The sequence below is a fragment of the Cannabis sativa genome, chromosome 9 (genome assembly GCF_029168945.1).
Source record: "Cannabis sativa cultivar Pink pepper isolate KNU-18-1 chromosome 9, ASM2916894v1, whole genome shotgun sequence".
NCBI lineage: Eukaryota > Viridiplantae > Streptophyta > Magnoliopsida > Rosales > Cannabaceae > Cannabis > Cannabis sativa.
In genome coordinates this window covers 7,810,057-7,875,139 of record NC_083609.1, presented here as the reverse complement: position 1 = coordinate 7,875,139, position 65,083 = coordinate 7,810,057, and the positions used below count along the sequence as shown (strand labels likewise).

Here is a 65,083-nt window from a genome sequence, read left to right as displayed (position 1 = left end):
CATTTTATATTATTTGTTCTTTTATGCTTTTAGATAACTATTTGCATAGAAGTATTATTGGTCTGACAAAGTTCTGCCCACACCGTTCATACTGTACCCCCCATTTTATTTTAATTCTATGAGAAAAATAAAATGAAAAGCTTATTTCATTCTAAATTCTGTAAATATTTCACTTAATAATTTCATAAATATGATGCTTTGTATGATTTTATTTTTTAAAAAAAAAACTGTCAATATTTATGAAATAATATGCTGTGTGAAATCAAATCAAATCTTGAATTGAATTCTCTTCTTCTTTGGTGTGGTTTCTTTTGGTTGAATTAAACTTTCTACAGGCTGTCACCAATATTTCTAACAACTCAGGTCAAGAAAATATATAATATTAATATCTTATGATTTATAATAATTAAAATAAAAAATGCTACAGAAAGTTTTAAGGTCAAACTTTATACAATCAAATTAAGGAATTATAACCTTTCAAAAAATAAAATAAAAAAAATAAGGAATTATATACTGAAAATACATATTATAATATTATTTTACGAAAAAGTATAGAAGTGTTCGTTATAGTTATAACATTATCTTTATAAATTATTGAAATTTTTTGAGTAATTTACAGTATTAAAAATAAGTTTGAAATTTTTAAAGCACGTGTAGTAAATTAGAAAATCAAAAATTCTATTTTTGCGATTATCAACTTTTCAAAATTTTTTAAAAATTCACAAAAATAATATTGTAACTATAATAAATACCTTGCATAAAAAAAAAAAAACTATAATAAATACCGCTATAAGAAAAAAAAAATTACATGTAATTTCAAGCACAAAAACTAACTAAAAATTTATAATATAAGGTTATAATTAGTACTCATCAAACATAATAATATGTATTATGTACCAATCTAGCTACTATAGAAATAAAATATTCCCTAGATTTTTTTTATTTAATTAGATAACCAAAGAATAGGGATGACAATTATACCCGCGAATTGTCGAATTTTGGGGGCGGAGCGAGTACGAATTTAAATGTTCATACCCGAGTCAAGTTCAGGGCGGAGAAATAGTTACACTCTCCAATATAATATATGTATAGATATAAGTTTTAAATTCTTAATTATTACAATTAAAATAACTTCATGCTTTAAGTTTTTTATTGATTACATTAATGAGACATTTCATTTTTCATGAAAATGATTTAAAAAAAAAATAACACTTAACTATTTATTTTTTATTATCAATTTTATATTACTAAATCCATTTATTATGAACACTATTCTACTTATGTTTATTTTTTAAATAAGTTTTTATGATAGTTTTTTTTAAAAATTTTATTTGAGAAATCACTTTTTTTAAAAAAAAATATATATGCTATGGGTTCTTAATGGGAATTCTTTCCCGGCCGAATAATCCCTACCCTATCCTACTTTAATTTAAATGGGTATTGGAGCAGGTATGGGATGAATTCAAAAAACGAATATGTAGTGGGAGAGTAATTTCCGCCACCGTACGTCCCGTTCCGTTTACATCCCTACTAAATGATTATATAATAATAATATGTATCTTTCTAAAGATTATTTTTATTTTTTGCTGGAGTGATTAGTTTTATTTAATGGCCGTAATAGGTAGGATTATAACTCTAATTAACCAAGCTAGCATTCTTCAAAAAATTAAAATAATAATTAACCAAGCTAGCTGGCAAGAAGCTAAAGTAGTACATTTTAAATAAATATACTTTATAATAACGTATACCATAATTGTCTGACCCTAATTTCTTGTAGAAACCATTTTTTTATTATTATTATTATTGCTTAACTAGAAACTTTAGTTTTAGGCTGGCTCATTAAATGTTCAACCACCAAACTTTAATGGAATGCAAATATTTTCAAGTTGACTTCCAAAAATCTCAGATCATTCGTTTATTTGATTGTATTTCTCGTTGTATTGTTCATTTTGGTAGATGTAGATAATAGATATGGTTTCTTAATAATTCATTAAGAATATCCATGCTTTCAAATAAAATAAATAATCCTCATCAATTTTATTAATATTAATTAATTAGTCATTTTGCCTAGTGTGCTTTTATCCCTTTTGATATTGTCTATATATTAATTAAATGCATCCCAAGTGGTAGGGTATAATTAGTTTTCTTTTGCCCCTAACTGTTTATCTTAATATAAATTCAAATATCACAGAATAAAATTATGTTAATTTCGCCTTAAATTTTATCTTATTGTAAATTTTACATATAATATTGATTTTTATAATTTTTTTTCAAAAGAAACACAGATTTTATTTTATTAATTGTCAAATAAATGTAAAAAATAAACAAAGAACTCATATATTTTAGAGATATTTTCAAAATACCAAATAAAAATAATAATTAAAAAATACAAAAATATGGATCTCCAGTTTGTTTTTGACATTTTTATGGAAGACGTTACTTTTTATGTTATTTTCACAACAACATTGTACTATATGTTGTTTGCATGTTTTTTTTTTTTTTTTTTTTATGTTTTATATTAGGAAATTTACATGGTATACTAACTTTTGCTATTTTCTTACAAAAATACTGCCAGACGGTATTTTTTATTTTTTTACTGTGTTTTTTAATAAGTTTCATACTGCAGTATACTATGTTAAGTTTTCACTGGTGTTTTACTAGTGTTCTACTGTTGTTTTGAGTTGTTCTGCTTTGTGTTTTACTGGTGTTTTATAAGAACACAGTATTTTAAAAAAAAATATCCGTGTGACAGTATTTTTGTAAAAATTAACCAAAATTCCAATATTTTTGTAAGTTTCCCTTTATATGGTACTAAAATGTTTACATTTTAGTTCTTAGAGTGTGGAAGAGAAAATGAGAAAAGAATTCTCTGTATTGAATCGATCAATGAATGTACAGAGTATGAGCTATAAATACAAGCTCAAGAATAAAGAGTTACAATTGGTAACAGTTTTGTAACTAACTAGCACAACAATCAATTAACTTAACAACCCTTAAAAGTCTTGAAATATTATGTATGCTTTCAATCCAATTTTGTCCTTAAAAGTCTTGAAATGATTTGGAAATAGGGCCTTAGTCGATATGTTAACAAGTTAGTCTTTAGAGGATACATGAATTTTTTTTTTTTTTGGAAGAACACATATGAGTTCATTGAAGTTAAAAATTGGGCATCGGATCCCTCCCTAATACAATGGCCAACTGAATAACTACCATTAGTTCTAGCCTTCTTGGCAATAAAGTCAGCAGTAGAATTGTTTAGTCTAGGAATATAGTAAAAGTGACAAAAACTAAAACTATTACAAACGTTGAGAACCGAGAGAGCCAGAGGTCTGATTTCCCAAACCGGTGGACAACACCTGATGCTCAGCTGGTGGTGAGGGCCTTGGAGGATACATGAGTTGTTTTGATCAATTTTCTTCCACATTTTCACCAATCAAATAGCAATCAATCTTAATGTGTTTTGTTCTCTATGAAACACAGCATTGTCTACTGTATGATGGGCTCTTCTGTTGTCACAGTACATCATTACTGGACCCATGTGCTCAACCTTCAATTCTATAAGTATTGTCAATAGTCAAACTATTTCACATGTTGTGTTAGCCATAGCTCTATATTCTACTTTGTTTAAGGATCTTGATACTGTTTTCTTCTTTTTACTCTTCCAAGAGATTATAGAGTTGTTGATACATACTTTACCAAGATCTTATTAATTTCATGTATGTTGATAATGTTAGACTTTTATTTGGGCTTACATTAAATTTTATTGGTTTTATTAAAACTTGGGTTGATTGGATAGTTCTTTGCTGTGTTAGCCCATGTTGTTGGTGATCAATTGTTAATGGGCTTAGCATCTGTGAGTAAAGTCTAGGTGAAGCAGAAGTGTGGGCTTTTCTAGTTGACTGAAGCCTTTGATGAGCAGGCCCAGCCCAACTAGGGTTTTGTAGCTAAGTCCCCTCCCTAACTCTATAAATACATATTGTCTCATCACAATTGTATACCTTTTGATAATCAGAGAAAATAAACTGCTTCTGATTTAGAGATCTAGGGAGGAAGACTTAGTTGATAGTATTGCACTATTAAAAGGAGTAACTGCTGTGGATCAATCAGAGATAATTGCTATGGATCAATCAGGTACACATACTCAATTATCATATACTACTATTGTGTTCTATGTTATATACAAATAGATCTTGGGTTAATTGTTAATTTATCTAACATGTGGTATCAGATTGCCTATTGTATATGATTTAGAACCTATAATTAGTATAATTAATTTGTATATATTAATTATCCATAATTTCATATTAATTTCGTTATTATTTTATGTGTAATTTTTTGTTTATAAATCTTAAAACTTTAGGGATTTTATTGATCGTTAAATTCTCTTTCAATTGATATATTATATGTTTGAATTCATAGTCTATATTAAGAGAATTTTAATTTTAAAGTTTTAGGGTTTATATAATTATAATATGAAATTATAATTTGTGTGTTTTGATTTTATGGTTTTTGATCTAAAATTGATGATAGATTTGTCATTATCAATTGTTTAAGATTGTTCCTACATGATTAATTTCGGATTCAAACCAAGATTGGCATTACAATTTTTTTCTATTGTGTTTTTCAATTTTCGGTTAGATATTTGCCATGAAATTTAGAGATTTACACCTTAATACCGGAAATTAGTAGCTTAGATTGATTAGAAATTACATCCCGAGCAAAACCCATTGTTTTCCCGATGTTGTCCGTCGATTTTTTGGCCGGAAAACACCTACAGACCCGAACTGCACAACCGGGTCGCGTGACCCGTTTCACAGACCCGACTGGAGGTTGAAGACAACTCCCAGCCGCGAAGCCCACTCGCGCAGGCGGCGCGTGGGGGCGCGTGGGTCCGGCTGGGAGGTCCGTTTTCGACGTTTTTTTTTTCAGCGTTATTAGAATTTAATTTCTGATTTTTCTATGATTTTTAATTAATTTTTTGACTCCGTTTAATAATTATTATTATTTTAATGATAATTATGCAGTTAAAAAATTATTAAAAATAATTTTTGATGATTTTTCGAAATTTGTCAATCATAGAAAATTTTTTGAGTTTCTTCTCGTTCCATAAAACATAGTCACTCTCTTATTTAATTTGTTTTGACTATGTAGTCTCCACCAATTTTCTTATATTCACATCTTTTAATTATTTGTTGTTCTAAAGTTATAAAACTTGGTTGTTTGATACAAAAATAATGTGTTATGGTGGACACTTTATTTTTTGCTTATCAATATAATAAAAGCAATTATATATCTCTTTTGGAAATTTGGTTGAAAATTATTAATTTTCAATGATTGTTTTATCACCAAATTTCACATGTTGAAGAAAATATTATATTTTTGGTTAACTATATGTGTAATTACTTGCCCAAAGGTAGTATTTACATATATTAGTTCACATTCCATGAAGTGAGTTAATATTAAATGTATATATTTTAATTATTTGCCCAAAGGTAATAATTTAAATATATAAATTTATTATTATTTTTTGTTTGAATTAATACATATTTTTAAGAAATTTATTTGCCCAAAGGTAATAAAATTCTTAAATGATATGTATTTTTTCTTTGTTGTTAACTTCATGAAGGTAAATCATGTGTGTGTTATATTCTCACCCCAAAGGGGAGTTTATAATGACCGATTGATTCTACAATATTTTCTAATACATTGCTCATATTGCTTATTCAAGTTTTAATTTTGAATTTTTCGATCTCCTTTTCTGTGAACAACAATAATGCTTCCATCCATATTTTGAATGCTTCCAACTACAAGACATGGAAACGAGATGTGGAATTTACTTTAGGCATAATGGATTTGGACTTGTGCCTAACTCATCATGCACAATGGGAAAAGTCAAGTCGACTTAGTCTTCTTACTATGAAAAGATCCATTCCTGAACATCTATTGAGTGGTTTGCCAGACACTACAAATGCCAAAGAGTTTTTCAATGCTGTAGAAAAATTATACGACACTGGTGAAAACGCTGAAGCTGGACATCTTATGGATGAAATGACAACCATTAAGTATGATGAATTAAAAGGAGTGCGAGATTTTATTCTGAAATTGGTGAATGTTCGATCCAAGTTAAAAGATCATAATATTCCTCTTCCCGACTCTTTCATTATTCATCGAGCTCTTCATGCTCTTCCCGCCTCTTTCACCTAATCAAGACGGCCTACAACACTTACAATCAAACATGGACTATCGGCGACCTAATTTCTCGGTGTGTAGGCCGAAGAAAGCAAGCTTAAAAGGGAGAAGAATGAATCTGCTAACTATGTTTCTCACCTCAAGCCCAACAAAGGAAAAGGAAAATTCAAGAATAAAAATGATGGTGCTACAAAACAGAATGGTAATGGTAAGGAGCATAAGAATAAACAGAAGAATAACAATGGAAAGTCCAAATACTCTAATGTGAAGTGTTACTTTTGTGAAAAATTGGGGCATCGGAGAACGGACTATCACAAATTTAAGACTTGGTTAGAAAAGAAACAAGCACAATCGGTGTAATCCATTGGCATGTGTTTGTTTTGAATCTAATCTAGTTGATGTTCCTATTGATTCTTGGTGGTTAGACAGTGGTGCTACTGTTCATGTTTCTGCTTCCTTACAGGGGCTAAGGGATCTCAGGAAGCCAAGTGAGAGGGAGTCCAAGCTTAAAGTGGGCAATGATGTTGGAGTTGACGTTATCTATGTTGGAACATTTATTCTTGAATTACAGTCTCGTGATAAGATTATTCTGAACAATACTTTTTATGTTCCTACTTTTAAAAGGAATTTAGTTTCGCTTCCGCTTTTGGTTAAACAAGGATATTCTTTTCATTTTGCAAATGATAATGTTGACATTATGCTTGACTCTCGAATTATTGGAAATTGCTTTTATTGTGATGGTCTTTACAAGTTGTCATTGGCTCCTTTAGATTCCTCTTTTAATGTTGTGAATACTGTGGGTAAAAGACCTCATATTAAGGAAACATCCTTATTGTTATGGCACAAAAGATTGGGTCATATTTCCAGAGAAAGGGTTGATCGTTTAATTAAATCTGAAATACTTCCTCCTCTTGATGCTTCTGATTGGGATACTTGTGTTGATTGTACTCGTGGAAAATTGACTAAAACAAGAAAGAAGACTGCAAATCGCAGTCAATCTTTATTGGAAATTATCCACACAGACATCAGTGGTCCTTATTCCACCACGTTGTGCAGAAATAAGTATTTTATCACTTTTATCGATGATTTTTCTCGTTATGGATTCACCTATTTAATTAAAGAAAAATCTGACGCCCTTGATAAACTCAAAATTTTTCGAAATGAGGTTGAGAAACAATTAGGAAGAGTCATCAAAGTTGTTCATTCTGATCGTGGAGGAGAATATTATGGTCGTTATACAGAATCTGGACAACACATGGGGCTTTTTGCAGAGTACTTACAAGAAAATGGTATAGTTGCTCAATACACTATGCCTGGTTCACCAGAGCAAAATGGCGTTGCTGAAAGGAGAAATCGCACTCTCATGGATATGGTTAGAAGTATGATGAGTAGAACAAATCTTCCAGAGTTTTTATGGGGTGAAGCACTTATGACTGCAACTTATATTTTAAATCATGTTCCCGGTAAATGCGATTTCCCAAGACCCCTTTTGAGTTATGGACTGGGCGGAAGCCTAGTCTGAATCATTTTCGAGTATGGGGTTGTCCAGCTGAAGTAAAGATTTATGATCCTAATTTGAAAAAGTTAGATCCGAGAACAAATCGCTGTTATTTCATTGGTTATCCAATGCGCTCAAAAGGCTATCGCTTTTACTGTCCCACTCGTGGTACGCGAATTGTTGAATCTCAGACTGCTAAATTTCTGGAATTTGATGTTGCTGAAAAAATTCCTTCAACATCTCTTGAAATGGGGGAGTCCTCTAAAGGAATTTGTATTCCTATGTCATTTTCAAGAGATGATAATAGTAGTCTCCATCCTACTCCAGTTGGTAATGCTCCCATTGTTGATGAATATATTGCTCCCGATATCGAAGATGATGAAGGTCCTATTATTGATGAAGGGCCTATTAATGATGAAGCTCCTATTGTTAATGAGAATCCTGTTATTGAAGAAATTCCAGTTGTGGAAGATGTTATTCAAAACAATGATCAACAAAGAGAAGTTATTCCAGAAGTACCTCCTCTAAGAAGATCTCAGAGACAAAAGAAGTCAACAAAGTGTCATGATAATTTTGTTTATCTTGGAGAAGGAGAATATGATATTGATCATTTTGTGGATCCTGTCACTTTTAGTGAAGCACTTAATAGTCCACAATCTTCAAAATGGTTAGCAGCTACGGATGATGAGATCGACTCCATGAAGAAAAATGGTGTATGGGAGCTAGTTTTATTACCTGATGGTTTTAAACCAATAGGTTGTAAGTGGATTTTAAAGGCTAAAAGGGATAAAAAGGGACAGATTGAAAGGTTTAAAGCGCGTTTAGTGGCTAAAGGCTTTACTCAAAGAGAAGGTATTGATTACACTGAAACTTTCTCACCTGTTTCCACTAAAGATTCATTCAGAATTATTATGGCCTTAGTTGCGCATTTTGATTTAGAGTTGCATCAAATGGATGTTAAAACTGCTTTTCTGAATGGAGAATTGAATGAGGAAGTCTATATGTCTCAACCTGAAGGCTACAAGGAGAATGGAAAAGAACACTTGGTTTGCAAGTTGAAACGATCCATTTATGGTCTCAAACAGCATCTCGCCAGTGGTACTTGAAGTTTTGACCAGGTTGTGACATCGTTTGGTTTCGTAGAGAACAAGTTTGATCAGTGTATTTATATGAAGATCAGTGGGAGTCGTTATATTTTTCTTGTTCTTTATGTAGATGACATTTTACTTGCCAGCAGTGATTTGTCACTACTAAATGAGACCAAAAATTTTCTGTCTTCCAAATTTTGATATGAAAGATCTTGGAGAGGCATCTTATGTTTTGGGGATTGAGATCCATCGTGACAGGAATCGAAAAGTTCTTGGCTTATCTCAAGAAGCTTACATTAATCGTGTGCTCAAAAGGTTCAACATGGATTTATGTAAAGCTGGTTCTGTTCCTATTCTGAAAGGGGACAAGTTCACTAAGCAGCAATGTCCTAAGAACGACTTGGAAAGAGGAGCAATGAAGAACATCCCTTATGCAAGTGTAGTAGGGAGTTTGATGTATGCTCAGGTTTGCACTCGACCTGACATAGCTTTCGTAGTCAATGTTCTTGGGAGATATTTATCTGATCCTGGCCTTGATCATTGGGTTGCAGCCAAGAAAGTTTTGAGATATTTGCAAAGAACGAAGAGTTTTATGCTTGTGTATAAACAGGTTGACAATCTTCGAGTTGTTGGTTATTCAGATTCGCATTTTGGTGGTTGTGTAGATGATTTAAAGTCAACTTCGGCTATATTTTCACCTTGGCGAGTCTTGCTATTTCTTGGAAGAGTGTCAAACAGACTTTGATCACGTCATCTACTATGTATGCTGAGTTTGTTGCATGTTATGGGGCATCTTTGCAAGCTTTGTGGCTGAAGAATTTTATTTCGGAGATACGAGTGGTTGATTCTATTTCCACACCTATGCTAATCTATTGTGATAATGATCTTTCTTTGTTTTCTTTTCAAAGAATAACAAGATTAGTAGTGCTTCTAAACATATGGAAATAAAGTATCTCACTGTTAGAGACTTGGTCAAGAAAGGAGACATTGTTATTGAAAATTGCAAGACCGAGTCGATGTTAGCTGATCCTCTAACCAAAGGGTTAAGTGCCGTGCTGTTTAATAAACATGTTGTTAATATGGGCATTTTAGAATCTTTTGATCTTTTGGGTTAGTGGGAGTTTTGTTTTCTGTTTGTTTTCAGAAATTATTATTTATAATTTTCTGAATAAAGTTATGAACTACATTTTATGTTTCAATATTTTTTATTATTGAATGGATATGTTTTCAATTATGTTTTGTTATATTCTCGAGAATGATTGAATTGAAAGCATGTGGTTCATATTGTTGTGATCATTGTCTTTTAAATTTATTTGCTTATTGACAATGATATGTTGTTGGCTTAATTCTTTAAGCAAGTTTAGTGACACTTACTTATTTTAAGTGGTGTATGTTTAATTTCACTGGCTTATTTATTAAGCATCACGGTATCAGTGAAATTGAGGACTGATAAGGATATTATGTTATTTTATATTGATCACATGTTGAACATAATTCCTTACCACACTACTAGACTTATTGACCATGTCGATTTAATACTTTGGTATTTGTGATTATGAATGTCTTTTGTTGAGCTAAAAACAATATGACTGTCATAGTTCATTATCAAAGGTTAAATTGGACCGGTATGTTGAGATGCTATCAGAGAACTATCATTTTTTAAAGTGGCCACAAATGTTTTTCTGTTGTTCAACCCATGAGTCGTTTTCAAACAAAATTATTTTGATATATAATATATATGTATTAAAATCAATGTAGCCCAAGTGGGAGAATGTTAGACTTTTATTTGGGCTTACATTAAATTTTATTGGTTTTATTAAAACTTGGGTTGATTGGATAGTTCTTTGCTGTGTTAGCCCATGTTGTTGGTGATCAATTGTTAATGGGCTTAGCATGCGTGAGTAAAGTCTAGGTGAAGCGAAGTGTGGGCTTTTCTAGTTGGTGAAGCCTTTGATGAGCAGGCTCAGCCCAACTAGGGTTTTGTAGCTAAGTCCCCTCCCTAACTCTATAAATACATATTGTCTCATCACAATTGTATACCTTTTGATAATCGCAGAAAATAAAGCGCTTCGATTTAGAGATCTAGGGAGGAAGACTTAGTTGATAGTATTGCACTATCAAATTGGAGTAACTGCTGTGGATCAATCAGAGATAATTGCTATGGATCAATCAGGTACACATACTCAATTATCATATACTACTATTGTGTTCTATGTTATATACAAATAGATCTTGGGTTAATTGTTAATTTATCTAACAGATAATTAATTCTAATTATAAATCACATTAAAATATACTTTTTAAAACGATAAATAAACACATTGAGTTAGGTATTTCTTTATATTGGGAACGCAGTAGAATTATAAGACTCCTATTTTAACTCTCGAATTTTTTCTGTAGCAGAGTATGATTAAGTATTAAGCATGAATTTCACTGACTTTAAAATTTGCAACAGTTCTCTTCACAATCTTCAATAATGGAATAAGTATCACACTTGATTAGTGTGGACATGTTCTCAATCACACCAATTAGAGAGAGAGAGAGAGAGAGAGAGAGAGAGAGAGAGAGAGAGAGAGAGCGCTAAGGTTTCTAACCCAAAAAGTGCTTAAACTGAAAAAAGCTCTCATCTATTAATTTATATACTATTTTAATTAGGATTAGGTTAAATAAAAATAATAATATTTCAATTAGAATTATGTTTGAATCTTTGATAAATGATATGAAAAATATAACATATTTTTCTATCTAATTAAAATAACATTTTATCATTTAAACTTTTAAATTAATTTATGAAGTAAAATAAAGGATAAATTAGCTATAATATTATAGCATGACCGAAATTGATAATGGATCTCACTACTATTTTTGTCATCTTATTTTAAATCAAATAATGACTTAAAATAAATTTATATTTTCTTTATTTATTAATTTAATGTAAGTCTATTTACAATCTCAGCTGTGACAGGAGCACTAATAATTATAAATAATTAAAAATAAAAATATATTTATAAAAAATTTATATTTAATTTAATAATTATAAATAATTCAATGTAAGTCTATGTAGTATAATATACTTTTCTTACCTCAAGTTCCGGTTCAGGTATGTTGGTCGACCTACTTGGAGTACGATCGATGATCTCGAGCCCTTAAGCTTCTCGCTCTAAGAATTCACTATTCCGCTACTACCAGAACTTAGATCGCTAAGTTTTGAATTGAAAATCGAAGAAAATAGATATAAGGGAAGAGGGTTTCGTCGAAGGAGGAGGATGAGGGTTCGTTTGTTTTGTGTTTATAAACATGTTAACGCTTTGTTTGGAAATTATTTTACTAGGATCTTAGATCTACTCACAAGTATGTTGATTAACACCCTAAATATGAACTTTCTAAAACGATGAAATAAACACATATAAAGTTTAGGAAACCTTACATTGGGTGCAGCGGAATATAATGACTCCTTTCGTTCAGATATCTAGCCCTTGATTCCTTTATGTAGCAGAGCATTATCAATATCTGAACCTGGAACTCTTTCTCTGAATCTTTGATGCTGAAACTCCTTCTTGCTTAAAGTCTTTCTTCACGATCTTCCTCACTATGGTTGAGGTATCACTTGCTGTGTGTGGGCACTACTCTCACACTAAGAATTTCGAAATTTAAGAGGGAAGAAAGAGAGAGGGAGTGGTCGGCCAAATAGGGAGAGAGAAGGCTCAGGTTTTTCTCTGAATCAGAAGTGTGAAATTTTAGTGTAAATTTCCTGAAGCCTTCACTATCTATTTATAGCATTCCACTAGGGTTAGGTTAAATTATTTGACATTAAAATAATGAAAATATCAGTTTAAATTCCCTACAAAAGTGGTCAGCCATGCATAGTGGATTTGGGCCTCACTTTTTGCAATTTTGCAGTTTTATCTTTTCTGCATCTAATTTTCTCAAAAATGCCAATTTTCAAATTCAACCATTTAAATGCCAATTCTAACTATTTAATAACTATAAATAATTATTAAATAATATTGTCATTTATCATATTTATTAATTGAACCATACATAGTATCATAATTAACAAATATGCCCCTAAAACTCTTTCTTTACAATTTCGCCCTTACTTAGTGAAAAATTCACAAATAGAATAGTCTAATTTGAGAATTATAATTGATTAATCAAAATCAATTATATGAGTCTTACAAGCAATATTATCTCAACTAGTGCGGGGACCATGGGTCTATATAACCGAGCTTCCAATAAGCAGATCAAGAATTTATTACTAAAATTCACTAACTTATTAATTCTTCGTTGAATCCACGCATAGAACTTAGAATTGCACTCTCAGTATATAGAATTCTCTATATGTTCCACCATATAGACACATCATTAGTTATCCATTGTTATAATCCTAATTTGATCAATGATCCTCTATATGAATGATCTACACTATAAAGGGATTAGATCACCGTTACACCCTACAATGTATTTAATCCTTAAAACACTTAACCCCGTATAAATGATATTTCAGCTTATGTGAAATGAGATCTCCACCATTTATTTTCGTTTGGTCAAGCTCGAAGGAGATCATCCTTTACTTACTATTCACCAGATAGAAGCTATAGATTCCATGTTTATGTTAGCGCTCCCACTCAATTGCACTACTGTGTTTCCAAAATGTACGTATCACCTTGACCTAAAAGTAGGCTTAACTAACAAATCAAAGAACACGAATAGCCTCTCGAGATTGAACCTAATCATAACAGGATTAAGATCATTTGATATAGGATCAACTAGGTGATATTGACTTGAATAGATATTACGGTAAGTTTAATAAATCTAAGTCAAAGTTCAATATCGGTCCCTTCCGATGCATACTCCATGCATCCAACCTGAGCTTTACTTTAACCAATGCTCTGGAAAGAACATAGCACTTCTCCAAATGCAAGTAAACTCTGTTGTAGATTATCATATCAGTAAAACCCTATGTCTGATAAATCTAGGAAACTTTATTCACATAGTCATGTTTACTTTCCAATGTGGTGACAGCGCAATAAACAGGATCAAGTATGTGAAAAGGTTTTCAGACGAATTCATACATTATGTACATATAATCATGAAATAAATCATGTGAACCATGCAACATTAAATGTTATTTCTGATCTATATTAATAAGTAAATCTGATTATATTGAAATGACTTTTATTTAGGGCATAAAACCCAACACGCTTTATATATAATAATATATCAATAATAGTAATATAATATAATAATATATTAATAATAATAACAGTAAGATTAATAATAATAATATAATAATATTAATAAAAATAATTATTAATGGTTATCCTATTATTTTTTAGCCACAAAAAAATTTTTACATCTAGGACACTAAGCCAAATTTCATATACTCCTAATTACTCTAATACCTACATTATCAACTTATCACGATATTTCCATCAATTATATCAATTAAACCTGCTATGATATTTTTGGCCCCCGATTGAGTCTCTAAGGTCGCCAAAACTGAAAATATTTTTACTACAGCGATAACTCATATTACATTCACATATACCATATAAATCTTCGTAATTTATAAATTACTCTTATTTATCCACTTATAGCAAATTTAAAATTTATGTTGAACTAGATTAGTAGAATCATAATCTCACTTATTATCTATTTAACCCACAATATAATTATAAACCTGATTATTTACCATTAGTATCGGGATATTACAATTTTGTACTATGGAGACATGGAGCAATCAAATCCAAGCCTCGGGAGCTGAAATTACACGAACCTGCAGCTTGGAAGCCAACCTGGGCATCTAGGGTTTCATCCAGCGCCCAAGTTGACATTCTCAATTAGGGTTTCAATTTTTGGGACTGTCTTAGTGCAAATAAGTCAAACTTTATATTGGGACATTAACTAGACATATCACCGACATATTTGAGGTATTAGAATCAGATTCAAAGCAAGTTTATTTTTGAGCACCTGTTGCAAAAATTGTTAAATACTACGCAAGTGGACGCAATCAAGTAGTATACTCACGCAAGTGAGGTCGAACCACAAGGAATTGGATTAATTACTACTAAACTATACTTATAATTCTATTTGGCAAATCAAAAGTAATTATGATTCAAAAAGAATGAAAGTAATTCAGAAAACTTAAATAACACAGTTGAAAGTTGAGCAAGATGAGATAATAGGGAGGAGAATCCTGTCGTTTGTTTACCCAATTGTTAATGCCTAATTGCTATCCTTTTCTTGAAGTGAATGACAGATTATAAATTAACCTAGCTCTTTTCAGATCTTCTAGGTTCTAAATCACATGCTCTTTAATTAATCTCTTAATTAAACTAACATGAAATCAGCATTAAGCAATAATCTAAATGTCACAAAGGCTATGCAAATACTTTCGTTTCACATCAAAACCTAGATTATCCAATTTTAGCATTCTCAATTCTCACTTTTCAGATTTTGAATTAAGATCATAAAACATGTAAAAGGTGATCAATCTTACACATGGAATTAAGCACAAATATAGATAATTTCACAATCAAGATGGATGAATGGCAATTATTCATTAACTAGGAAAAACTTAAAACAACATTCATCATCCTCCCTAAATAGGAGTTTAGTTCAAAACATCCATAATCAAATCCATAATTAACATTGAAACAGAAAACAACATAAAGAAATTAAAGAGAAGAGAAAGAACTAGTTGAAGCAATTGATTCGGGTCGCCACAAGCCGCTCTTCTAGCCTCCTCCTTTGTTTCTAGGGCTCCAATTCTGAATGAACCCTAATTTTCACGAACTCCCTCTATTTAAACCAAGTCTCATCTTTGAAATTCGTGAAATTACGAAACTGTCCAAAAAATCTCGTCACTGGGTCCCCGTCGCGACTGGCAATGCCCCCGTCGCGACGGGGTTAAGCATCGAATTCTTGAAAAACTTTCTGCCAGTTCTCGTCGCGACTGGCATGTTCCCCGTCGCGATTGGAACAGGCAGCGACACAATATTTGGTTTTCTTCTCGATTCTTTCACCACGCGTCCTCAATTATTGTACATACTTTCTTTAAACACCCAAGGACCTGAAACAAAAGAATCAAGCGTAAAATAGCCCTAAAACTAGAAACAAAGAGTGACAACTAACCGAAAATATGACCCGAAACTTAGACTAATTTTAGCCTGACAGTACCCGGAGCACGCAGTGCTTGGGCACCTTAATGCCCGTGTTGACAATATGTCAATCTAGGTGCCTTCCAAGTATTGGATCTACAATCCTACTTTTGCAACTTCTTCATCTTAATCAAAAAATAGAGAAATATGTATTTTTAAGGAAGAAACAACACTTCTTGGGTGCCAGAAGCATGGCCCAGTGCCTAGGTTGACACATGAGGCTGGCTCAGCGCCCAGGTTGACATTTTGTCAACCTTGGCCGGTTTCAGTAATGTTTTCTAAGAAATATTTTGAGCATCTTCATTATTTTTAAAAATATTAAGATTCAACTATTTTCGGGGACCAAACAAAACTTTAAAAGGGCCATAACTAGGACCTAGTGCCCAGGTTAACACTTGGCACTGGGCCCAACGCCCGATTGACATATTGTCAACTTAGGTTATTTCCAATTAGGTTCTCAAAAAAGTGTTCCAAATTTTTTTCCGTCATTAGAAATAATGAAGATTCAAGCAAACTCGAGGAGAAAACCACAAAATTGAGCCCCTAGAAATAGGGCCCAGCGCCTAGGTTTACAATCAACCTGGTGCGTTGGTTTAAATCACACAATACCAAATATGATTCTATCAATGAATTTTGAATGGTCAAAAATAGGGTAGGAGATCTCGTTTAAGAACCTTGGAAGTATCAAAACGACATTTCGGAAGCTCAGGAATGAGTGCCCAATGCCAAGGTTGACAAATGGTCTGATGCGTTGGGTTCTGCTTATTTGATTTTGATTTTGTTTTGACTATTTATCTAGTTTTTCACAATAACTAAGATCCATGAAGTTAGGAAAGTCAAATTCACAATTTTGCATTTCTCATTTCTAACATGGGAAACTCACTCAGAAATGAAGAGTTTCGAGTCTCTCATTTCTACAAAATAGCAATATCTTCGAGAATTGGTGTCCAGCTTCGCCAGAACACAGAAGTAGACTAAGTGATGTCAAAATATCACTTAAGCATCTTAAAGTACATCCCTTGGATACTTTTACACTTACCTCCTGTCCAGGTTATTGTCATATGTCAACATGGGCACTGGGATGTCAACCTGGGTGCTAGATGTCAACTTGGGGGTTGGGTCATCAACTACCTTCAGTAAAACAACTATAACTCACTCAATATTGATCTGATTGATGCGATTCAACTTACATTTTAGAGCTAATTCAAATCTCTATCAAATCATGTATCACACTTCAATCACAATCATGAAGCTATCGACCACAAATTTCACCCAAGGAAGTTACAAAAATAAGCTTCGGGTTACCATGGTAGGTCCCACCAGGCTCCAAAAAATGACTATCACCATTAGAAGCTAATTTTCTCCATTGGATCATCATTTATGGTCAAAAACATCTAATTTGTATTTTTCTCCTATTTTCGTAGGCCTCCTTTACGTATAAAAAGAGAGCTCCCTTAGCTCATTTTTCACATTTACAAAACTACCCACAAGGTTAGAGCTTCTCTCTCTCTCTAGTTATCTCTTTCTAAAAATTAGAGATTTTGACACTTAGTCTATTTCTGTAATACCATCTTGTGAAGAATAAAAACTCGAAGTAGACATAGCTTCATTATTGTCGCAATACAGAGAATGAAAAAAAAAAAGATGACAAAAAGAGAAAAAGAGAGAGGCAACATTCACAAATTTTTTAAATTAAGCAAAAATCTTATGGTAAAAAATAATTTATTTAAAATATAGTTTTACAGAATTTTTTTTCTTTTTAAGTTTATAATAAGTCAAAACAAAGTATAAATTAAGAGACATATTTTTATCTTAAATATAAAAGATAATTTAAATAATTAAATTAAATTAAAATTTATTCATAAGTAAATAATATTTATATTTTCACAAAATATGAGTGAATATTGTTATTAAGTATTAATAATATCTAATACTACTATAAAATATTGTCTTATAAAATAAAAATATATGAGATATATTAATTATATCAATAATTTGACAACTCTTTATTTTTTAATATTTCTCTATATTGTATTCCAATATCAATTTTTACGGTAGTATTGAAAGAATATATTAAGAGTTTGAGTCCATAAATATTAATAAAAATACAAAAGGCTCTATTTAATGTTTTCCATTATCATCGAGATCAGGAAGAAATAGAAATAGGAGTACAACCTGCAAACTTTCTTAAACAATTCTAATTGCAGATATATAGAGTAAGAAAAATAGCTTGATCAGAAAAATTAATATGGAAAAAATTATTTTTGAAGAAAAAGAAAAATTAATTAATCTTTTTTCTATTTGCTAATTAAAAAAATACTAAATTTGATAAAAAAAAATATTGCATAAAGTAAATGTATAATTTTTGTCAAGAAAATAAACAAACAAAAAAATGTTAAATTATTATTAAAAAATTGAAGTGTTATGTAAGGGTGTACATGTACTAAACTCCTAGTTTATATCATACTCTCAACATTTTGGTTATCATTAGATCATTAATTAATGTACAATGTACAATTAAGTGTTCCTATTATAGAGATAAAATAAAGGCTTTTCTATTTTAAAAATTAAAAGTGCTAATAACTCTATGGTATAGAGTTAATTTTTATGCTTTTAAACTAAAGTATTGTGAGGAGAGTAATGAAAATGTGTTTATTTTGCTTATTTTTAATTAGTTTTAGTGTTATTTTCTATTTAGTAATCTAACCTTTAACTTTTGTAAATATTGATATTGTTGGGTGTGTTTTTCCAATTAACTGTGCTTATTTTGTTGAAAAAGGAGGAATTAAATTGATAGGTAAAAGAGAAAGAAGCAAGGAAGAAAAGGAGTACAAGCTGGAACTGGGTTGGTTGCTGAAGCAATGCTAAAGCAATGCTGAAGTGAATTCAGCATCCTGGCAGTGACGTGGAAACACGAATTTCACTTATCCACCTCAGCAACTTCGGTCCAATCACTCAAATTGCATCAGCTAGCTGACATGGAAGAAAGGGGTCTCACCCTAGTGGGCCAAAGTGGAAAAGTTTGGGCTTCTATTTTGGGTGAGGAGGTTGGTACCCTAAAAACCCAACATCAAAAAGAAAAGAAAAGAGCAAGTACATGGGAGTCATCTTCATCATCTTGTATGTACAGTACGGGGCAGCTGCCATTTTTTTTCTATGGAGGAGCTTTAATTGCAGCAGGAAGTACAACAAAGAAGAAAGAGAGGGGACCAAGCCTAGTGTTTGAATTTTCTTTACCCTTTCTTGATAGTCTTCTTTATTTTTCTCTTTGTTATTGTTGTTTGTACTTAGTATTCAAAACTTCTTGAGATTGTAAATTTGGGCAGCAGCCATGGATGAAGTATTTTTAGCTTGGATTTTATCTTTTTATTTGAATATGAGCTAAGCTTTTGAGGCTTGAATGACTATGAACTTCTAAGTTGGGTATGATTAAATTTTAAGCTTACTTTAGTATTTGTTTGCCTTTGTTCATTCAAGTGAGTTTCATTTTAATTGATTGTTGTTTTTTGGCCATGAATAACAATTTGCTAAGCTAGATCTTGTACTGGAAGGGCTAGATCTAGTAGTTCAACTTGAATGAAGCAAGTGAAAACCTAGATTTAGGCTTTTCTTTGTAAGTGGATAGGAATATTTCATTTACCTTGCATAACTTACCAAATGAATGCTTGAATGGTGTCCTGCTTGCTGGTTTGATATAGGAATATATTGAGCTTAATGGTAGGATTAAAGTTGTGAGTGTTGGAAAATTCTCACAAGCCTAGAGGAATTTGTTGTTATCTCTGTGCAGAATGCTAAAGTAATCTTTGAACCAATCTTTGTCTTATTGTAAAAAACCTGACTAGAAGGAATTAGTTATTCAAGCCATTTTTGCCATATTATATTTTTTATCTTGCAAACAATTTTTCTAGCAGCAGTAGTTTTAATTTTAGCAAGTTTAATTCTTGTCAATTTTAATTTTGAATCATTACTCAACCATTTACATATTATTTCTTTTTATTTTAAGTTGTAATTAGTTGATTTTATATCAAACTTTGTTTGCAATCCCTGTGGAGACGATCTTACTTATCACTTTATTACTTGTGTGACTGCGTATACTTGCGTATATAATTTTCACAACAAGTGCCCTATATATATATAATTTAAGTGATAAAAAGAAAATATAAAGAAAAGTATTTTTGATGTAAAGAGAAAAAAAAAATAGTTTTGGTAATATGTATTTTGAATAAGAGTGGGAGTGGGAGTGGTATGATGTTCTCCAACTTATAGTATTCACACACAATTTCACTTGAAAAGTTTAAACTTTCAACATAGTATATATATAACACACTGAATCACTAAATTCAGCCAAGAAATGACCTCGTCTTAATTATCATATATATATATGATTAGTACTATAGACTATTAGTCAATCACATTCTAATAAACTCAAACAAGTAAGTGGGAAGAAATTAAATTGTTAGCTATAAACTAAGTAGACGTTTCGTGAAAATTATGCCATTATATACATTAAAATAAAATATACACATATATATATGGTTGAATGTGACCCATTGATGGCAATGTAATGTAAATCCATTTGTTCAACAATTGTGGACTATGTATCATATATGTGTACATACATTAACTCTAAACTAAACTAAACGATACAAATATATAATGCATGATTATCTACATGTCATTGTGTTGTGACGTATACGTATGTATATGTATGACATTTCTTTCACATTATATAAATTAATATATATTATGTGTATGTGTGTGTGATATGATGATGATGATGATTTTTCTATAAACTATGCTATCTTGAGGAATTGGTTCAAATGGGTATTGAAGGTTCATTATTTGAAACTTGATTAATGTTAGGTTAGGTTTGATCTTAATTTATCAAAACTTGCCTAAGTTGGCCACTTTATAAAATATACTGTTTTAGAAATACAATCATTTGAGCTTTAGATAAAAATTATCCCAAACAAGAGAAAAGTGACACTTGTTTATTTACTTTTTAAATAAGTTTTTTCCTTGTAAAAGATATATAAAAGTAGCTTTTGATTCTCCAAGGATACAAAGTAGGTCTAGACTAGACCCCCTTGAATTCAATTCTTTTTTACTTTTGTTTTTATTAATGTAATCACTGTCAATTTCATTATCCCAAAACTATACAAAATATCACTCATTAGAAATAAAGTGTTTTTTGGCTTTACACGCAATTGGTCTATCATATAATGATATAATTATTTTGTATATATTATTTCCCAAGTTCTGAATGAATACTTGAAAATTAATTATTGTTATTGGGTTATAGGTTTAGCTTATTTTTGGTTGGTGTATCATTTTATTCGTGTATAGGGATAATTAACCATACTTGTCTAATATAAATAGAACATTATGTATGAACTGAATCTTAATGCTCTTTTCATATTTTATTTAAAGAAAATATTTTTATAATTAGTCTTTTGTTTTTGAAATTACAAAATTAAAAAATATTTTTTGAAATCATGTTTTATAATATTATTTTTACTTTTTAATTTTTTAATTAAGAATAAAAATTTTCAAAAAAATCACTTTCTAATTTTTTTCAAACAATTTTTTTCTTAATTAATATTTATTTAGACTCTGACTCCAACCTAAATTTTAGAACCAAGTCCAGACCTTGGCCCCTACCCCGGACTCGGACTCAACTCCCAATCCCAATTTCGAACCCGAACTCAACTTAAATAAAATCAATAAATACAAAAATAAAATTTACTTAACACTTTGTTTTTAAAATTGAAAAACAAAAATAAACAAAAGTAATTATAGGAGGTATTTTTGTTTTTCAAGATTAAAATTTTAAAAAACAAAAATTTTACTTTTATTTTTATAATTAAAAAATTCAAAATAAAAGTATTACCAAATGCCACCAAAACTTTTACACTTTTCCTCTTCTGTACTGTAAAACCTAACGATGACCACTACTTAATTTTATTTGAGTAATTTGCGGCAAAACCCCCTTAACTATCAATTTACTTGCAAAAAACCATCCAACCTCATATTTTGGTGGGAAAACCCTCCAAAGTACTATTCTGTTTACATTTTAAGATGCCGTATGTCCAGCTCATAATTTTGCCCACGTGGCAATGACAAGTCACTAAAAAATTATCCTATGTGGCCATATTTTACAAAATAAAAATAAAACTTTAAGAGTAATTTGCGGCAAAACTCCCCCAACTATCAATTTACTTGCAAAAAACCATCTAAAAAACTTTAAGGTTGGATGGTTTTTTGCAAGTAAATTGATAGTTGAGGGAGTTTTGCCGCAAATTACTCTTAAATTTTTTGTTTTTATTTTAATTTTTATTTTGTAAAATATGGCCACGTAGGATAATTTTTTATTGACCTGTCATTGCCACGTGGGCAAAATTAAGACTTAACGAGGCTGAATAGACGACACCTTAAAAATGTAAACGAAACAGTACTTTGGAGGGTTTTCCCACCAAAATATGAGGTTGGATGGTTTTTTGCAAGTAAATTGATAGTTGAGGGGGTTTTGCCGCAAATTACTCTTTTTCTAATAAAATTTTCATTAATTAATAACATGCATATTAGATAGGGGCATACCCCATCTTTTCTCACAAAGAAAATCTACTACATATCTACATATTATTTACAAGTTTCATAAATGTTATATCCTTTTTAGACAAATTATTCTCCTTAAAAAACTAGCAGTCTTAATGCTCATCTTAATTAAGGTGTTTACATAAGAAGGGGGCCAAACATTTTTTCTTAAAAACACACAAACTTCGATTATACCATATTCCATACACAGCTCCACCCAGTGTTGCATAATACAAATCATGGACAACACTCTTAATCCGATCTTCAAACTAGTTTGGCTAAAGTAGACTACCTAGCAACCCTCAATATGCTCCATAACTCTCAAAGAATAAGAGCATGAAAAGTATAGATGATCATGGGATTCAAGATCCTATTCACACACAAGGCAGAAGGGAGAGTCAATCTTGACTTGTTTTGCAATCGGGGCTGGCCCAAGGAATTTCGAGGCCTTGGGCGAAAAATTAAAATTAGACCTTTATAACAAGTCGACCTGGGAGGGGTCCCTAGTCCTGCGCCCAAATTGACTTCGGGAACTCCAGAATGAAAGTTCAGACTTCAATAACTTGAATCACTACTACAAAACAAACCTTTACAAGCGCTTTTTTCAGCATGATAATAAATAACCGATAGCATAGGGTTGAAAATTTTTAGAAGAAATTTTAATAAATAATTGTACAAAATAAATCTTAACTTTATTTGGGCAACATTTTAAAATAATTGTACAAATAAATATCAATTATATATGAAGTATTACTTTTTGTTTTTCAAGTTGTGATTAACTTACCCAGCAAAAAAGTTGTGATTAACTTTTTCTTTTTTAGGCTTTACCCCACCTTAAAGGGCTATTTAAGAGGAGAAAATACCAAAAAAAGCCACTTTGTGTACTAATTTCCTAACCACGCAACCACAGCACAAATTGTGATTAAATATTTAATTATTCTACAAAATAAAATCTTCCATTCCCACCAAACATTATCTAACCAATCCAAATCCTATAAGAAATCACAATATAATATATACCAAAGGAGAAACCATATATTAAAAAAATTGTTCACACAAGTTTTTCTCTTCTAATTTATAGGGCTGCACAGTCAAGAGTGGAACATAAGCATAAAATATAAGAACCTTGTCAGCAATTGAACAATAAAAACGCTATTCAAACCAATTCACTTGGCGTGCAAAAGACTCCAAACTGATTATTGTGTATTTGAACTATTGTCCCATGAATGTTCCACCAAGATATATACAATTGTGTGTATATATGTGTATATATATGTACATACTCTAATACAAAACAACTACAACCCAATTCCCTTGAAGTGAGTCTAGTTCATTTAACTTTTTCATATCTGCTAAACAAAAGCTCTTTAGTCACAAGCTATGGCATCTACTGAGAAAGTTGACCCTGAACAAGGAAAGGAAGCTCCTCCATCTCCCAAACCAATCTCAGGGCCCTCATCAGCTACTTGTACAGCTGAAGCTACTTGCTTTAAAGTTGATGTGGCTTTAAGGGTCTTGTTGTTTGCATCAACAGTGGCTGCTATTGTTGTTCTTGTTACTAGCAAGCAAACTGTTCGAGCTCCTTTCCCACTTTCGGCCAAGTTCAATCACTCTCCGGCGTTCATGTGAGTTTAATCTGAAGTTTTCACTAACTCGATTTTGTCAAGTGTTTTAGTTTTTCACATGTTATGTTTGAAATGATTTGAAGTAAATTAGTGAGTAAGAATCACCACTTTTGATTATGCATAGTAAGAATTATGATATGAATTTGTTTAGTATGAAACATACCATTTTGAGATTAAGTTTCAAATAGTTGATTTAGTCTTGTACATCTTTTTGCAGATACTTTCTAGTGGCTTTATCAATTGCCGGTCTTTACAGTTTAGTTACTACTCTAGGATCAATTTCAGTCATCCTGAAGCCTGAATACTCATCTAAATTCTTGCTCTACTATGCCATTTTTGATGTGGTAAGCTCTCTATTCTATTCACTTATAAAAGATATTATAGATGAAAGACAAGCCTTACTTGTTGTAAGGAAAGAAAAGAAAGCCAATATTAAGCTGATGTGCATATCTATTGGTAATGATGCAGCTCATACTGGGGTTGGTTGCCTCAGCCACTGGCACAGCTGGAGGAGTAGCATATGTTGGATTGAAGGGCAACGATCATGTCAGGTGGCAGAAGGTGTGCTCAACTTTTGACAAGTTCTGTCAACATTTGGCCGGCTCTCTTGCAGTTTCTTTGTTTGCCTCGGTTTTGCTGGTTTTACTAATCTGGCTCTCTGTGTTCTCCATCCACAAGAAAATCCCAAAGTAAAGCCTCACAAAGCCATTTCATGTCTTGGATTTGTGTGTTATATCAGATATCAGTGTTTGGATTTGTGTATATCTTATTTGTATATGTTTTCTACTTGTGCAGCATATCTCATTGATCCATTGTTTTATATTGTTCCATCTGTAGTTTATGAATCCTGTAATTGAACTTCATTGACATGTAGTTGTAAGAGATTTGTTCAAGTACTCTATCAAGTTGTGGTCTCAAAGTCTCACAAACCAATATAAGTAGTACTTGTGTTTATAATTCCTTTCCTTGTTTCCAAAAGTCATAAGAAGTTGCGTTTTCTCAAAACTTTCCTATGCAATAATTTATTAAGATAATAATAAAGACTTGTTCAAAACTAGATATTCCAAAAGCTAGTGACACGAGCAATTTGAAAGAAGATTGAAACATCTCCCATATAATAATCAGAAGACAAAGAGCATAATTAAACAAAAGCCCCTGATTGAAACTCAAATAATGTACATAATTAAACAGACAGTATTATATGAAACTGGTTTAATAAATTGACTGTGTTCCATTCCATTGTTTACAAACTTTATTACCATTAGCACAAATTCTTTTCAAAAAATAGTTTGTTCTCCTAATTCCTGTCCACTCATTCCTTCCCTCAAAACTCTCTCAAAAAACTCTTCCAAAGTGTCGTTTCCATAACTTGGTGTCATCTCAGCACTATATTCACCAGTCTCAGGGTCCAAAATCAGCATACTCTCAGCAGCATAATACCTTCCAATCTTACCAAACTCAGCAGCATCTTCCATTGATGGAAATATCTTGACAAGGTTATCAAGAATCCCAATAGCAAAGTCCATTATCCCAATTGGCACTTTCAAAAACTTGGGTTCTCTTCCCAAAAGTTTGAACAACATCTCCCCTTGTTCCAATGGTGTCAATGCCTTACCAGGTCCTCCAATGGGCAAAACCTGATTAATCTTGTCTTCACTCAAAACACAATCAGCAATAAAAGAAGCCAAATCTGGCTCACTTATTGGCTTACAAGCACACAACTTTCCATCCCCAAACATCACATAAGGCTTGCCATCTTTCACCAACTCAACCTGACCACCCAAGCTTTTGAAGAAAGCAGTTGGCCTCACAATGCTGTAAGAGAACCCACTATTCTCTTCTGCTTCTTTCATCAACTCAGCCTCGAATTTCAGCTTAGCACGCTGAAATTCAAGAAGGGGTTTTTGCACACAGATGGCTGAAAGCAATACAAAATGGGAAGCCCCAAATTTTCTACCAGCAACAAGACTGTTCTTAGTTGCTTCGTAATCTATCTTCCATGAGTCCTTAACTCCACCTGAACGACTAGCTAGACATGAAACCACAACATCAATAGGAACACTTAAACTTTCCAAAGATTTCTCCAAACAATCAAAATTGGTAACATCTGAAAAGCACACATTGGCTCCTTTCAACTCATTAAATGTCTCTTCTTTACTATTTTTCCCTTTGATCCCACTCCTCTCCCTAGCCACAGCTATGACATTGAACCCTCTATTGATTAACTCTTTAACAACAAATTTCCCAATATACCCAGTTGAACCCACCACCAAAACATTAACATCATTGGGTTTTTTAGCTCTGAATGAAGATGATTCAACAGTTTCAGCACTTGGGGTTACTGAAGCTGTAATGGGGTGGTGGTTGAACTTTTCTCTGCTTAACTTATTCAAAGGAGAGTATGGCAAGGCGTAAGGAGTGGTGGAGCTTACCTGAATTCTGGTGATGAAGTCTGAAGAGAAACGATTGAAGAAAGTTTGGTGCTTGGCCGAGTGAAGATTTAACACATGGGAGGAGAAACGAAGAGACATTTTGGTTTTTCAGTTCAGTTATGAGAAAAATGAGAAAAGGTTTGGTGAGTAGTGAGTTGATGATATACTATAATAGGTCACAAGGAAAGAAAATGCGAGAGAGTAAAGGAAAAGGAGTAGAGTAAAATATGAGGCGAGCAATCCTCCATGGTTGTCAAAGCTTGAAGCTGTGGATTATCAGAGTAGAAAATCTAAATGATAGGTGGATATGTTTACTTGAGAGATGACGTGTGTAGTCTTTGGAATTTACTTTAAGATTTGTGTTTACACTACAAGGACAACAACTTTATAATATTGCATCTAAACCCTTCAATTAAAAAATAATTAATTCCAACATTACAAAGTATCATATTGCTCATATATTAGACCATTTTGGGTTAAATTTGACCTAAAATATACCATAAAGTATTTGGTCCAATTTTCATATTTGTCCTCCAATGTACAAGGTGTAAATTAATTATAAAAATTAATATTACCATTAATATTCATTAAAAATATACAAATAATTAACTTTATTTATATTATTTTAATAACTTATAAATATAAAAACATTTTTTATTAATAAATAGTATTAATGAGTGGCAAATAAGTAATTAAAAAATGTGTCATTTATTGTGGGCTAAAATTTAGCACATGCTATCTTTTGTGCCAAATTTGGCACAATTTTTACTTGGGCCAAATTTGGCACACATTTTAGATCACTATTAGAGTTAACTTTTTGCAAAATATTCTAAAAAATGGCAATACACCACATTTATAGCTCTCCATTGGAGATGCTCTTAGGATTGAACATTGAGCGAGTTGATTGGATTTTGGGTTCAAAAAGTTGTACTCAGACACAGCTCGTGAAATAGTTTCATGTTCGTGAGTTCAGGTTGACCGGATTGACCGGATTGGTCGGGTCAACAAGTTGACCCAATCGGTCAACTTTCTTTTATTTTTTATTATCACCCAAATTCTTTATAGAAAAAAACAATTATTTAAAATCCAAAGTAGAAACGTAAGGTTCATTGTTCAATGAAAATCATGAATTATGAACATAAATGAATATTGTTGAGAAAAACAAAAAGAGAGAAAGAAATGAATGAAAGTGCCATTCTCATTACAGCTCAAAAGAGAGCAATCAACTCTTATATAAAGAGATAAGTTAACTAAAAGTAGTTACTCAAAAGAGAGCAATCAACTCTGAGATAAGTTAACTAAAAGTAGTTACTCAAAAGAGAGCAATCAACTCTTATATAAAGAGATAAGTTAACTAAAAGTAGTTAAATATACAGTTAGAAAATATAACAGAATTTAACTAACTACTTAACTAACTCTATGTACAAACTATGCTAACTAACAGATGGCACTCTATCTAACATCCTCCCACAAACTGAGCTGGGAAAGAGAGACCAGACTCAGTTTGTTTCTCAGCATTGTGAACTTTGGAGATGACAAAGCTTTGGTCAGTATGTCAGCTATTTGATCTTGGGCTGGAGTGTGTCTAACTCTGAGCTAATTATGCAGTATCCTTTTTCTAACAAAGTAAAGATCTAATTTTATGTGTTTTGTCCTAGAGTGTAGCACAGGGTTAGCAGACATTAGCACAGTAGACTGGTTATCACACCAAATTGTAAGGACATGAGTCAAAGAAAGACCAATTTTAGCAAGCAGAGATTGAAGCCAAGTGATTTCTGCAGTAGCATTTGGAAGGCTTCGATGCTTAACGGGACATTGTCTTTTGCTTCTTTGAACTCCATGAAACCAAGTTGGCCAACCAAGATAAATGCAAAAACCAGAGGTTGATCAAAGATCAACAGAGTCTGATGTACAATCAGCATCACAGAATCTAATTAAAACAAGACTGGAGCAAGGTTTCAGATGTAAGCCAATGTCCAATGTTCCCTTGAGATATCTTAGAATTTTCTTTACAACTTTAAGATGAGATTCAAGTGGATTATGCATAAACTCAGATACTTTGTTTACAACATATGCTATTTTTGACCTAGTTATGACAGCATATTGCAAAGCTCTAACAATACTTCTTCATTGATGTGGATTAGCTACTGGATCACCATCTTGAGCAGATAATTTCTCTCCACCAGTCATAGGTGTTGGAAGAGAATTAGCAAAGTCCTTGGTTCTACACAGAAGGTCCATGACATACTTCTTTTGACAAAGATGGAGACCATTGTCAAGATGAGTAACCTGTATGCCTAAGAAATAATCAATTTCACCAATATCTTTTAATGAAACAGAGGCATTAAGGTTAGATATGAGTGATGAAACCACAGCCATAGAAGTGTGATAAGAATGCCATCCACATATAAAAGAATATAAATGGTATGACTCTTGGTAATCCTTGTAAAGAGAGATTGATCGACTCAGTAGAGGTGAAGTTAAAGGAGATAAGAGCAGTTTTGAGCTTATCAAACTAGGCTCCAAGTGCTTGTCTTGACCCATATAAAGCCTTATTCAATTAATACACACAGTCTCTTGGCAGTCGATAACACCCGCATTCAGAAAATCACCCAACGAGACAACATTAAATGTCAAATTCCCTTATCTGATGTCAAATTCCTCACCTTTCTCTCGGTTTGGGGCTCTAATAATAACTAAAAGCACACTTGATGAGGTTAAGATCTTTGTGCTTTTCAAAGTTTGAAATATTCAAAATATCTTTCATGAAATGCCTTCGTTTTTTAATTCTAGACACGGGTGATACTACACTTCCCTACAGTAATGTTGCTCATCCCCTAATAAAGCTCTCATCGGTTTTCGATCTTTTAGTTTTCAATCTGTTTCACATCTAATGCATTCCAAATCTTTGAAAACATTAATAACACAAAAACAAGCGTAAACCCGAAAAAAAAAACCCATATAACTAAAAGACAGCCTAAATGGAACCCTTGAACAAAGAACACTAAACACTACTAAAAGCCTCAAAACAACTAACACGGAATTCAAGTCAAAAACAACAATTCAAACCTCAAAATTATAAATGATATGCACATATAATTCTTACCAAATTCAACCAATTTCAGCAATTCAAAATTTCGATCCAAACACTTCTCAAACTTACTCAAATCCATTAAAATATATGCTTACCCAATCATGATCAACAAATAATGCATAAATTAAAATTCACTAAAATTTTCATTACAATGTATCAAATTTCATCAATCCATAAGCTTGCACTGTATTACTCTCCACTAATGTAAACAAAAAAGAAGCTTATTATAATGAACAACAATTTAAGCTCAAGCATGTCAACTAACATACCAACTAGACATAACATTACAACTCCAAACACAACTCTTAGTGTCCTTTCTTCCCTTCAGTTGACAGAGTTCATAATTTTTATTTTAGATAACAACATAGCATACAAACTGATACATTTTATTCCCTAATTGTTACAATATAAGCTTGGAAGAGGAAGCTTGCAATCAGAATAAAGAAGCCATTGACCTCTTCAGTGAAAATACTATACAAGTATATTTGGTTTATTGATACACAGGCTTGTATTCATAGCGTTTATATTTATATATATACAACAATACAAATGTACATAAAATCAATTAATAAACAACAAAGCTATGCAGATGCATGCATAACTAATAGGCCACTTACTTAACCCTGTTTCTGAGTGTTCTGATGATACCAGGGAATGTCTGAAGAATCAACAATGGAAATCTGAACCCGTATTACCTCATGAATGGCACCGCGATGGAGCACTGCAAGAACCTCTTCTTCCTTAGCCATTGCAAAATCTGCCATACAGAAAATGCGAAAACGCGACTCATCGCGCATGCGAAAGCCATAGAACCATCTTCCAAGCTTCCACCACTTCACACACACTTCCCTATCTGAGATCTTACAGCACTCAAGTGATTCAAGTACATACTCAGCCTGTCAAATACAAGATGCTTTAGAAATCATGATCATGATCATGAGCCTGGTTGAATTAGGCAACTTATTAGGCTGCATATTCAGGTCCATAATGTTTTACATTGACTCACTAAGATCATGTTTGGAATACTAGAAAAGATAAGATAATAAAAAAATTGCTACTTTATAACACCAATAAGGCAATAATTAAGCAATGTTGATACTAGATTTTAGCTTTCAGTTTTTAGCAACTAACCATCAAGCACAAACATGTTACTTAAGTTACTCAGAATCTTAACCTCTAAAATAAAGTCAAAGACATAATATGACAATCGAATTATGATCTCAACAAAACATATTTACCGGTACTCGAAGCCAATTTATGCAGTAATGCAAACCGACCAAGTTAAATAAAGGATTAAGCTTTGGTTTGAAAAGCAACAATTCAACATCTTTAAACCCAAATTGCATTACGTGCAAATCTTCAATTGCTTTCAAATAGTCCCCAACTCCAAGAGAACCAGATAAAGAACGTTGCTCCACGAATTTCAATACCTCCATAGCTCTACCCGCCATTTCATTGTGTCTCTGGATGTATAAGGCCCTCCATCCCTAACACCAATTTTCCACCCCCAAATTAAAATGACCCAATAAACCAATTTTGATCGATAACACACTTTCAAGGAAGGAAAAAAAAAACCTGGAAATTAGGGATATAAGGAGCAGAGGAAGAAGAGGAGGGTTGGAGTTGAAGAGAACCCAAAAAAGGCCATCTTTCTTTAGCTAGAGATTCCCATAAGCAATCAGACTTGCATAGCTCCCTCCAAAAACGAGAACAACTACCCAGTGAACACAGTTCCAAACCCTTAAAAACAAAACTCAGTTGAAATTATATGAAAACTATATGAATATGCATATTTATATTTATATGTATACATTATATATGAACCTGAAGTGAAGAAGCGATTTTGAGGGCAATATCGTTGGGAAGCGATTTCTGAAAGTAATCACAGTGTTTCATTTTTCTCTCTGGAAATATTTTCTTTCTGGGAATTATATCAGAAATTTGAGCTAAAAGAAGAAGTTTTGACCAATCGGAAGTGTGTTCCAGCAGAGTTTATCGTGGTTGACATGCAGAGAATCCCACCACATGAAGCAATAATAAAACCACGTGTCGTTTTGACTTGTAAACAGCCTAACTTAAAAGTCAACTTATTAAGTTTGTGTCACAAACGATATGTCGTTTCTTATTAATATTTTACAAACGACATGCATTTTCTTTAGGGCTTTTTCTTTCTTCTTCTTTTTTTTAACTGAAAACGAATTGTTCTTGTAAAGTAGCCAATTTTTTCATAACGTGAGATGAGATTATATAAGTAGATAAAAAACAAAAGTGTTATTATTTGTTGTCGTTCATAATGAATAATAATGTGTAAATTATGTCGTTTTTCCTTGTAAATGATTGAATATATTTGCCACCAGCTGAAAACGACGGTATATTATGATTAATGAGGGCTCAAACTTCATTGAACTGAAAAAATATAATAACTATATAAAGACTTAATTGATTTTATTCTTTAATTTGTAGAAGTTATTATTTACATATCTTTCATTCATAAAAATTCTCCAAAATAATTCTTATTTTTCATTCCCTTTTGTCATCAGAAAAAAGAAATAGCAAGACAAAGAATGACCATAACTTTATTTTGACATGTGATTTAAATATCAACTTATTAGAAAGACAATTTCTTTATTATTATTATTTTTAATTATGAATTTTTATACCAAATTTAATCAAAGAATTATAGCAAAAATGGAGAAGAATTCCTACACACAAACTTCAGATAAATTAATAAAATTCAATAATTGGTTTATTATTAGGTACTCCTCATAACATCTTTAATTGGGAAAGTAGGTCAAAAAAAAAAACAGATTTGCACTAGCAAAAGAAACAATCAATTATTGTGTGGTATAAATATCCAAGATATACATTTTTTTTTCTTTCAATGAGATTTTTAACAAGAGTAGAAGAACATCATGATGACAAAGTTACAATTAAGACATAAATTAAAAAACATGGTAAAATAAGTATAACACTTTTATTAGGACTCAAAAATTGCAGACTAATTGAGCCTAAGAATCCAATCATTTTGACCATCTCCTAGAGTGGAAAAATACAGAAACTTAAAGAGAAAGAAGGAGAGAAGATGAAGGCAAACAGGAAAGAAAATCTACCACCGGCGGCAGCGATACACCGTAACAACTCGCTGCTGTTGAGGCATGCAAACGGCCATGATGGCAAGAGCTAAGACAATCACTATGAGAACTCCAGAGAGATCAAGTCCATCATCTTCTGATGAACAACAAAGCTTCCCCATCTTCTTCTAAACGACTTCTTTCAATACAACAACACAAAGTCAATACAAACTTTTTTGTGTTTGGTTAATGAAGTAAAGATATGACCAAGTGTTTTGCATAATTTCTAGGTACCACCACACTAAACCAAAGTCAAGTTGACTTGATAATGTTTCTTTTTTTAATCTATTTTGTCATTAAAAAAAACTTCCAATTCCAAATGTGAACTGTACTATATGCTACATTTTCAAGTGTTTAACTAAACCACCACCACCACACCGCCCCTCCTAGTTGACACTTGAAAGTTTCTAAAAGTGGTTGTTTGAGCAAATTGACCAAATTTACTAATCAACAACATGTCTTCTACATATGACAATGACATCAAATTATCAATAACTAATTTGTTTACATGGGAATCTTGTAACTTCTCCTTAAATATAATTTTCAGTCGAATATTATAGTTGGGGTGGCCCTACCAGTGGTTGAGACTTCAAAATGATCCAATCAGTAGAGTACTACTATGTTTTTATATGCTTATTAAGTATGCACTTGCCTAATTTTTTTGTTTAGTTTATCTATTATGAAAGATACCCAAATCTTATCCCCTTAAAAAGTTACCATCTTGGGCTGCTGCAATTAAAACATTCTAAACCCATTTTTTTTTAATTCTGTTCTTTCTTTCTAAAGATAGACAGAAATTTCTGAATCGGGTATAAATTATTACAAGTAAAAAAAATAAGCCAATACTGTTTACAATAATACAATGGAGATCTTAATCCAGAACACTGACTAAAACTTTAAGATTTCTTAGTGTCTTTACAAAGACTCCACCAAGTTATTGGGTAACTATCAATTATAATCCTACAGTGCTATGATTCATCTACATCAGTAAATCTTAGAAGCAATATCATTAACTTAAATCATGCTTGTTAAGTAAATCCCAAGTATGTCTGTATAAGAGAGGAATCCCACTTCTTTACTTTAAAGTCTGAAGCTGTTGTTCACTTCCAGTTTTTACTAACTACAAAACCAAATCATTCCATCTATGATTATGAAAGGAACATAACCATACATGGTAATTGAATAAGAGATTAAAAAAAAAAAGAAACTTATTTACATGTATGAGAATACCTCAAGATTTAAAGACTTTTGAAACAAGAGATGTTAGTTTCATGTCATGTACACATAGACACAGAAAAATGTTCACATAAGTAACTCAATTTTTAGTATAACAATTGTTGAAGTCATTTGTGAGAGCACTGAAACAAGTATTAACAGAAGGTCAATCAATGTAAGAGATTTCGCAGATCCATGCTGAATCATTACCTACTAGGCCAACTATGTTTAAAAGTATCCAACTTGACCGAATATCGGGCTTAAGTGTTTCAAAGGGTCTCCAGGAACTGAGCGAAACTGGGGTATTTTGGCTCCCAGCCTATTTCCAGACGAGTTTTCGAGTTGTTTAATTTCTTACCCAAAGGATCACTTGTTCCTGCATTAAAACCAAAAAATATGGTAATAGAGAGAAAATAAAATTGGCCCCTATACGAAGAACAGGGAAAAATAACAAAGAATTTGATTCTTGCAAGTCCTGAAATGGCAAAATAAACATTGGAGAATAACACTTGAACATGAAAGAAAGTTTATCTCCCATCTGCGTAGGCCATACATGAATTATAGAAAGACATTATACCTGTAAATGCCTCGAACTTTTTGCTGAATTTTCCACTTTGATTAACCAAATCCATTATTTCTTGCCTGTGAGAAATTGACAATGTAAAAAATAATTCTCCGGACAAGAGTGAATTCACATAAATTCTGGACTCTTAACGCCATTTAACAAAAAGCAAGGTAAAGTATAAAAGATGGGAATACCTGGATAAAGGATGATTATCGCAACCCAAGAAAATTCTGCCACGTAGTCTCTTCTTCAAGATTGCAATACAGAGGGAAGCTGCATCCTGGATAGAGAAGCACAAAAGTTGGGAATATTGTTGTTCAGATTCTAAAATACAAATCATTGTTAGGCAGCAAAGGAAATCAGTAAACAAAAGATAGCAGCATTCAAGTCCAGCAAGTCTAACCATAAACTGTTGGATACAACTCAAGAGTGAAATGAATTCTAGCTATGATAAGACTTGGGAAGACAAAAAAAGAAAAAAGACAAAAGACAAAATTCACTACATTACTGAACTAACAAACTTTAGGTACCATTATTTCAGGAAGGAACCATATTGATTAGTGATCGTAAGTACATTTAAAACAAGAAATACATTGATCTCATTTTCATAAAGGAGTAATCGTAGGTTCTTTCTGAAATGAGTGCATATGGATGAAGCACTGACCTCATAATGTATTAGATTCAAAATGTGATCTGGACGAACATCAACAGTTCCCTTGCTTAACCAATAAGAATGTGCACCTCTATCTGCTTTGTGTGTATGATTAAGGTCACTCCACTTAGACAATTTCACAGGAAATATATCAATATTTTTCTACATTCATGAAAGTTCTACAGCTTTACACAATTTATTCTTCACCATTAAATTGCATAAAGGATATGTAAAGCCCTGCCAATCTAATAACACAGCCACCAAACTCCAGTACAACTTTTTCTGCCTTTAAGAGGACATCTGTCCTAGGGCTTCTCCCTACTGGTACCACTGGAGTGTCCTGCACAGAGAAGGATAATAAACATTATGAGAAGATAAAACACCATATTTCCAAGAAGAGTAGTAAACTGTTCAACTACCACAGGTGTGTCCTGCACAGAGGAGAATGAACACTATGAGAAAACAAAACATCATATTTCCGAGAAGAGCTGTAAAACTATTAAACTAAAAGGTGAACAAAGATAAACAAAGCCATATAACTTAGTATAGGAAACATCTACCTCATCGCACGGTCCATTGTCATTGCAATCATATGGTGCAGAGCTTGACGTAAACAAAAAAGAACCTTCACCGTTCCAGCTCAATCCAGCTTCCCTGTTATCCATCACATAACCAACAACATAAGTTCATAAAGGACATCTGAGTACGAAAAACTTATGCTAAAAGTTTCAAGTTCAACTACATGATGAACTATACAGCATCAACTAAGGTCCATATATGATATATCAAGTTCTACATTTATGGAGTTAAAACAATGATGAAGGTTCCACATCAGATAGACAGGAACATTTTCAGGCTTACCTAACATCACCAGCATAATCCGCAGAACGAGAGGGAGGAGCACAAAATATAACATAAGGAAATTTGTTGGACGAATTCATACCCTTCAAAGAAGGATTAATGCCCATCTCAATCAACTCTTCATGATGATCAGTGGTCACAGTTTGCCCATATATTTGGCAACCTGGATGGTCCTGATTACAATACATACATATGTTCATTCAATATCACCGCAAAACCGCATAACCATTAAACACTTCACGTTATCCAAATTCTCAAAACAAACAAAATCCCATATTCTAATCCAATTTGACAGCCTTGAACTATACCAACTCAAACTATAGTATTTAGCGTAATTCAGGGTTTAGGAGTTAAGGACATGTACCTCCCGCCATTTCTGAGCTACTAAGCGACCAAGAACACCTGGCCCAACAATCAACAAGTCGTTCTCTCCAACCAAACGAGCAGAAGAAACCTTCAATTCGTCATTTGTTGCACCTTCACCAACAAATAATAAAGCACAAAATTACCCACGTAAAGGAAATCTCCAAACTTTGCACTAAAACAAACAAAAACAAAACATGGATTTGAAATTAAAAAAAAAAATACCAATGGTGGAAGATGCAGAGGCTTGAAGAGGCGTGGCCATCGTCAGTGATGACAATGATAATGATATACTCCGTTTGTTGAAGAAAGTTTGACACTGAGAGGATGTTGAAGCAAAAAACGAGAAGTAAGAAGAAGGGAGCGGTTTGAAAAGCCCAGCTAGTGGCTGAGCATGGGGTCGATTGGCATTTGAGAAAGCAACAATGGTTTCCATCAAATTTAATGTTAATAAATTTTGGGATTTCTTCCTTGGGGAACCAGGAGAGAGGAGGGAGACCCTCGTGTCCGTCGCAGAAGATTAGGGCCTGATTGATATATTTTGATTGGTTCAATATCTAAATTGCTTTTGAGTTTTAAAAAACTAAACCTGTGATTGGTAGAAAATCTGAAAATATAACAGCAACGAAATATGTAATTGGTGGAAATGAAATTGAAAACTATTTTACTTGAATATTTTTATATAATATTAATTTATTCATATATGTAGTAAAACTAGTTAATTAATTAAATATATGGATACAGGAATATAATCTAGATGGATCAATTTATAATGAATATAGCAAGCAACTATCCAATATGACTTCAGTTATGTGTAACATGAGTGCATATTCACAACAAACTCTATAGTGTTATCAACATATCATCCTGATTGTGTGTAAAAAAGGAAGTATTACACCAAATTCAAATTATTTTCTCACATGCGTTTAACTTGTTAAACTTGTTATTGAGGCCACTAAGAAATCATATCAAAATACATTGTAATCAATCTTTTAAAGCAAATATAGTTCATTGTAGAATTTAATCAAACAGTACATAAGCAAAACCAAAAAAAAACAGTAAAAATATCTAACACTTAGATAGAGATCAAATCTTTCTACATAAACACCAAAATATCAAAAATAATCCGCGATAATATTATAAGCTCTGCTGCAAAACATCAAAATAAAATGGATAATCATCCTATATATGTAAAATATAATCAAAATGCGTTATGCGTTATGCCAACAACTAATTATAGAATCAATATACATATTAGGCAAATTGTATTGATGAGGTTTAACCAAACACAAAAGCACAATCTTCAAGTATTTATATGAATCATTCTTTACTATCCAAAAAAAAAAAAAGTTCTCCACTAAATGCTCATGAAATAAGCATATATAATAAAAAGTTTATTAAAAAAAAATAACACCCAGTATTTATCGATCATGGTATCTTCATGTAATATTACAATAGAAACCTCATATTGCTTCTAATCTTAAATAATGCTTAGAAAGGAAAACACAGAAGGCCTCAAAATGTGACAAGAAAAATTCCAACCTGATATAAAACAATAAAGAGAAATAAAAGAAAAGTAACAGCACAATCAAATATAATTTTAATTACAAAAAGTGGATTTTAGATTTTGAGTACATACCTGAGACAAAAGAAATCTGAAAAATCAATTTAATGAATTTTGAAGAAGAAGAGGAACAGTGAAGGGAAGAGAAAGTGAGCAATGAGGCTAATTAGTTTTGAAAATGATAAAATAGGATTTGCTTCTCACTCTCACTGTCATGGGATTTCACTATCCAATCATCAACTGTCACGTGTTATAGATAAGTTTTTTTTTTTAATGGTAAAAATTAGGATCAACATTTTGCTCACACAAACTTCATTTTAAACCTTCTTTAAATTTATTGGGTAAGAAAGTGTTTCTTACCTACCCTTAAAAACAAGACACATCTTTTTATATTTTTTGGCATTTGTATTTCAAAAATCAGAAAGTTTTTGTCAAGAATTGTTTTCAAAAATCAATAAGGAAAGTTGGGACTTTGAGGATAATCAAATATCATAATCTCAATCACAAATGATATTGATTAAAGTTGGGCAGATGTTGCTTTTAGGACTTTACCAACATTTTATGAAAAATTAAATTTTTTTTACCATAGGGAGAGTATGGTTGCAAAGTTAAAACTTAAAAAATTTAACGGAAAGACACCATCAGAACTCAAAAGTGAAGCATGTCACCTAATTTGACTTAACTTGTGAAAATTTACTGTGTCCACATATAGCAAGGATTGATAAATTGAGTGTAATTTCTTGATTCTATGAGTGGTGGTACATAGTCGCTTTTAGAGGCATTTACCGTGTACACGTAATGCAATTTTAGCTAATTTTTTGAACCACACCACATGGACCTCAAAATCACACAAAGCGCACTACAAAATTGCGATGTGGGAGATTTGCAATAATTGCAAATTAATTTTAAAAAATTTATAAACATTAATAAAATTACATCATATAATTCATTTACAAACAATATAACTAAAGATGTTAACACAAAATAATAAAACAATAACAAAATAAGGTATAAAATATATAAATACTTCAAAACTCAATACATAATATAATATAAACTATAAAATAATTCGTAATTTTGCCTTGAATTGTTTATACGACTACATTTTGCTCTTTATAATATTCTGCTTGTTAATAATATTATTCTAACAATTTTAAGTAAAGAAACGTCATTCTTTCATTATACTCTCTTTTTTTTTTTTTTTGGCCTAAAATTGATAACGTGGCCATTTAATAAAGGTTATAATTGTAATTTCAATCTATTTGGATGGAAATTATTTAATGATATGGAAATTAATTACAATTTCTAATTTGTGTACAACTAATAAAAAAATTCAGAGAAAATGATTTTTCAACCCAGAAAATAATTTATAAAGGAAAAAAAAATCAAATTTTAAAGCATTAGTAAAAGGAAGACGAGGTTCTAGAGTGTCCATAGAAAAAAGTTGAGAAAAAAGTGGTTAGGGTTATTCGTGTTTGTTTTTATGGTCCATATGAAAAAAGAAGTGGATTTTATGTTAAATATATATATATATTAGTTAAATCTAATATGAACTATAAGCTTAAGATCTCAACATGATTACATAAAATAAATCTAAACTATAAGTTAAAAGAATTTTACTTCTTGATGCCTATCATGGTATTCTCAATTCCTTTCGTATATTTTATCAATCAACCAATCCAGGTGCTATGAACTTGATGAAGACTTCATGCCAGAGTCTTCCAAATCAATCATCAACATTCTGGATAAGAGTGGGCTTACAGGATCAATTAGATGAATGAATTTTTTATCACAACGTGTGCTCAATTCATGAGACATTGTGAACTGAGATGAGGGAAAAAAACACCTTTCTCTAGAGAGAGAATGAGGCGTGTAGGATGAGAGATAGAGGGGAGTCAACCAAAGCTTTTTGGTTCTTGAGTTGTTATTTTTCAACTCTCAATTATATCGTATATAATGACTTGAAACTTAACTGTTACGTATTATGTATATATCATATTGTTAACCCAAAAATTGATCTTGGTGACGTGGACATCAATATTTGACAGATGGCAAGAAAGAAAACATCTCAAAGTTGAGTAGTCTCGAGTCATAGTAGTCGACCTGGGAGGGGTCCCTAGCCCTGCGCCCAAGTTGACTTTGAGAACTCTGGAATGGGTGCTTAGATTCCGCCAAGTTATGTTCAACTCAATATCTTTCAGTATTTTGTACCATAAATACATGAAGCATCCAAGTCCAAGGCCTGAGAGCTGAAAATACACAAAACAACACCACAAAAATCAACCCAAGCGCCTAGGGTTTCACCTAGTGCCTATGTTGACAACCTAACTAGGGTTTCAATTTCAAGGACCTTCTTAGTGCAAATGGTTCAAACTTTGTACTGGGACATGAACTAAACATATCACGAACAAATTTGAGGCATCAAAATTAGATTCGGAGAACTTTTACTTTTGAGTACTCGGAGCACCAAATGCCCCAGGTGTTAATTTTTAGGGTTCATATCAGAGTCGCAGTGAAAGAGAATACAATCAGATTTAATAATAAAAATTTGTTGAATCTGATATGAACCATAAACCTCGGATCTCAACACAATTATACATAACACAAACCTAACTATTAGTTTAGAGATTTTTACCTCTTATTACCTATCAGGGTTTCCTCGCTATTTTTTTGTATTACACAATAAAACATCCAATCCGAAAGAACTTGTAAGAGAATTCATACCAGGGTCTTCCAAGCAAGCCTCAACACTCCAGGAATAGAGTGGTCTATTAGATTTAATTTGGATGAATATAATTTAGTGATCATTGTGTGTACTCAACTCATGAAATACTGTAATTGAGATAAGAAAGAACATACTCACACACAACCACCTATAGAGATAGGTGTGTGAGAAAGAGAGCTAGAGAGAGTGGCTTGCGTGAGTTACAGAGAGAGAGAGAGAGAGAGAGAGAGAATTAGAAAATTCAATCGTATTTTTAAACCTAAAACTAATCTCTCGTTTTAGTCTTGTCTCTTGTTATTATGATATATATTATGTATATAATGTTATAAACAAACCATTTTATTTAATCCTATAAAATAAAAGATAGTATTTATTTTAAATTTAAATTCAAATTTCAAGTTTTAAATATAAATATCATATAGACATGTACTCCACGGCATCAGAGCAAGTAGTCAATTTTTAGAAATCAAAGATGTGCTTTGGTGCTACGGTGGATGATAGCGATAGAATGTGTCTAGCGTCCCTAATGGAAATGAAGGTTGTGGATAACTACGGGAAGTACTTGGGACTGCCTTCCTTTGTTGGGGGAACTAAGAAAGAGCTCTTCGAGACAATTAAGAACAGAGTTTGGAATAAGGTGAAGGGATGGAAAATTTCTATGTTCTCTTTAGCCGGGAAAGAGGTTCTCATTAAAGCAATTCTTCAAGCGATGCCTACTTATACAATGAGTTGTTTCAAGATCACTAAGAGTACTACCAACAGTCTTCCATAGGATGGCTGCCCAATTTTGGTGGGGTTCATCGGAACAAAATAAGAGAATACATTGGAGTAAATGGACTTACTTATGCAAGCTTAAGGAGAAATGGGGTATGAGGTTTCTAGATTTGAGATTATTCAACTAAGCACTTTTGGCTAAATTGGAGGTGTATATGTTATCCCAATCCCTTGTGTAGTAAAGTTCTAAAAGCTTGTTATTTCCCTAACAAAGATGTTCTGGCTGCTAAGTGTGGTGCTCATGCTTCCTTTGTCTGACGTAGCTTAATATGGGGTAAAGAAATTATTTTGAAGGGCTATCGATGGAGGGTGGGGGACGTGAATATGGTGAGGGTGTTGGAGGACCCATGGCTACCGAGACCTCATACTTTTAAGGTCTACAGTAAGCCATTTCTTCCTAAACAAATGAGGGCGGTGGATTTATTTCTTGTTGATGGGTCTTGGGATACGGACTTCATTCATACACTGTTCAATAAGGATGGTGCGGAGCTTATATTAAGCATGCCGAGTAATGAATGGGGCCTTGAGGATAAAATTATGTGGCATTTCACCAACAATAGAGAATACTCAGTTCATAGTGGGTACAAATTGGCTATTGCAATGTGTGAAGATTCTTTTCAATTTGACTCATCTAGAACTCGAGGCATGGTGGAACTTATTGTGGAAGCGGAGAATTCCTCCAAAAATAAAGCATTTTGTTTGGAAGTGTTGTCACTCATGGCTTCCAACGAATTATGTTTTATCCAAGCGGGGCATTCAAGTGTCTCCTCTTTGCACACACTATTCTAAAAGAAAATGAGATGATATTGTTCATGCGTTATGGGGATGTCGATATAGTATTATGGTGTGGAAACAATGTGGCCTTCGGACTCTTCTTCGTGACAATAGGACTTCGGACGTCACTACTTTTTTGAGCAATATGGCTAAGGTTTGTGACTCTAATACCTTTAATTTTTTTTTCTAGTTGTTGCTTGGAACTTATGGAATGTCCGTACTGGTGTGAAACATGGGGGAATCTATCCAAGAGCGGGCGATATGGTTGACTGGTGTGGACGATTTTAAAAGACTTTCAGGATGCTAATGGAGGACAAACATGTATTGGTTCGGCTAGGGAAGAGGGGAAGTGGTGTCGGCCGGGGGTGGGTTGTGTAAATATCAATGTGGATGCGAGTTAAAAGACTAATGAAGGCCATGCTGCACTTAGCTGTGTGGTGCGAGGAAATGATGGTGCAGTTGCTTTTGCAGCTGCCAAAGTGGTACACCAGCAGCTAACGCCTCTTATGGCTGAGCTGATAGCCATTAAAGAGGGACAACAAGTGGGGATACAACGGGGTTATCGTAACTTTACAGTGAAATCTGACTGTCTATGAGCAATCTAACTGCTTTAAGAAAAAGGAGATAGTTGTCGCGACATTGACGAGCTGCTACACCAAATTAGAGTTTTATTGCAACGTCCTACTGTTTTTAGTTTATTTTTTGTATATCAAAAGGCCAATCAAGTGGTTCACATTTTAGCCAATCAAGCTTTGTTATTCAAAATTAGTGCTATGTGAATGGGGGCTATGTTGGGTTTTATGCCCTAAATAAAACTCATTTCATATAATCAGATTTACTTATTAATAAAGATCAGAAATAACATTTTATGTTGCATGGTTCACATAATTTATTTCATGATTATAGGTATATAATGTATGAATTCTTTTTAAGTCCAGAACATATGAGTTGGTTAAAGATTATAGTGTTGTCAGCACAGTGGAATATAATCTTTATTATATGTTCAAAAGTTGATTCCCTGATTTGTCAGAACACTGGATTTAGACTGACATGGTATAATCAGCGATAGGTATTCTTACACCTTGGAAAAGTGTTATGTCCTTTCCAGGACATTGGCAAAGTTTACCAGTATCGGATGCATGGAGTATGCATTGGAATGGACCGATATTGAACTTTGAATTAGATTTTGAAACATACCGTAAACATCTATTCAATTCAATATCATAAGTTGATCCTAGATCACATGATCGAAATCCTGATATGGTTAGGCTCAATTTCAAGAGTGTTACTCGTGTTCTTTGATTTGTTAGTTAAGCCCAGTTTTGTATCAGGGTAATACGTACATTTTGGGAACACGGTAATGCAATTGAGTGGGGGAGCGCTAACATAAATATGGAATCTATAGCTTCTATTTGGCAAATAGAAGTAAAGGATGATTTCCTTCGAGCTTAACCAAACGAAGATAAATGGTGGAGATCTCATTTCACTTAGGTGAAATATCATTTATACAGGGTTAAGTGTTTTAAGGATAAAATACATTGTAGGGTGTTACGGTAATTTAATCCTGTACAGTGTAAATCATTTATATAGAGGATCATTGATCACATTAGGGTTATAACAATGGATAAATGATGACGTGTCTATATCGTGGAACATATAGAGCGTTTCTATATGACTGAGAGTGCAATTCCAAGTTCTAAGTGTGGATTCAATGAGGAATTAATAAGTTAGGGAATTTACTTGGTGAATTCGGTTCGACTTATTGGAAGCTCGGTTATATAGACCCATGGTCCCCATACTAGTTGAGGCCATACTGCTTGTAAGACTCAGTTAATTGATTTTAATTAATCAATTAAAATTCTAAAAGTTAGACTATGTCTACTTTATGAATTTTCACTAAGCAAGGGCGAAATTGTAAAGAAAAGAGATTTTAGGTTTATTTATTAATTAAGATATTTTATATGTCTAAATTAATAAATATATTAAATGGCAATATTATTTGATAATTATTTCCAAGTTATTAAATAATTAGAATTGGCATTTAAAAGGTTAAATTGGAAAATTGGCATTTTTGAGAAAATGGGAATGGAAAATAACAAAATGGGAAAGTTGCAAAGTGAGGCCCAATACCCTTTGTATGGCGGCCCTTGCATAGGAAATTCCATTTGTAGTTTCCATTATTTTAATGCCATGCAATTCTAACCTAAACCTAGAGGGTTTTCTATAAATAGAAAGTGTTGGCTTGAGAAAATAACACACACATCTTTGATCACTTTGTTTCTCTCAGAAAAAGCCTCACACGCCACCTTCTCTCTCTCTTTTCTTCTTTGTAATTTCGAAACTTTGAGTGAATGAGTAGTGCCCACACACATCAAGTGGTATCTCAATCATAGTATGGAAAACTATGGAATTTCTGCATCAAAGAAGGAGAAAAGAAGATCCAGGTTCAGATCTTGGTGATGCTCTGCTACAGAAAGGAATCAAGGGCTAGAGATCTGAACGGAAGGAGTCATATTATTCCGCTGCACCCACTGTAAGGTTTTCTAACTTTATATGTGTTTATTTTCATTGTTTTAGAATTCATATTAGGTTGTTAATCCAACATACTTGTTAGTAAATCTAGATCCTGGTAAAATAATTTCCAACAACTGGCACCAGAGCCATGGTAATGATTTACTTTCATGTAATATGAATTAAAACGATGATTGCATGTTTCTGTGTTGATTTGGATGGCTTCATGTTGGTTTATGTGTTGTTTGATGAATGTTGATGCTGTACAGTTTCGTTTTCCATGAAAAATATTTTTTCAATTTTTGAAAATATTTTATTTGGATTCCTTGTGAAAAATTAAGCAATTTTGTTTTTTACGGAACTCAATTCCGATAAAAATTGAGAAAGTTATGAATTTTGAAAAAATTGGATTTCGGGTATGCATGGATGCTCAATCGCACGCCCAGGAGCTTCGGACAAGCTCCTCCTCCGCGCGCGTGAGCTGAGCATCCAGCCCATGTGCACCCTGCTGTCCGCCCAAATACGCCCACGAAAACCCTGCTGGCGCCGAGATTTCTCGCCCAGCTTCACCCTCTCCGCGCGCGTATGGCCGCTGAGCCCCCTCCCGGATCTGCAGATTGCGGCATCTTTGGCGCCCAAACCCAAAGTTGCGATTTTTGGGATTTTTTCCAAAAAAAAAATCCAATTTTTTTTCATGGGATTGTTTCCCAAAATTCATTTTTCCAATTTTAAATATTTCTAAATTGAAATGTTTCCAATTTTAAATATTTTCAATTTGGAATTTTTCCAATTTTAAATATTTCTATTTTGGATTGTTTCCAATTTTTAAATATTTCCTATTATGGTCAGATTTAAAAATTTGTTAAGTTCTTTAATATTTATTTATTATTTAATTATAAGATTAGATATTTTGATATTTAAGATATTTTAAATTAAAAGATAACTTTGTCTTTTTATTTAAAATATTATATTAAAATTATCTTATATGACAAATTAAATAATTAATAAATTTGAAATTAACATAGATATTTTTATAGATATACTTACCATAATGTTTTTCGAATTCAAAAATTTGTTATTTTGTTAAATATTTAATTATTTATAAATTATAAGTATAAAAATGATATTTTTTCTATATATATATCATTTTTTTCTTATTAGAAATTTATAAATCATATCTTAAATATTTAAATAACATAGATATTTTTGTAGAGATTTGAATATTGCTTAATTTGAGATATTTTGACATATAATTATGGTAATTATTATTTAACCAAATCTATTTTAAAATTGGTTTATTTTATTAAATTATAAGATCTGAAAGTGATATTGGAGATTCTTTCCTTTCAAATCATTGATCTTATTAGATATTTAATTTGATTCAAATAAACCTAGATATTTTAAAATTAGTTTCCTTTATTTGGTTAGTTTAAGAATAATAATTTAATTTTATTAATATCTTGATTCACATCTGTTACATGGACAAAGTTTGTTTATTTATACTGTTTATTCAAAACTTTTTAACAAACCCATTATTTATCTGATCTAAATTGCTATGATTAACTTGTTGACAGATCATGATCCAATGATCTGATTTTAATCATAGTCCAATTGACGATAGATCTTATAAATAATTTGTAACAGGTAAATTTTGTATTTCTTTCATCTGTGTAAACCTAGTAACATGATAGGGCTCATCCAAATCATTTGACCTGTGTGAGCCTATATGTTTGCTTTTGGGCTTAGATACATATAGGGAGCCCATTTAAGTTTTTACTAAGTAAATGGATTAGGTTGCTAAAATAAATTTTGACATAAGGAAAAGGCCCAATTAGATTTGGGCTTATTCAATGAATAACAATTGTTTATTTTAAGGTTAAATTCCTCTCTTTTGGGCCTTGTGTGAGAGTTGGGGGCCATAGAAGTGGGTACGACATACTGAACCCAGCTCCCCCTCACATGAACTACCCAAATTGTGAAGGCCCATTTGCCTTATTTAAATAATTGTATTAGGTTAATTATATTAGTCTAACCTAATTAAAATTGAATTAGCAACATAATTAACTTTTAAAATATATGAAATTTATTTTTCATTGTAATATTTTAAAGTTAATTTTAGAAAAACACTTAGTCAATGATATATTCTAGATAGTTATTTCTAGTACTAGTTATTATTTCTAATATTGAATAGGAAAATATCATTGATTGTGAAATTAATTGTTTCCTAATTAATTTTGGTACAATCTAAGTTTAGTATATTTTCCTAGTATTAAACTAGAATTAATAATTAAGTTTCCTCTTTACTTAATTATTTATTTCTTGAATTTAATACATTTAATTAAATTGAAAATTTCAATATCTAAGTTGATTTTCATCATGATACTTTAATATTGTTATTTTCATGTTATTTAATTAAAGTTGAAAATTATTTTAAGTTTGGAATCTTATTTCAGAATAACTTAAGTTTGAATAATTTTCAGAATATATTTTATTTTATTTTATTAATCATTTCCCAAAATTTCGAAATTACATTTCTTTAATGTAGAAATTTCGAATTTTATTTGAAAAATAGATTAAAGTTGAAAATTATTTATTTAATTTTGGACCAACTTAAATCAGTGACTTTTTCATTTGATGGTTAATTAAAATAAATGAACTAAAATATATTATAATTAGAAATTGGATTAATTAGTCTATGAAAGTCTAGATAGTTATTATCTGTTTTGCTTGAAGTATGTTTCTAGTGTATTTAATTAAATAGAAAATTAATATTTAAGTTGATTTTTTAATCATGATACTTAAATATTTGAAATTTTTCTTAGATATTTAATTAAATAGCAAAATTATATTTTTTGTTGAAAATTAATTTTTATTAATTTTGGGTCAACATAAAATTAGAGTAATTTTCCAGGATTTATTTTATTTTATTTTAAAGCATTTTCGAAATGCAATATATATTTATAGAAAATTAAATTTGAGTTGTAAATTAATTTAAATTAATTTTGAAACAACTTAAATTGAATAATTTTCTAAATATTTATGGAAATTATTACTAAGATGGAAATAATTCATATTATTTTCGTATCCATCTAAGTATAATTTATAAATATTAAATTAAAATTTATATTTGGAATTTTTCATTCTAAATTAGAAATTTTAATTAAATAAATATATATTTAAAATAATGGATTAAAATAAATATTAGAAGAAAATACAACCCTTCATTAAATAATGAGCTTTATTATTATAAGGATATTCGATCTCCATTGTTGGTTTTACATAGCTATTGTTTTAGTGAGTAATCCTCCCTAATGGAGGAACGTTCATTAGCAAGTTAGCACCGTTTACTCTCGAAAGATAAGTAATCTTGTAAGTTTTTTTTTTATATAGTTTATGCTCACCCTAATGGTGGCGACTGTATAAGACTTGCAAGAATATGAAACAATGGTGGAAGCTCATAAGATAGAATAGCCTTGACTCTCGCCTAAACGGGACAACGCGGATTCAAATCTTGATCGAATAAAAGGTTGCTAGAATGTTGATCATTTTAGATGAGCTGACAACTCTATTCAATGAATGGTAGCTTTGACTCTCGCCTAAACGGGACACTGATATCAGTTTGTTGAAAACCTTGGAAATTATTTAGGATTGTATGTTTTAGTATTTTCACTTGTCATTCCTACTTGCTATGTGCTTCATAATTTCTGAATTGTGTATGAATTTGTATTGAACCATGTTATTTTCTGTTATTAAATTGTAGTTTAATTTCGAATCTTCATTGTTGGTCTAACTTGATTTGTTTTTCTAATGAGATAAATCCCTAATGGATTTTCACCATTAGACTAACATAATAGTGTTAGATCTCGAAAGATAAATATTGTATATGCAACATCTAGTTGTTCATCAATTGATGACACTTTAGACTAGTGTTTTACAATATGAAACAAGAAGATTGTATAAATAAGATTACTTTGACTTTCGCTAATCGGAGCATCGTTGGATTCTTATTTAAAACGAAATTATCCCACTTCCTCTTAGCTTATTCATTTCGAATCAGCTTAATGACATATCATTGGATGAATGGTCTATAAATCATATAAAGTCTTATTTTCTCTTAAGAAATTAGATGACGCATATGATTATATTCCCGGAATTCTATCCCTAAATGATATAAATCCTCAATCTTAGATATCTCCTACTTGTATAGGCAAATCATAGAGTTAGATTAGTAGTGGTGGTCCAAGAAAGAATTACTAATTATACAGTTACACTTTCACAAGTGTTTAATAACCATTTTCTTTCAATGGATTTAAACTGTATGAGTTTAGTATTCTGTGACCAGAATCCACTTGCACTATTCTAAGAACTCTTTGATGTAACTAAACTTAAGTCATCAAAAGATACAACCACATATTTTATAATCTATGGCATTTGTATCTTGTTCATAGTAGTTTTGACAAGATCATTCTCTGCAAAGAGTTAATATGCCTATATCCACTGAAAGTAATTTCATCTCATTCGCAGATGGATGTACATTCAGGGGTGGATATGAGTTTTCGTTGTATTCTTAAAACGATCACTCTAGATTTTACCTTATGCAAAAGAAATTTGAAATGTTTGAAAAATTTCATGAATTTCTAGCAATGGTGAAGGTAAGTGGTTAAAGATCTTGCGAACTGATAGGGGTGGAGAAAAAGTTAGTAGATATGCAGTTCAAAGATCATTAATTTAATTTTGAATAATATCCAAACTTACCTCCCCAGAAATTCGAGTTGCATATTGATGATTAGTTACTAGTCGTTGCCTAAATCCTTCTATGGAAATATAATTTCAGAATGATGTAATGGTTGTATACTTAATCTAAATCATTACTAGATTCATGGATGACCTAATCGAAATCTTAAGAAAAGCTAGAACTGCTAACCCTGGTTTGCATGTTTGTTAGCTATTCTAAGTGATTAGGGGTGGAGCATCCCATAGTCATTAGATAAGAAAGTGTTTGTTTAAACAAATACTGCTTTTCTAAGAAAATGACTAAGTCTGAAAATAAAGTAGCAAATAAAGGAGATTTTTTTTTTCTTGATTCCAAAAGTGTTCTATCATCTTATTTTACAAGATGATCCCACTGCCTCTGTTGTCTTAACACAACTGAGAGGTCTATACCATTTAGTTTTCTTTGACATAGTTCACGGTACCTTGTTGTAGTGGGAGAGTTTCTAGGAACTCACCTTCTTATAACTTGGAAGACACTAGTGATTAAAATCCATTGTGAGTTTAAACAAGTAATGGATTGTCAAGATAAGAAACTAAGAAGAAAGCCAAGAGAACTATGGTTTGATCCATTCACATGGAGTAACCTAAAGTTTTCTGTTACAAGGACATGAAAGGAAATTTTCGTTAATAAGTCTATTCAATGGACTTAACAAAACTTCCTGTTCCTAGTATTATAGGTTTGAGTTTATCTAAACCTATGGCTTGTGGTATACCTGGTAATTACTTACTTTAATGCAAGCAACTTACTTTAGTAAGATGCTGAAGCATTTTCTTTCCAATGGAAATCTATAGAAGCTTCACAACTTCTTAGACATAGATTTTATTTATCTAAGGAAAAGTTTCAACTATTCCAGAGAAGATAAAGCCATGAAAGAATTTCTTAAATCAACAGTGAGAGGTCTCAGATATGTTTTAGTATGCCTTAGACCAGACACCTGCTGTTGAGTGGGAGTAATGAGTAAGTATCAGATTAATCCAGGAGAAGAACATTGGAAGACAATCAAGTAAATTTTAAGATTAAGAAGAGGAACTATATGTTAGTCAATAAGGGTGTGTTTAAAACTCTTAGACTACACCACATCAAATTTCGAGACTTGCCTGTGTGCTAGAAAGTCTGCTGATGAGATGGTGATTACTTTGGGGGTGGAGTAGCGATTTTGGAGAAGTGTAAAAACCTATCTGAAATCTCTTGGTCTACCAGAGAGAGACTGAATGTTAAAAGTTGCAGGAAAGATACTTATTCAGTCTAAGGAAAGTAATATACATTTGTGGCAGTGTTCCAACTTGCCTTAACTACTAGGGTTACTTCCTGAATAACGAAAGAGTAGTTGCCCAAAAGTATAGAATCCAGTATCCCAAAAGAGTAGACATATAGAGAGGAATTTCACATTATCAAGGATTTTGTGATTAAGGAAGAGTAATGGTGGAGAAGAGGTTGTGTTTAATTCAACCTGTCAGATCCCATTACGAGGAGTATACTACTATTACACTTGATTGGTATATCAAGGTGTTAATGATTATTTGAAATGCACTTTTTGTTTTATATTAGTGCAAGTGGGAGTTTGTTGGGTTTTATGCCCTAAATAAAACTCATTTCATATAATCAGATTTACTTATTAATAAAGATCAGAAATAACATTTTATGTTGCATGGTTCACATGATTTATTTCATGATTATAGGTATATAATGTATGAATTCTTTTTAAGTCCAGAACATATGAGTTGGTTAAAGATTATAGTGTTGTCAGCACAGTGGAATATAATCTTTATTATATGTTCAAAAGTTGATTCCCTGATTTGTCAGAACACTGGATTTAGACTGACATGGTATAATCAGCGATAGGTATTCTTACACCTTGGAAAAGTGTTATGTCCTTTCCAAGACATTGGCAAAGTTTACCAGTATCGGATGCATGGAGTATGCATTGGAATGGACCGATATTGAACTTTGAATTAGATTTTGAAACTTACCGTAAACATCTATTCAATTCAATATCATAAGTTGATCCTAGATCACATGATCGAAATCCTGATATGGTTAGGCTCAATTTCAAGAGTGTTACTCGTGTTCTTTGATTTGTTAGTTAAGCCCAGTTTTGTATCAGGGTAATACGTACATTTTGGGAACACGGTAATGCAATTGAGTGGGGGAGCGCTAACATAAATATGGAATCTATAGCTTCTATTTGGCAAATAGAAGTAAAGGATGATTTCCTTCGAGCTTAACCAAACGAAGATAAATGGTGGAGATCTCATTTCACTTAGGTGAAATATCATTTATACAGAGTTAAGTGTTTTAAGGATAAAATACATTGTAGGGTGTTACAATAATTTAATCCTGTACAGTGTAAATCATCTATATAGAGGATCATTGATCACATTAGGGTTATAACAATGGATAACTGATGACGTGTCTATATCGTGGAACATATAGAGCGTTTCTATATGATTGAGAGTGCAATTCCAAGTTCTAAGTGTGGATTCAATGAGGAATTAATAAGTTAGGGAATTTACTTGGTGAATTCGGTTCGACTTATTGGAAGCTCGGTTATATAGACCCATGGTCCCCATACTAGTTGAGGCCATACTGCTTGTAAGACTCAGTTAATTGATTTTAATTAATCAATTAAAATTCTAAAAGTTAGACTATGTCTACTTTATAAATTTTCACTAAGCAAGGGCGAAATTGTAAAGAAAAGAGATTTTAGGTTTATTTATTAATTAAGATATTTTATATGTCTAAATTAATAAATATATTAAATGGTAATATTATTTGATAATTATTTCCAAGTTATTAAATAATTAGAATTGGCATTTAAAAGGTTAAATTGGAAAATTGGCATTTTTGAGAAAATGGGAATGGAAAATAACAAAATGGGAAAGTTGCAAAGTGAGGCCCAATACCCTTTGTATGGCCGGCCCTTGCATAGAAAATTCCATTTGTAGTTTCCATTATTTTAATGCCATGCAATTCTAACCTAAACCTAGAGGGTTTTCTATAAATAGAAAGTGTTGGCTTGAGGAAATAACACACACATCTTTGATCACTTTGTTTCTCTCAGAAAAAGCCTCACACACCACCTTCTCTCTCTCTTTTCTTCTTTGTAATTTCGAAACTTTGAGTGAATGAGTAGTGCCCACACACATCAAGTGGTATCTCAATCATAGTATGGAAAACTATGGAATTTCTGCATCAAAGAAGGAGAAAAGAAGATCCAGGTTCAGATCTTGGTGATGCTCTGCTACAGAAAGGAATCAAGGGCTAGAGATCTGAACGGAAGGAGTCATATTATTCCGCTGCACCCACTGTAAGGTTTTCTAACTTTATATGTGTTTATTTTCATTGTTTTAGAATTCATATTAGGTTGTTAATCCAACATACTTGTTAGTAAATCTAGATCCTGGTAAAATAATTTCCAACAGGCTACACCTCCTAGTGTTCGCCATGCTCTTCGGCTGGACGATCTTTTTCCCGTGGAACTTTCTCTGAATGAATGCATTCTCTTAAAAAAAAAAACTAAAAAGTACTATTAGGGTGCGTTTGGAAAGCCACAATGTAATTGGATTAGTGTGTAATTGGAGGTAATTACACAATTTGGCATGTTTGTCTGACCATGTAATTATACAATAATTGTGTAATTAGAAGTAATTGAGGGGTTCCAATTACACTCTCCAATTCTCATGGCCCCCCATGAGAATTGGATGTAATTACACTGTGTAATTACTAAAAATTTTCCATATTAAACATTAGCTACTAAAAAATATTATTTTCCCATGTAATTACTAACTATTTTGCCAAACAAGATATTAGGAATTCATATGTAGTTACCACCTCATATCCAAACACACCTTACATTTTAAAATATAGTATAATTACTAAACTGTGTAATTACCACCCTAGTAATTACCCTACTTACTAATTACACAGTTACTTCCAAACACACCAATGAAATTCAATTAAATGCAAAGATTGGACTAATCAAAATATTTGAATGAACTTTTTAAAAGACGAAAATGAAATTCAACAAAATGATCAGCAATATTGTGTAAAATCACAACTCATGAATATCCTAATGAAACAAGCAAACTCCAATTAATTCAGCTATTTCAACATTAACATCACTTTAGTGGGAAAAATCATGTGTCAATATTTTTCACCCACCTTAACAACCTTTATTCTCATGGCTGTTTTGTACTATGGAAACGTTTTCATTAATATGAGATCATTTATAGATTAAAGAGCAAGGCAGAATTTAATGTGTATATTACACTCCAAACAATTTATAACTTCAAGCCTTAAAAAAATATATACATATACTTTATATCAAAGGATATTAAGTTATGTAATCATTATATCAAAATATATAACAAGGATTTTTGTCTCTTGAACTTTGACATGTATTAAATTATGCTCTTAAATTTTTAAAGTCGTTAAAAATGCCTTCTGAACTATTGAGATTGTTAGATTTAATGACTTTTTTCTAATTTTAGTAAAAAATTAATTATCAAAGTCTGAGAAGCATGATTTAATACATAAATGAGACATGATTTGGTACATGTCAAAGTTCAAGAGGTAAAAATCATAATTAATTAGCCAATATAACCAAAACTAAGAGCTTTGATTATAAAAAAATACATGTTGAAATTATTTTTTTTTGTGGATAGATCTAAGAAGAGAGATATGTATAAAAAAAAAATGCATTGTTTTTTAACTTCGCCATACGAGAATTTTTGAATCTCAATCTCTATTTTTTTTTAAAAAAAAATAATAATAATCAAACTCTTAATTTTAATTATAGTTTATATTTTTTGATAAACAATTTTTAAGAACTTTTAGAGAGAGAGAAGGAGGAGAAGTAAAGAGAAGTGAATGATAGTTTTTTTAACATATAATTATATATGTAAAAAAATAAATAAGGAAATAATATTTAATGGACATAAAATAAAATAATGACACATATTAAAAAAAAGCTAATTAGGATTTTTGTCTCCTGAACTTTTAAGGTCGTTAAAAATGCCCCCTTAACTATTGAGATTGTTGAATTTAAGGACTTTTGTCTAATTTCATTCAATTTTCTTATTTTAGTGATTGTTTATGTACAAAATCATGCTCCCCAGACTTTGATATTTACCAAATCATGTCCCCCGAACTTTGACATGTACTAAATTATGGCCCTTGAACTTTCATTTATGTTAGACTTTTTTACTAAAATTGGAAAAAAGTCCTTAAATCCAACAATCTCAATAGTTCAAGGGACATTTTTAACGACCTTAAAAGTTCAGAGGACAAAAATCCTAATTAGCCTAAAAAAAAATAACTCTACATAAAGTCGTTTTTAATACTTTTATTGAAGCATTATCCTAAAATATATAATAAAAATTAAATAGTTTTAGTAATTTTGGCTAAAAATTAAAATCTTAGGTAATTATACCACATAAATCTTTATATAAAATAGTATATCAACATATAAATATAAGATTTGAGATACACATAATTACGTATGGGAAATTTGATTTTTTATGCTTACATATTCTTGAAATTTTTCCTTTAAACTCATAATATTTGATATTTGTGGGATATGACACATTTTATAATATTCCTAAAATACCCCCATTTACATTACCCTCTCTCTTTTCTTCTCTCTTTCACTACACTGTAGACCATCGGGCCCCATCGGGCCCACTGTCGGGCCAACCATCGGGCCCACTATCGGGCCCACCATCGGGCCCATCGTGCCCATCGGACCCATCGGGCCATATTAAATTCTATTTTTTTACACACGCAATCGGGCTCCATCGGGCCAACCATCGGGCCAACCATCGGGCCCATCGGACCCATCGAGCCATATCAAATTCTATTTTTTTTACACATGCATCGGGCCCACCATCGGGCCCACTATCGGGCCTTTGTCTTCCTCAATTTTTTGTGTTACCATCGGACCGGCATCGGGCCTGCATCGGGCCTGACGAAATCAAACCCCAAATCCAGATTTTGCCCAAATCACATCCGACGAAAAAAAGAAAAAAAAAAGAGGGTTGGTGAGGGTGAGATGGTGAGAGAACAACCGAGAGAGATAGAGGAAGAGAGAGAGTTGAGGTTTGAAAATGAGAGGGGTATTTTTGGGTTTATTGTAAAGTTGTCATATTTTTTAAATTTTAAAATGTATTAGATTAGGGAAAAAATTTTAAGATATTTCATGCATATTTTTTCAAATTTCCCTTACGTATCTAATAGAGAATTAGTGTATGTAAACCTAACCTCTTGGATCTAATTTTAATATAATTTATTAATATGTCATTTTAAATTTGATTTATATATAAATATATATATATTAGAATGCCTTTCATGCTTGACACACACTTGATGTGTGCAATAATGATAGGACCTCATAATGCCATGCAGCACACAACATAATTGTTTCCATATATCTCTCTTTACACCATAATGCCTTTTATTAATTTCTTTAGGAAAAGAAAAATAAATCAAATTAATAAATTAAAAAGCTTCCATAATTCCATTGAGAAAAATATTTTTATATTGTGGTTGACAGATAATGTGGCTTTTTTAGTCCGATGTTGTGAAACAAATACAGAAAAATAAATTCTATATGCCACCAATCATTTTATGTAAAACGACACCGCATCATTGCTTTTGCATAAATAATAAATAAATCTTCTAATAATTTCTTCTTTTATTTTTTCTCTCTCTCTCTAGAATTTCCTTACAATAGAAAAACCCACTTTAGTATTTTCCCGGAAAATGTTTAGCTTTTTGATACGACTTTACATTCAACACAATAATAAGTAATATGTATGTATATAGTTATAGCTCCAATTTAAGTAGAATTTTATCTAGGACCTTAATTGATTTATTTGCCAAAAATTAAGCAAAGCATTATAACTTCATTTTAAGTAATAAAATTGAATATGTTTCTTTCAAATTTTATAATCTTTTTTCGAATTTTATTACTTATAATCTTATCAAGTTGGCTTTCTCTAGTTATTTTACAAGAGTTTAGTGACCAAATTTATTTAATTTTGTGTAAATCTTTTTGATATTTCTTGGCATTGGTCTAATAAAAATTTATTTTCATTAAAAAAATAATAAAATCGAATATTCTAGAGTTGCAATATAAAGAAAAAATAGGGAGAAGGAGGATTTTGCCAGATAAGCATATTCATTGGAATCAAACATAAAACTGAATCATTAATTATATTATAAACACACAATATATTTTTTTAAGAAAAGAATAAAATTTAAAAAAGAGAAAAAAAAAAAAGAAGGTTGAATCAGAGTTAGAATCAAAACAACGTACTTTGCTTTTGGAGCCCACCATACTGACCAGCCACACCAATCAGACATTGCCATGTTAAAAACACACAAAACCCACTTCATTAATCATAATCATAATAATATTAATTAATTAATTAAAAATAATTTACTGTATAAATATCTAAATTTAATTTTAAGTTATAAATAAATATTTAAATTTAATTTTTAACCATAATAATACTTAAATTATACTTTTAGAATTCTGCAAGTAGCTGACGGTTAAATATTAAGTCATTATTCACGTGTTATTTTTTTATTAGTATATTTAAATTAATTTTTTTTAAAATATAAAAATTTAATAACTTGGATCAATATTATAATTACAACATTATAATTACGGCTAAAAATTAAACTTAAATATTTATTTGTAACCATAAATTAAACTTAAATATTTATGTTGTAAATTATTAATTAATTAAAATAATCATTATTATTACCCAAGCAAATGACATGCACCATCCGCTCCTCACGTGATTTTCCTTCCACGTGGCAACTACTTATTGGCACCTTCTGTTAAAAAACAGTGAAGAAATATAAACAGAGACAAAACTCATTTGACTTGCCAGTTTGGTAAGCTACTTCCTCATCACTCACTCACTCCCTCCCCTCACTCACTCACTCACCTCGTCACTCCAATTTTATTTATTTATTAAAATAAAGGCAACTCAAAATCTTAAAATAATAATAATAAATAACATTTAATATGTCTAATTATACATAAAAATTTCATACAATTACAAACAACACCCCAATTAAAAAATCACTACTTTTCAAACCACCCACTTCCCCTAAAAAAAATTGTTTTTTTTTTTTTTTCATTTGGTTTTTAAATTTAATTTTCAATGGGTCATGTATTTTGACTGGTACCCACAAATTATGGGGAATTTGGGGTATAACACACCAAATCATTACTCTTACTTACTTTTGTCTCACAAAAGCTAAGACGACCCTCTTCTCTTCTCTTCACTTCTCTTTTCTTCTTTCTCACTGTGGTCTTGGTTTTTTTTTTTCTTTTCTTTCAATTAAGCTTATGACTTGGTTTGTAATATCTCATTTTCTTTAATGAAAAATTAAATAGAAAATATTCTTCCCTTTTTGGCTTGCATTCCCTCTTAAGAAATATCATTAGGGTTTTCTTCTGAACTTGTAATTGAGATCAAATCAAATCAATGCTGGGTTTTTTCTTTTGTAGTTTAAAGTTTGAAAAGTAGAGGAATTTTGGAAAATGGGGTTGAGAGAAGAAATGGGTCAATGAGAGTTGGTGTTGTGGCTGTTTGGTTGGTGAGAAAATGGGGTGTGTGTTTGGGAAAACGGCGAAACCGGTAGGGGGAGTTGGAGGAGGAGAGAGGGAGAGAAGAAAGCAGGAAAGTGATGAAGTTAAAGTTGAGGTTGAGGAGGTTGAAACGAGTCATCAAGTGGTGGGAGTGAGTCAGAACGGTAGTGGGAATCGCCAAGAGAATGAGAGGAAAGAGGAGACGAGTGTGAAGCCCAAGGGTGAGAAAAGGCGTTCTTCGAGGCCGAATCCGAGGTTGAGTAATCCGCCTAAGCACGTTCATGGTGAACAGGTCGCCGCCGGGTGGCCCTCTTGGCTCTCCGCCGTCGCCGGTGAAGCTATCAATGGCTGGACTCCTCGACGAGCTGACACTTTTGAGAAGCTCGATAAGGTAACTGACCCTTGTTCGAAAAACGTGTTCAGGTTGATGGGGTTTTTCTTAATTTGGTATGTTTCTTTTTTTGTTTACTGTGTTTTTCTTTTGTTTGGTAGCTGAGACAATGTAATGGGAAAGAAAAAGGATTTTCCAGAATCAGAATCAGAAAAATGGAATCTGGGATTTTGTTTTCTATTTCAGGCTCTTTAGTATCCATGAACTAAATTTAGAAAGATGGTTTTTAGGGTCATTTAGAAATTGACTTTAGGAGCTGAAATTAAAACTATGTACATATTTTTGTTATTTTGCCTTTTATTTTAGATTTTTCCTTTTGGAATTTGAATGGCTTAGTTCTTTTTTTTTTTTTTATTTTCAGATTGGGCAAGGTACTTACAGCAATGTTTACAAAGCCAGGGATACATTGACAGGAAAAGTTGTTGCTCTTAAGAAAGTTAGGTTTGATAATTTGGAGCCCGAGAGTGTAAAATTTATGGCCAGGGAGATTCTCATTTTGCGTCGATTGGATCATCCCAATGTGGTAAAATTGGAAGGCTTAGTGACGTCGAGAATGTCGTGTAGTTTGTATCTTGTTTTTCAGTACATGGAGCATGATTTGGCAGGACTTGCTGCAAGTCCGGGAATCAAGTTCACAGAGTCACAGGTATTGCAGCAGTTACCGTTCTTGCTTTTAATGTGTGAAACTGAGAGTTAGACACTAACTACCTTGAGTTAGTTTTCGTCTGATGATAAAGCTGGCTCTGGCTATCATTTTCTCAGTCTTTTGTAATATATATGGTTTCACAGGTCAAATGCTATATGCACCAGCTATTATCAGGACTTGAGCATTGTCACAATCGTCATGTGTTGCATCGTGATATTAAAGGGTCGAATCTTCTTATTGACAATGGTGGAGTCTTGAAGATTGCTGATTTTGGATTGGCTTCATTTTTTGATCCTAATAACAAGCAGCCCATGACTAGTCGGGTTGTTACTCTGTGGTATAGACCTCCAGAGCTTCTTCTCGGTGCCACTGATTACAGTGTAGGTGTGGACCTATGGAGTGCTGGCTGTATTTTGGCTGAGTTATTGGCAGGAAAGCCTATCATGCCTGGTCGAACAGAAGTAAGTTTTGATTTTTCAAAAGATTTAGTATGGCATTTCAGATGTTATTGTTGGTATACATAAATATGTTATTTGTGTATATGTCTGTTTCTTTTGCTGATGATTTTTTATCTCTTTAATCAGGTGGAACAGCTTCATAAGATATTCAAGTTATGCGGTTCTCCTTCAGATGAATATTGGAAGAAGTCAAAGTTGCCACATGCAACCATATTTAAACCCCAACAATCATACAAACGGTGTATTGCAGAGACATACAAAGACTTTCCAGCATCATCATTACCACTAATTGAAAGCCTTCTAGCAATTGACCCAGCAGAACGCCAAACTGCAACTGCTGCATTGAGTAGCGAAGTGAGATTTAACTTTATCTTTTTTAGTTGCCTTTCATTATAATCTCTGTATTAGACACTTTGAATATGTCAATGGCAAACAAGGTTAAATGGTTATGTCTTATGCAGTTTTTCACAACCAAACCTTACGCTTGTGATCCTTCTAGCCTTCCGAAATATCCTCCAAGCAAAGAGATGGATGCTAAGCTACGAGACGAAGAAGCTAGAAGGTGATGAGTGGACTGATTTATTATTTTGAAATTGTTCTTATAAATAATGGTTTTGTTCAATTCATTATAATGTCTTTCTCAACAATCCACGTAAATAGAGAATTGAGAAAAAAAAAATCCTTTAGAGGCTGAAAGAATTCCAACTATGACATTTTTCTCTTTCTGCTCCTGGAATATGAATCAGTGTTATTGTTTCTGATTTTGAGTCCATTTATTATGCTTTCTTGTTTTTATCTTAAAACTTATTGAGATCAATTTCTGGGACTGTTGACTCTGACTCATTAGACAATTTTATTGTATCTCGTATTCTCATCCTCCATGTTTCTTCTTCCAAGATTGGTCTCGTCGTGGTTATGCCCTCCTTTCAATATTCACAAAATTATCTTACAAGCTCATAACCTAAAATTTTCTTTTATGACTAAAATGTAGGTTAAGAGCTGCTAGCAAGACTAATGCAGATGGCGTGAAGAGATCCCGTGCACGTGACCGAGCTGTAAGGGCAATGCCTGCTCCAGAAGCCAATGCTGAGCTTCAAGCCAACCTGGATGTATGTAACATTAGCTAATCCTTTCAGCATTATAACTTTTCTATTCATTTAAACTAACAAGGTGGATCTGGGTTGCTTTAATATAGGCTTTTAGCCATTAGGGGAAAAAAGGTACTGGTCATGTGCTCTAATAAGTTACCAAAACTTGATAACTGTATTCAAATGGTTTTTTTTTCCAACAGAGACGGCGTCTAATAACGCATGCAAATGCAAAGAGCAAAAGTGAAAAGTTTCCTCCTCCGCACCAAGATGGAACACTCGGCTATCCATTGGGTTCATCGCATCACATTGATCCTGTTTTTGATCCTCCTGATGTCCCATTCAGCTCCACCAACTTCTCTTATTCAAAAGCACCCATCCAAACTTGGTCTGGACCGTTGGTCGACTCTGCTCCAAGGAGAAAGAAACACTCAACTGGTGATTCACATTCACACTCAAAATCATCAAAAAGAGACTCAAGAAGATAAGAACACTCCTTGGGCCGAAGAAAGGTAAATAAATTCAGCGATTTCTTGACACTATTCACGGGCTGCAAATGCTGCTCGTCGTTCAGTGGTCTTAAATCGGATCCGGGAAAACCAGTTAAAGTATCATGGAGAGGTAATATATCTTGTATTTCAGTATTCTCATTTCTCCTTCTACTATTTTTGTATCGTGAGAATTTTCTTTTACATATGTATATTTTTTCTTTAGTTCTCTATCTGTGTTAAAGAACACTCTTTATCTAGATTAGTTGAACTTTCATCATATTTGTTTTGAGAACTCAATTGTTCAGTGTCATATCTAAATTCTTTTATGGTTCAATATTAATATTTAGCCATATACTTTGGGGGCTCAATAAAGTACTGTTGAATTCTTCTCCTTCTCATCTAACATGAAATTGTTTATTAATTTATTTACTTATTTCATAGTCTCTAAGAACACCATGCTTGAGTAGCCAAACACATAGCTCATGACTATTCATTTCGTGCCCATAATCACTGCTGTTTACATTGGCAAAGATAAAAGTTACAGACAAGGCAATGTAAACTCTAGGAAAAGTGGAGATTCTATGGTAATAAAGTTTGACACAAAATGGGAAAAATTGACTAGATAAAGCCAAACTTGGAAGGTCACAACATTAAAAGGTGTAATTGATTTGATTATGGTACGATTTGACATTTCGTTCACTAATTACATTAAAACCTTTTTTTTTTTGGAGGATATACCTTTACTTTTGCATCTTCACATTCCTGTTTCGGTCGGCTACGTAAAAAATGTAAAGTAGGGTTATTGTTGTTTTTCACTATAAAAAATAGGCATTTTGAGTTCTGATTACGACATAGTAAATTATGTAGATTATTTGTAGATGACTTATTAGTTTATGACTACAATAAACATTACATTAGAAAAGGAAAAAAAAAAAAAAGAAGGCATAATCCCAATATTTATTTTTAGTGGCATAAGTACTCAAAGTTTTACGTTTGTAAGTGGTATAATCTCAATATTTATTTTTAGCGGCATAAGTACCCAATATTTATAAAACTGTAATTTTTCTCTGATTTTGTCAGTACAAGCTCTATTATTTTCTTAAACATGCCACATATAAGGTCTAGATTCTTGATTATTGGGTCTAGACATAAAACATGTAGTATTAGTTACTTCCAAATGTTCCTTTAATATATTCAAAACAGAGTCTGTACTGACAAAACTGGAGGAAAATTACAATTTTACAAACATTGGGTACTTATACCGCTAAAAATAAACATTAGGTTTATGCCGCTTACAAACTTAAAATTTTGGGTACTTATGCCGCTATTTAGCCGTATTTTTTATATGTACTCCACTGTACCTTTATATAGGGGTGTTCACAAAGTATCCAATCCAATCCAATCCGCACGATCCAATCCAATCAGCATAATGCGGATATCCGCACTTGTGCGGATTGGATGTTGTTTGACCTCAAAAAGTAACCGATCCAATCCAATCCGCACTTAATTATATATGTTTTTAAAAAATTATAATATGTAATATATATTAATTAAAAAAAGACACAAACTTCTAATTTCTTAATCTTTTTTAGTAATATATTGAGTTGGTGCATTTTATTTATTTTGTAATAAAAAACACAAGAAAAATAATTCTTATTCACATAGACACATACACATAAAGTTTAAATATATATATACTAGCTTATTTATTTTAGTAATTAGATACATATATATTTTAGTGTAAACCTAAACATAAGTATATATATATTGATATATATATATGGATATTGGTTTAATTTGTGTATATATATATGGAAATTGATTATTATTGGAGATTAAAAAACAATAGTCTTTTTTTAATTTTTTTTTTATGAAATATTAAATAATTTATTATTAAAAAAATAACCGATCCAATCCGCACTATTGCGGATTGGATTGGATTGGATTTAAACTCTTATGCGGATCGGATTGGATCCAAAATATGAAATTCGCACTTAGTGCGGATTGGATGTTGTTTGACCAAAAAAGTACGGATTGGATCGGATGAACACCACTACCTCTATATAATTTTTCATATAGGGTACCATTATAGTAATGGATTAATACATGTCTATTTTTTTTCGCATATTTTCACACAAATATAGTATAGGGTGTTTCTACAATGTATTGTACTGATGTATCTTTATTTGTTTTAGTATTTAGGATAATTTCTTATCTATTTCTTTTATAGTCGTGTATGTTATACTTATTTAAGACATTTTGTAAAATTTTGAGAAATTTTGAATATTTTATAATATAAAAAGTCATATTCAAATATTCTATTTCACGTGCGTATAAAATAAAAAAAATTACACGTATAACAGATTGTTTGAATTCTATTTTTGGCGTATTAGAATAAAACAAAAAAACAAAAAAGTGTAGGCACGCGACCATCATCTCGTCTAAAGACTAAGTACAAATTTAAATAAATTATAGTGGCGCTTGATAATATTTTTTTAATCAATTTTCTGTTTTCAAAATTAGAAAATTGGAAATAATTTTTAAAATTATATTCTAAAAAACTGTTTTTCACTTTTTAATTTTTTAATTGAGAATTAAAATTTTAAAAATAAAAAAATCACTTTTAATATTTTTTTAAATAGTTTTTTTAATCAATATTTTGAACTCTAACTAGACTCAAACTGGATCCAAACCCGGTCCCGGCCCTTGACCTGGACGTGGACTCGACTTCGGACCTAGACCTAACTTAAATAAAGTCAAAAATTAAATATGAAAATAAATTTTACATAATACACTTTTGTTTTTTATTTTTAAAATTGAAAAATAAAAGTAGTTATAGAATGCGTTTTTGTTTTTCAAAAATAAAATTTTATTTTTATTTTTATGATTAAAAAATTAAAAAATAAAAGTATTACTAAACGACACCTAAATTTTTCATGAGGTAAATAGCGGTATAAGTACTCAAAGTTTTGAATTTCTAACCTGCATAAATCTAATATTGGATGAAAATTACACTTTTACTAACATTAGGTATTTATACCACTAAAAAAATCATTAAACTTATGCCGGTTACAAACATAAGACTTTAAATATTTATACTGCAATTATCTCTTATCATTATTAAGAATATTTGCGACATAAATATCTTATCTTTTCAGTTTCATACACTTATATGTACCACATGTTTTTTTCGACAAATTAACTACTATATGTTATTTTTTTTCTTGAAGGATTAAATAATATATGTTACGTTTTTACAGCAGCTTTTAATTTCCAAATTGTTAAATCCTACTATATCTGACTAAACTAACACAGATCAATTGATTAACTATCCACTATCAATAAATATTTTATTAAATAATTTTAAAACTAAAAAAAACTAAATAATAATTATTTAATTATAAAATCTAATTAAATAAAAACATAATTTTTTATTATTATTTTTCTCGGGGTTTCAAATTTTAGGGGGCGTTTGGTACGAGGTGTTCAAAATAATTTGATTATAGAGAATATTATGAAGGAGAATATGATTATAGGGAAATGTGTAAACTGTGTTTGGTTGTGTAGGGTAATATGTAATCATATTCCTGTTAATTAAATTAAAGTGTTTGGTTGAGTACATGAATCTTATATATTATTTTAAAAAATTAAAATAAAAATATTTTTTATATATTTATTTAATGTTAATTATATATAAAAATAAAATAATTATTTATTAAAGAAATTTATTTATTAATTAGTAAATATTAAATTGGAGAATTACCCTGTTTTTTAACTTTTTTTTTTAAATTTACGGTTTGGGTTTCTAGAGT

General features: G+C 31.7%; 5 protein-coding genes across 7 annotated transcripts; 2 read left to right on the top strand and 3 right to left on the bottom strand.

Annotated features, from left to right (window-relative positions):
- The first annotated feature begins 23,559 nt into the window (after window positions 1-23,559).
- Window positions 23,560-25,211, top strand: LOC115722334 (CASP-like protein 1D1). 2 transcript variants are annotated; one of them, XM_030651527.2, is made up of 3 exons: window positions 23,560-24,157; window positions 24,375-24,501; window positions 24,626-25,211. In XM_030651527.2, the coding sequence occupies exons 1-3, from the start codon at window positions 23,913-23,915 to the stop codon at window positions 24,848-24,850; spliced, it is 597 nt and encodes a 198-aa protein (XP_030507387.2). In that variant the 5' UTR covers window positions 23,560-23,912; the 3' UTR covers window positions 24,851-25,211. The 2 variants fall into 2 exon arrangements, with proteins under 2 accessions (XP_030507387.2, XP_060960456.1); XM_061104473.1 differs by having other exon boundaries at window positions 23,642-24,157; window positions 24,375-25,211.
- An 84-nt stretch (window positions 25,212-25,295) lies between these two features.
- On the bottom strand, window positions 25,296-26,918 carry LOC115722333 (divinyl chlorophyllide a 8-vinyl-reductase, chloroplastic). Its single transcript, XM_030651526.2, has one exon. The coding sequence runs from the start codon at window positions 26,686-26,688 to the stop codon at window positions 25,435-25,437; it is 1,254 nt and encodes a 417-aa protein (XP_030507386.2). The 5' UTR covers window positions 26,689-26,918; the 3' UTR covers window positions 25,296-25,434.
- Window positions 26,919-30,011: 3,093 nt separating this feature from the next.
- On the bottom strand, window positions 30,012-31,665 carry LOC115723331 (uncharacterized). Of its 2 annotated transcripts, none has more exons than XM_030652763.2 (4): window positions 31,508-31,665; window positions 31,259-31,423; window positions 30,922-31,170; window positions 30,012-30,579 (listed from the first exon to the last, which is right to left on the bottom strand). In XM_030652763.2, exons 1-4 carry the CDS (start codon window positions 31,577-31,579, stop codon window positions 30,301-30,303), a joined length of 765 nt encoding a protein of 254 aa, XP_030508623.1. In that variant the 5' UTR covers window positions 31,580-31,665; the 3' UTR covers window positions 30,012-30,300. The 2 variants fall into 2 exon arrangements, with proteins under 2 accessions (XP_030508623.1, XP_030508624.1); XM_030652764.2 differs by having other exon boundaries at window positions 31,033-31,170.
- Window positions 31,666-34,025: 2,360 nt separating this feature from the next.
- On the bottom strand, window positions 34,026-38,309 carry LOC115722900 (uncharacterized). The gene is made up of 10 exons (XM_030652263.2): window positions 38,110-38,309; window positions 36,696-37,077; window positions 36,472-36,584; window positions 36,108-36,280; window positions 35,807-35,900; window positions 35,476-35,586; window positions 35,259-35,348; window positions 34,789-34,874; window positions 34,607-34,671; window positions 34,026-34,405 (listed from the first exon to the last, which is right to left on the bottom strand). Exons 2-10 carry the CDS (start codon window positions 36,904-36,906, stop codon window positions 34,299-34,301), a joined length of 1,050 nt encoding a protein of 349 aa, XP_030508123.1. The 5' UTR covers window positions 36,907-37,077; window positions 38,110-38,309; the 3' UTR covers window positions 34,026-34,298.
- A 19,481-nt stretch (window positions 38,310-57,790) lies between these two features.
- Window positions 57,791-61,662, top strand: LOC115722570 (probable serine/threonine-protein kinase At1g54610). The gene is made up of 7 exons (XM_030651812.2): window positions 57,791-58,588; window positions 58,950-59,234; window positions 59,378-59,695; window positions 59,819-60,046; window positions 60,154-60,254; window positions 60,684-60,801; window positions 60,984-61,662. The coding sequence occupies exons 1-7, from the start codon at window positions 58,214-58,216 to the stop codon at window positions 61,266-61,268; spliced, it is 1,710 nt and encodes a 569-aa protein (XP_030507672.1). The 5' UTR covers window positions 57,791-58,213; the 3' UTR covers window positions 61,269-61,662.
- Window positions 61,663-65,083: the final 3,421 nt, after the last annotated feature.

Coding starts and splice junctions, on each gene's coding strand:
- LOC115722334 (XM_061104473.1), top strand. CDS start 23,913: ATGGCATCTACTGAGAAAGTTGACCCTGAACAAGGAAAGGAAGCTCCT. Junction 24,158..24,374: donor AATCACTCTCCGGCGTTCAT/GTGAGTTTAATC, acceptor ATCTTTTTGCAG/ATACTTTCTAGTGGCTTTAT.
- LOC115722333 (XM_030651526.2), bottom strand. CDS start 26,688: ATGTCTCTTCGTTTCTCCTCCCATGTGTTAAATCTTCACTCGGCCAAG.
- LOC115722570 (XM_030651812.2), top strand. CDS start 58,214: ATGGGGTGTGTGTTTGGGAAAACGGCGAAACCGGTAGGGGGAGTTGGA. Junction 58,589..58,949: donor CTTTTGAGAAGCTCGATAAG/GTAACTGACCCT, acceptor TTTTATTTTCAG/ATTGGGCAAGGTACTTACAG. Junction 59,696..59,818: donor TCATGCCTGGTCGAACAGAA/GTAAGTTTTGAT, acceptor CTCTTTAATCAG/GTGGAACAGCTTCATAAGAT.
- LOC115723331 (XM_030652763.2), bottom strand. CDS start 31,579: ATGAAACACTGTGATTACTTTCAGAAATCGCTTCCCAACGATATTGCC. Junction 31,424..31,507: donor AAATCGCTTCTTCACTTCAG/GTTCATATATAA, acceptor TTTGTTTTTAAG/GGTTTGGAACTGTGTTCACT. Junction 30,580..30,921: donor TAAATTGGCTTCGAGTACCG/GTAAATATGTTT, acceptor TGTATTTGACAG/GCTGAGTATGTACTTGAATC.
- LOC115722900 (XM_030652263.2), bottom strand. CDS start 36,906: ATGGAAACCATTGTTGCTTTCTCAAATGCCAATCGACCCCATGCTCAG. Junction 36,585..36,695: donor CTCTGCATCTTCCACCATTG/GTATTTTTTTTT, acceptor TTGTTGGTGAAG/GTGCAACAAATGACGAATTG. Junction 34,672..34,788: donor GATAATCATCCTTTATCCAG/GTATTCCCATCT, acceptor AATTTCTCACAG/GCAAGAAATAATGGATTTGG.